Source organism: Phocoena sinus, chromosome 13 (genome assembly GCF_008692025.1).
Source record: "Phocoena sinus isolate mPhoSin1 chromosome 13, mPhoSin1.pri, whole genome shotgun sequence".
Lineage (NCBI taxonomy): Eukaryota > Metazoa > Chordata > Mammalia > Artiodactyla > Phocoenidae > Phocoena > Phocoena sinus.
The window spans coordinates 33,941,518-34,013,606 of record NC_045775.1 but is presented as its reverse complement, the minus strand read 5'-3'; positions in this window follow the sequence as shown (position 1 = coordinate 34,013,606).

Genomic DNA, 72,089 nt, shown 5'->3' with positions numbered 1-72,089 from the left:
TAATAATACTTACTAATAATTTCTTCCAATAACCCATATAATCTTAGATCTACCAGTTTATTTATTGACTCACTCATATTTTATTTATTCGTTCTATAACTGATTTTGGAGTTTTTCCTCTGTTTTAGGAGGCCCTAGTTCAAGCACTAGGATTATGTCAATGTATAAGACAGTCCTAGTGGACCTTTCAGTCTAGCGGGAGAGAAGAAACAAAGACATCATATGCAAAGTCATAGTAAGTATAGTGAAGAAAAACTAAAGCAAAATCAGGGATGGAAACTGGTGCTGGGGGTGGGGAGAAGGATTATTAGACAGGGGGTGGTCAGGGGAGGCCTCCTGGCGAAAGGGACAACTGAGTGGACACCCAGATGAGGTAAGGGAGCAGACCCTAAGACGTTCCAGGGAAAATATTTCCATCCGAGGTTCTCATGAGGTAGGAGGTCAGTGTGTCTACTTCTGAGAGAATGTGATACAATGCCAGGAGTTGGAGGAAGGGCCAGATCATTATGTTCCAAACCCAAAGTCACAGTTCATTAGTGGGTTGCAAGCAGCATTGGAAATAAATGAAAAAAAAAGAACAGATCAGAATTGAAAGTATCAGGGTGCATAGTATATAGTAAGGGTGAGTATTTGTTTGTGGAATTAAATACATGTAGATGCATGTGTGTATGTGCTAAGTTATGATTTAAAAATGAATTTCTTACTATAAGTACCAGTGCAAAAAGTTTCAAATATACTGGGCTAAATTATGTTGACCTTTGTGGTCTGTGATAACGAGTGTGGGTTTTATTCAGAAAGGCAAGAAGCCACTGAAGCAAGCAGGGGAGAGTCACACTGGGAATGTGTTTGCAAGCTCTTTGACTGCTGTGGAAAGCCGACTGAGGGGAGCAAGAGTGAGAGAAAACAATGATAACTTCTTGCCAAATCACTTCTTACCTACAGCACTATGGTAGGCAGATGATGTCTCTCCCCAGCCCCAAAGGTGTCCAAGTCCTATAGCTTGGAACCTGGGACTATGTTATATTACATGGCAAAAGGGACTTTTCAGATGTGATTGAAGCTGAGATGCAGAGTATTCTGGCTTATGTGGGTGGACCCAGTCTAATCACAAGAGTCCTTAAATATGGAAGAGAAGCAGAAGCAAAAGAGGAGGTCAGAATGATGCGATGTGAGAGGTACTTGACCTGCCATTTCTGGCTTTAAAGATGGAGGAAGAGGCCATGAGTCAATGGATATGGGTGACCTGTAGAGGCTGGAGAAGGCAAGGATCCTAGAGCTTACAGAAAGCAGCTTGACACCTTGAGTTTAGCCCCGTGAGATCTGTGTCAGACTTGTTAACCTACAGAACTGTAAGGTTATAAATGTATGTTTTTAAGCCACTACATTTGTGGTAATTTATTATGGCGGCAATAGAAAAGTGGTACAAGCATGTTGCCTGTTAAACCCATCTTCACCCCCTCCTTCGTCACAGACCTCTTCAGAGCTCCAACATGAGGTCCGGATTTAAGTTCCCCCAGCTTCCCTCACTGCCCTACGGCTTCCCCACAGAACCCTCCACTCCTTCCTGCTATCTGCCCTATGTCTGGTTTCCATTCTGCATTTCCAGTACCTTCTTTCAGTGATTCTCAGTAGGAATGCCTCACAGTGAGGGCACGCTCAACATGAGATCTTTTGTTGTCAAAAAGGGTTATAGAATTAAGTGGAGGAGAATGAGGGAGAGAACTGAGGTTGGGGAAGGATGGCAATGAATTCCTTTCACTTTTGAATTTTCATTTAAAAATGTTAAGCAAATGGATTATCTCATAGCTGCTGGTATTCAATGATGAAAAATTTATGAATTCATTTTGGATTTATTATAGCAAAGGACAATGGTTTAAGTTGTCCAAATTCAAATATAGGGCTGAGCAAATTGCTTTTAATAAATTCTATAAATGTGTGGGCAGCGCTGGAGCCAACTTCTTTGTGCTGTGTTACCATTGGCTGGATCAGTGTTACTCAAGTACTCAACTAGTCATATGACCTTCAAATAGAAATGAGATGTCAGTAGATTGATCTAATGAAGAATGTTAGGGATAGATGTTTCATTACAACTTATTCAGTAATAATAATGTCTAGTATTGAGGAAGCTCTTTCTAATTTTGACAGGGTTCTCATGTAAAAAACTCTTAATCCTCACAAATATCTTGTTTGGCGGAGAGGACAGGTGCTCGTATACTCTTGCAGATGACAAGCAAGGGACTCTGGGAGGTTACTAGATCTGCCCAAAGTAAGTGGCAGAAACGAGAACCCAGGTTGTTGGATTCTTGATTAGCATCTTCACCAAGTCCCCTTGATATCCTAAACAGCTTCATCTTGGGGGGAATGATCCACATGAGCTTACCACACTCTGAAGCCCTCCAGTTTTTAAACATTTCCAACCATTCAAATAGAGATTGTAACATCCTCACCTCTTGGTAAACAGTGAATAATGAGTATAATTTAACCACTTGTTGATGGTTAGGGTGTATTATCATCAATGTTAATTATTGTATTGTGAGGCTTTTAAAAACCATTACTGTTGTCAGTGCCTATCCAATGTGATTGTCCTTTTTCTTCAGTTGTTTTTGCCTTCTCAGGATGCTGGCTTCTAATACTTCCTTGTTTTCTTCCCCAAAAAAGTTGCTTGGGGGACACATCTCACCTATGGGGCAAAGTGCCTGGACTTTGTGACAGCCTCGCTTATTGAATTTGATATATCTTGGATGGTTCAGATTGTCAGAAGTCTAACTACTGGTCACATTGGATATTACTATGAAAACATAAGTAACGCACTCTTGAAAAAATAGTATATGGAGCTTATTTTAAAAGTATTGCTTACAGTTTTATCTCATATCAATCTGATGACGAGTGTTGAATAACACACAAATATATATGACAAATGTGGCACCTTGGAATCTATCCACATATGAGATTTTCTTCTATGGAGCAGCAACTAAGTAACAGAGTTTAAACAGCAGATTGTAAAAAAGAACAGGGTAATGTCAACTTAATAGATGGTTTTAATTTATTATTTCTGTAAGTCTCTTATCCAAGGCTTAATAATCTTTAATCATGTTCTGCTCTGCGATTTAAAAAAAGTACTAATTTATTATTTGGTAGGTAGATCAATAGGGTTTACATGTTAATCTTAGAACACAAATTCTAGTGCATTTCTTTTCCCCTAAAGCTGTTTGAACTTTACAGCCACGTTATTAGTTCTTATTAAAAATATTGAAACAGTATTACCAGGGGAAATTTCTTAACTGTGTATGAGATAGTTCACTGACTACATAAAATACTCATGCCCAGGAGAATTTTAATTGAAAACACTTCTAAAAAGAAAAATAAAAACCGTGTACATGTGCAAAGAAAGCGAAAGTCATAATACTTAGCAAAATGTAATTTCATAACTTAAATAACATTGATGGCAGAAAGCGTGGGGAATTTGCCTGTAGTGGAAAGGAGAGTACTAGAATGGACTTGGTTCCGGCCTGTGTGAATCATGCCTGGTGGGTGGTGGCAGAGCACCATGCTCCTTGCTTCTGCTTGAAGTTGCTTGAAGTTCTTCCGATCTTTTACCACCTCTGCTGCAGGACCAGTGCTGAGTAAAATGCTAAGATGCTAACAGTATATGATTCATATCCTCTTAGACCTTATTGGAGGGCAAGCTCTAGAGTCACACTGCCTGGGGTCATATCTTGGCTTTTTAGTTAACTAGCTTGGTTGCTTTGAGCAAGTCACTGAACTACTCTGGGCCTTAGTTTCCTCATCTAAATAAAGAAAGGTTATGCCTCATAATCTTGTCATGAAGGCTGGGTGAGTTAATACATATAAAGCCCTTGGATCGGTGCCTGGCACAGTAATAAATATGGCATATTAATAAGTATCAACAATTAGAGGTACGAGACTACAAGCTCTTTGAGGTCACTGGTTGTATATTTAAAACTGCTGCATCTAGCATGGCACACAGTAGAGGTTCAGTGTGTAGGTTGACTATTTATGTCACCTACTTCTGCATAGCACATTTTCTAAGAGTCAAATGTTAATAACTGATACTAAAATTTCATATCTAGTCAGTCCATTATGTAACAACCGTTAGTAAAAGTCAGGTTGAAAATAGCAGATTAAAGATACAACCCCTAAAAAGAGCATTAGATCAAAATGCTTAATAGCAAAACTATGTTTCTATTGAGAGGAAATAAATATACGTAGATAGGTTTTTTTTCTCTTTTTTTTTGGCCACAGGGCATATGGGATTTAAAAAAAATTTTTTTTAATTTAACTTTATTTATTTTTTTTTACAGCAGGTTCTTATTAGTCATCAATTTTATACACATCAGTGTATGAATGTCAATCCCAATCGCCCAATTCAGCACACCACCATCCCCATCCCCCCCGTGGCTTTCCCCCCTTGATGTCCATACGTTTGTTCTCTACATCTGTGTCTCAACTTCTTCCCTGCAAACCGGTTCATCTGTACCATTTTTCCAGGTTACACATACATGCGTTAATATACGCTATTTGTTTTTCTCTTTCTGACTTACTTCACTCTGTATGACAGTCTCTAGATCCATCCACATCTCAACAAATAACTCAATTTTGTTTCCTTTTATGGCTGAGTAATATTCCATTGTACGTAGGTACCACAACTTCTTTATCCATTCGTCTGTTGATGGGCACTTAGGTTGCTTCCGTGACCTGGCTATTGTAAATAGTACTGCAGTGAACATTGGGGTGCATGTGTCTTTTTGAATTATGGTTTTCTCTGGGTATATGCCCAGTATTGGGATTGCTGGATTATATGGTAATTCTGTTTTTAGTTTTTTAAGGAAACTTCATACCGTTCTCCATAGTGGCTGTATCAATTTACATTCCCACCGACAGTGCAAGAGGGTTCCCTTTTCTCCACACCCTCTCCAGCATTTGTTGTTTGTAGATTTTCTGATAAGCCCATTCTAACTGGTGTGAGGTGATACCTCACTGTAGTGTTGATTTGCATTTCTCTAATGATTAGTGATGTTGAGCAGCTTTTCATGTGCTTCTTGGCCACCTGTATGTCTTCTTTGGAGAAATTTCTATTTAGGTCTTCTGCTCATTTTTAGATTGGGTTGTTTGTTTCTTTAATATTGAGCTGCATGAGCTGTTTATGTATTTTGGAGATTAATCCTCTGTCTGTTGATCCATTTGCAAATATTTTCTCACATTCTGAGGGTTGTCTTTTTGTCTTGTTTATGGTTTCCTTTGCTGTGCAAAAGCTTTGAAGTTTCATTAGATCCCATTTGTTTATTTTTGTTTTTATTTCCATTACTGCTTAGGAGGTGGAGCAAAAAAGATCTTGCTGTGATTTATGCCAAAGAGTGTTCTTCCTATGTTTTCCTCTAAGAGTTTTATAGTGTCCGGTCTTACATTTAGGTCTCGGATCCATTTTGAGTTCATTTTTGTGTATGGTGTTAGGGAGTGTTCTAATTTCATTCTTTTATATGTAGCTGTCCAGTTTTCCCAGCACCACTTATTGAAGAGACTGTCTTTTCTCCATTGTATATCCTTGCTTCCTTTGTCACAGATTAGTTGACCATAGGTGCATGGGTTTATCTCTGGGCTTTCTATCTTTTTCCATTGATCTGTGTTTCTGTTTTTGTGCCAGTACCATATTGTCTTGATTACTGTAGCTTTGTAGTATAGTCTGAAGTCAGGGAGTCTGATTCCTCCAGCTCCGTTTTTTCCCCTCAAGACTGCTTTGGCTGTTCGGGGTCTTTTGTGTCTCCATACGAATTTTAAGATTTTTTGTTCTAGTTCCATAAAAAATGCCATTGGTAATTTGATAGGGGTTGCACTGAATCTGTAGATTGCTTTGGGTAGTATAGTCATTTTCACAATATTGATTCTTCCAATCCAAGGACATGGTATATCTCTCCATCTGTTGGTATCATCTTTAATTTCTTTCATCAGTGTCTTATAGTTTTCTGCATACAGGTCTTTTGTCTCCCTAGGTAAGTTTATTCCTAGGTATTTTATTCTTTTTGTTGCAATGGTAAATGGGAGTGTTTCCTTAATTTCTCTTTCAGATTTTTCATCATTAGTGTATAAGGATGCAAGAGATTTCTGTGCATTAATTTTGTATCCTGCAAGTTTACCAAATTCATTGATCAGCTGTAGTAGTTTTCTGGTGGCATTTTTAGGATTCTCTATGTATAGTATCATGTCATCTGCAAACAGTGACAGTTTTACTTCTTCTTTTCCAATTTGGATTCCTTTTATTTCTTTTTCTTCTCTGATTGCCGTGGTTAGGACTTCCAAAACTATGTTGAATAATAGTTGTGAGAGTGGACATCCTTGTCTTATTCCTGATCTTAGAGGAAATGCTTTCAGTTTTTCACCATTGAGAATGATGTTTGCTGTGGGTTTGTCATATATGGCCTTTATTATGTTGAGGTAGATTCCCTCTATGCCCACTTTCTGGAGAGTTTTTATCATAAATCGGTGTTGAATTTTGTCAAAAGCTTTCTCTGCATCTATTGAGATGATCCTATGGTTTTTCTTCTTCAATTTGTTAATATGGTGTATCACATCGATTGATTCATGTATACTGAAGAATCCTTGCATCCCTGGGATAAATCCCACTTGATCATGGTGTATCCTTTTTTGTTTTTATGTGTTGTTGGATTCTGTTTGCTAGTATTTGTTGAGGATTTTTGCATCTATATTAATCAGTGATATTGGTATGTAATTTTCTTTTTTTGTGGTATCTTTGTCTGGTTTTGGTATCAGGGAGATGGTGCCTCATAGAATGAGTTTGGGAGTGTTCCTTCCTCTGCAATTTTTTGGAGGAGTTTTAGAAGGATGGGTGTTAGCTCTTCTCTAAATTTTAGATAGAATTCACCTGTGAAACTATCTGGTCCTGGACTTTTGTTTGTTGGAAGATTTTTAATCAGAGTTTCAATTTCATTACTTGTGATTGGTCTTTTCATATTTTCTATTTCTTCCTGGTTCAGTCTTGGAAGGTTATACCTTTCTAGGAATTTGTCCATTTCTTCCAGGTTGTCAATTTTGTTGGCATAGAGTTGCTTGTAGTAGTCTCTTAGGGTGCTTTGTATTTCTGCGGTGTCTGTTGTAACTTCTCCTTTTTCATTTCTAATTTTATTGATTTGAGTCCTCTCCCTCTTTTTCTTGGTGAGTCGGGCTAATGGTTTATCAATTTTGTTTATCTTCTCAAAGAACCAGGTTTTCATTTTATCGCTTTGCTATTGTTTTCTTTGTTTCTGTTTCACTTATTTCTGCTCTGATCTTTATGATTTCTTTCCTTCCACTAACTTTGGGTTTTGTTTGTTCTTCTTTCTCTAGTTCCTTTAGGTGTAAGGTTAGATTGTTTATTTGAGATGTTTCTTGTTTCTTGAGGTAGGCTTGTATAGCTATAAACTTCCCTCTTAGAACTGCTTTTGCTGCATCCCATAGGTTTTGGATCATCGTGTTTTCATTGTCATTTGTCTCTAGGTATGTTTTGATTTCCTCTTTGATTTCTTCAGTGATCTCTTGGTTATTTAGTAACGTATTGTTTAGCCTCCATGTGTTTGTGCTTCTTACGTTTTTTTCCCTGTAATTCATTTCTAATCTCATAGCATTGTGGTCAGAAAAGATGCTTGATATGATTTCAATTTTCTGAAATTTACTGAGGCTTGATATTTGACCCAGGATGTGATCTATCCTGGAGAATGTTCTGTGCGCACTTGAGAAGAAAGTGTAATCTGCTGTTTTGGGATGGAATGTCCTATAAATATCAATTAAATCTATCTGGTCTATTGTGTCATTTAAAGCTTCTGTTTCCTTATTTATTTTCATTTTGGATGATCTGTCCATTGGTGTAAGTGAGGTGTTAAAGTCCCCCACTATGGTTGTGTTACTGTCGATTTCCTCTTTTAAAGCTGCTAGCAGTTGCTTATGTATTGAGGTGCTCCTATGTTGGGTGCATATATATTTATAATTGTTATATCTTCTTCTTGGATTGATCCTTTGATCATTATGTAGTGTCCTTCCTTGTCTCCTGTAACATTCTTTATTTTAAAGTCTATTTTATCTGATATGAGTATTGCTCCTCCAGCTTTCTTCTGATTTTCATTTGCATGGAATATCTTTTTCCATCCCTTTACTTTCAGTCTGAATGTGTCCCTAGATCTGAAGTGGGTGTCTTGTAGACAGCGTATATATGGGTCTTGTTTGTGTATCCATTCAGCAAGCCTTTGTCTTTTGGTTGGAGCATTTAATCCATTCACATTTAAGGTAATTATCGATATGTATGTTCCTACGACCATTTTCGTAATTGTTTTGGGTTTGTTTTTGTAGGTCCTTTTCTTCTCCTGTTTTTCCCACTTAGAGAAGTTCCTTTAGCATTTGTTGTAGAGCTGGTTTGGTGGTGCTAAATTCTCTTAGCTTTTGCTTGTCTGTAAAGCTTTTGATTTCTCCATTGAATCTAAATGAGATCCTTGCCAGGTAGAGTAATCTTGGTTGTAGGTTCTTCCCTTTCATCACTTTAAATATGTCATGCCACTCCCTTCTGGCTTGTAGAGTTCCTGCTGAGAAAGCAGCTGTTAACCTTATGGGAGTTCCATTGTATGTTATTTGTCGTTTTTCCCTTGCTGCTTTCAATAATTTTTCTTTGTGTTTAATTGTTGCCAATTTGATTACTGTGTGTCTCGGCATGTTTCTCCTTGGGTTTATCCCGTATGGGACTCGCTGTGCTTCCTGGACTTGGGTGGCTCTTTCCTTTCCCATGTTAGGGGAGTTTTCAACTATAATCTCTTCAAATATTTTCTCGGGTCCTTTTTCTCTGTCTTCTCCTTCTGGGACCCCTACAATGCGACTGTTGTTGCGTTTACTGTTGTCCCAGAGGTCTCTTAGGCTGTCTTCATTTCTTTTCATTCTTTTTTCTTTATTCTTTTCCACAGCAGTGAATTCCACCATTCTGTCTTCCAGGTCACTTATCCATTCTTCTGTCCCAGTTATTCTGCTATTGATTCTTTCTAGTGCAGTTTTCATTTCAGTTATTTTATTGTTCACCTCTGTTTGTTTGTTCTTTAATTCGTCTAGGTCTTTGTTAAACATTTCTTGCATCTTCTCGATCTTTGCCTCCATTCTTTTTCCAAGGTCCTGGATCATATTCACTATCATTATTCTGAATTCTTTTTCTGGGACGCTGCCTATCTCCACTTCATTTAGTTGTTTCTCTGGGGTTTTATCTTGTTCCTTCATCTGGTACATAGCCCTCTGCCTTTTCATCTTGTCTATCTTTCTGTGAATGTGGTTTTTGTTCCACAGGCTGCAGGATTGTAGTTTTTCTTGCTTCTGCTGTCTTCCCTCTGGTGGATGAGGCTATCTAAGAGGCTTGTGTAAGTTTCCTGATGGGAGGGACTGGTGGTGGGTAGAGCTCAGCATATGGGATCTTAATTCCCTTACCAGAGATCGAAGCCATGCCCCTTGCAGTGGAAGTGCAGAGTCCTAAGCACTTGACCGCCAGGGAATTCCCTGTAGATGTGTATTTATTGGCACAATTCTTATGATAAAACACCTATCTTAACATATCCATCTGTTTTTGGCTATTCAGTGAATGATCTACTTTTAAAGACTGAAACTTTGATCAAGTATTTTGCATCACCTTCTCAATGGGCTGACCACCATTCTTATTCCTACCCAAATCTCGCAATCCCAATCTCCCTCACCCTATTCTACTTTTTTCCCCATAGGCACAGAGCACTTTATTATATTCTATTCTATGTGGTTCATTTATTTTTTATGTTTGTTATTTAACATCTGTTTTCCTCAGCTAGAAAGAGCTACCTGAGGGCAGGTATCTTTGTTTGGTTCACTAATGTATCCTAAGTGCTTGGAATAGCACTTGGCTTAATAGTACTTAGACTTAATAAATCTTTTTTGGACGAATGAATGAACTGATCCCATAGGCTTAATTCTTTGAATCTTTCCCCTCTCTGTAATGAAAACACAATTACATTTGAGGGCACAGGACTTTCTATGTGCCCTCATATCGGTTCTACTTCCTCTACCCCTAGTTAACCAGGTTACTCATATCAGTTCAGCTGAGATGATACTTTCCTTGATAAAAGTGAAATTAAGTGCTGCTAAAATTTGATCACCAACATAATAAGAAATACTAAAACAGCAAAGGAACACAGTGTTTGAAGATAGAGTATGATTGTCCAAAGGATTTTATGTCAACAAATCAAAATATCAGCTTCCAAGTATATGGTGGGGCTTAATTTTATTTCTCTTGCTAAGAAAGCTGTAGCCATTTATACCTATGTTCATTTCTCAATAGGCAGTCACTAAATTTCTTGCCTGGATCTGGAAACACTTACTAAACTCTGTGTGTTTGTGTGTGTGTGTGTGTGTGTGTGTGTGTGTTCAGTTGGAGGTAGGGGAGGGTGTTGTAATAGGGCCAGATTCCAGTTTTTGAGTGGTGTACTTCATACAACACAGTCACATGTGGAGCTACCCAATATGTTATATTTGACTTCAGATTTTGTTCTTAACTATATATAGTTGTAGATATAGGTATAGTTATAAATAGTGAAAGAGAGGGATGAATGAACAGACCTTCAGTGTATGATTTCATGAGTTTTGATAAATGACCCATATGACCACAATTGCAATGAAGATGCTGAACATTTCTGTCACTCCAGAAAGTTTCCTTGTGCTTATTTCCAATTAATTCCCAAACCTATAGGCAACCATTGCTAAGATTTCAATCACTTTAGGTTGAATTTGAATTCTTTTGAATTTCATATACATGGAATTATGTAGTGTATACTCTGTATTTGGATTCTTTTGTTATATATACAATTTTAAAATTCATTCACATTGTTATGTGTATCAGTAGTTAATTAAAAATTTTTAAGTGGTATTTAGTTATGTAAATATAGCCCTATTTGTTTATTCTGTCTTCTGTTGATGGGCATTTGAATTGTTTGCAGTTTTTGGGTGTTATATAAAGAGCTACTTGAGCAAGTCTTTTTATGGACATAACGGACGTATTTTTCACGAACATACATTTTCATTTCTCTTAGGTAAATATGTAGGTGTGGAACTGCTGTGTCAGGGTAGATGAATTCTTAGCTCTATAAGTAAGTGTCAGACTTAACATTAAAAGAAACTGACAAAAACCTGATGCCTTTTTATTGCTATAATAATATGAGAGCTGCCCAGCTGCGTCCTACAGCCATTATTTTGATATAGCAAATTTTCTTAGTTTAATACCTTCTGATATGAATTTCTGAAAATAGACTGAATCTAATTGGCATACTGTTACATAAGACTTAAGCCTTATGTAATTCAAATATAGGGTAATTCAAATATAGGGTAAAATACTGTAAATGTTTTTTTTTTTTTAACGTGCCTGTGTAATACGTTGCATCCCTACAGGGCATATGTCTGGTTAAGACATGATTCTGTAGGATGCTGCTCTAGGTCCTTTTATCTTGACTATAATAGTCAGGAAGGATCCAGCTAGTAGAGGTTTCTGTATATCATAACACCAAGAACTCTATGGAGATGTTATCAATGGTGAGTTGAGAAGGCTAAGCTCACAGTATGTATGAGAACTATGTGGGGACAGGGTTTTCTTTTCCCCATATCCTCTTTCCTTCGTTTATCTCAGGTAATTGCATGTGATTTTATTTACTTGTATTATTTATTTCTTTTAAAAATTTATTTTATTGAAGTATAGTTGATTTACAGTGTGTTAATTTCTGTTGTAAAGCAAAGTGATTTTGTTATACATATATATACATTCTTTTTCATATTCTGCAAGTGATTTTAGACAAGTGCTAAGGCCATAACTGCTGTTTTGTGGATTGGTGTATTGAAATTACTCGTGAAGTAGGAATGTTTTATAATTGATAATAGTTAAGGCAGTAATGTATATATATGGATGTTCCAGTACCTATGAAGTGCCCAGTGAGCCTCTTTCCAGTTGTATCCTTCTTCCTCCTCTGCTTTCAGGAATAATTACAATCTTAAATTTTGTGGTTAGCATTTACTTACTTTTCTTTACAGCCTTACCTTCTATGTTCTCATATAATGTATAGCTTACATTCACATGTTTTTGAGATTTGTATGAAAGGAAACATATTGTATGTATCCTGAGACTTGCTTTGTTCACTTTTTTTGTGTGTGTTTGTGGTACGCGGGCCTCCCACTGTTGTGGCCTCTCCCGTTGCGGAGCACTGGCTCCGGACGTGCGGCCATGGCTCATGGGCCCAGCCGCTCCGCGACATGTGGGATCTTCCCGGACCAGGGCACGAACCCATGTCCCCTGCATCGGCAGGCGGACTCTCAACCACTGCGCCACCAGGCAAGCCCTGCTTTGTTCACTTTTAGTTTCAGATTTATGCATATTGATGCATGTAGTTATAGTTCATTCATTTGTTCTTTGAGCATTTGGTAGTTCATCTCTCCTCTTGGTAAAAATTTGAACTGTTTCTAGTTTTTCTTTTCCTTGCTGTTAAAAACAATGATGTTCTAATAAGTTTATACATGTCACCTGGTGAATATGTATATGCAAAAGTCTCTAGAGTATAATCTTTGGAGTGGAAATTGATGGGTCATGGGACATGTGGATTTCCATTTTTCTAGATTTTTTTTTTTTGCTAGACAATTTTTTGCTAGACAAATTGTTTTCCAAAGTAATCACATTAATTTATACTCTCACCGATAGTGTATTAAAAATTCCCTTTGTGTCAGCACTTCTTATTGTTTGCTTTTTAAATTTTTGGTCAGTTTGGTACATTTAAAATGGAATCTCATGGTTTGATTTACATTTTCCTGATTACTAATGAGAGTAGAGTGCCTTTTATAATTTTGTATTTGTATTTCTGCTTCTGTGAAGCGTCTGCTTGCTTTTTGCCCATTTTTCTAATAGGTTTTTCTTTTTATTTGTACGTTTTCTTCTTTAACTCCTTTGTGGATTATATGTGTTGCAAATCACTTCTCCTTAATTTTAAAGTAGTTGAATTTATCAGTCTTTCCCTTTGGGATCCACGCTGCTTTGTCCTATTAAAAAAAATTCTTCCTTGTCTGGAGTTCATAAAGAAATTCACCTATGTTTTCTTCCAGAAAATTTTCAAGTTTTCCTCTTTTTATTTACATGCTTCAATTTTATTTTTTTCCATATGAAAAACCATTTGTTCCAGAACAATTTACTGCCTGGTCCTTCCTGTTCCTCTATTTCTATCACATATGATGTTTGTACGTATGTATAGAACATATGCGTATGTCCTTGGGCTGTCTGCTGAGTTCTAGTGATCTATTTTCCTCTTCCTGTGCTAATATCACACAGTCACATTTGGTTACAAAATACTAAGCATTATTTCAGCAATAACTAACTGAATAGCCTCTTTAAACAATTCCCTCCTTTGTAGTCTTTAGAAAAGTTTGCACAAAATTAGAATGGTTTGTTCTTTGAACATTTGGTAGAAACTTGCCTGTAAAGCCATCTGGGTATGAAGATGCTTAATTACTGATTAAATTCATTTTGTTAGAGGAATTTTCAGATTGGTATAGTGTTAATATTCTTTTACATTTTCATTCTCTGTTGCATCTGTAGTGTGTTCTTATTTTAATCACATTTTAGTTTAATCGTGCTTTCTCTTTCTCTTTCTTTTTTTCCCTTGATTAATATTGCTAAGATTGTCAGTTTACTATTCTTTTTAAAAAACCAACTTATGGCTTATTTAGTTTTCTTTATTATACCTTTATTGTCTATTTAAATTAATCTTTGTCCTTATCGTCTTTATTTGAATTTCTTTGAGCTTATTATATTGTTCTTTTTCTTTTTTTTAAATTGAAGTATAGTTGATTTGTAATGTTTCAGGTTACAGTAAAGTGATTCAGATATATGTATATATAAATATATATATATATACACACATATATCAAGATATTGAATATAGCTTCATGTGCTGTACAGTAGGTCCTTGTTATTTATCTGTTTTATATATATAGTAGTGTGTATCTGTTAATCCCAAATTCCTAATTTATCCCTATATCGTTCTTTTTTGATGACTTAAATTGAATGCTTAGACTACTGTATTAGATTTTAGCCATTCTTATTTAGTAATATAACCATTTCTGACTACCCATTTATCTCAAAGTACCATTTTAGCTGTATCTCACAAGTTACAATATGTGGGAATTTTCTCTTTTGTTTAGTTATAAGCATTTTCTCATTTCATGTGATTTGTTTTTTGACCTTTTATTTCTTCAACAATATTCAACACAGGTTTTTTTGTGTACCTACTATGTGACAGGGTCTTTTCTAGAGCTTTGGGTTATATCAATTAAAACAAGTACACAGAAGGACAGAGATTTTTATGGTAGTGAGGTGATTAGTCCCTGCCCATATATCTTTGGCTTATCTTTGCAGGGGGGCACTTGCGGACAGTTTCTGTACATGCTGATGTCTTCCTGCATCTCTCAGCCTGAGGACGTTCTCTAGTCACAGAAGCAAGCTTGGCCATGTGGAAAGTCTAGAAATACTGTAGAGTTAGTGCTCAGGGATATGGGATGATTCTGAACCACACCTCACCCAGTCTTTCTGAACTGGGTGGGATGGAGTGTGTTTTTCCAGTGGTAACCTGCTCAGTATCACATACTATATTGACTTTCTTCACTTTCCTCTCTCACTTCCCAACCCCTCACTGTGCTTTCTGGTATTGTCTTTCAAATGAACTACTTGCATTCATATCTTTATTTCAGGGTCTGGTTGAAACAAACATTTATGAAGGTTACATTCTGGAGGGGGAGATGAGAAACAGTAGATGTAATAAATAAGTAAATTACACAGTATTTTACAAGGGGATAAATACTATGTGAAAAGGAAACGGTAGAGCAGGGTAAAGAGTTACTTGGAGAGATAGATGAGGGTTTGCAATTTTATGTATTTATTTATTTAGCTCTGCCTTCCAGGTCATTTCCAAGACCCTCTTCCCCACCTGGAACCAGTTGTTGCTGTTAAATGACTTGGTGCCTTATGGAGACCAGAGGAGTTGATGGGGTCCCTGCCTTTAGTGGTGGTGGAGCTGTATGACAACAACGCAGTGGTGAGTGTCTCTGGGGCAGTGCTAACTATGCTTTGCTAAAAATGCCTCATTCAATTAACTTACTTTATTTTTTTAAATTGAGATATAATTGACATACAACATTATATTAGTTTCAGGTATACAATAGAATGATTTGATATATGTATATGTTGTGACCTGATCACCACATTAGTTAACATCCATCACCAAACATAGTTACAGGTTTTTTGGTATGTGATAAGAACTTTTAAGATCTATTCTTTTAGCAACTTTTAAATATATAATGCAGGATTATTTAACTATAGACACCATGCTGTACTTTACATTCTCATGACATTTATTTTATAACGTAGAAGTTTGTACGTTTTGATGACTTTCACCCATCTCACCCACCCCAGACCCCCAGCCTCTGGCAACCACCAATCTGTTCTCTGTATCTATGAGGTTTTTTTGTTTGTTTATTTCTTTGTTGTTTTTAAAATATTCCACATGTAAGTGATATCATAACAGTATTTGTCTTTCTCTGACGTATTTCACTTAGCATAATGCCCTCAGGGCCCATCCATGCTGTTGCTAAAGGCAAGATTTCGTTATTTTTCTATGGCTGAATGATATTCCATTGTATATATATGCCACTTCTTTATAAAGATAAACTTCTTTATCTTTTCATCTGTTGATGGACACTTAGGTTGTTTCCATGTCTTGGCTATTGTAAATAATGCTGCAATGAACATGAGAGTGCAGATGTCATTTAAAGTTACTGTTCTTGTTTTTTTCTGCAGTTTTATATTGGGTGGTCTGGGTAGGTTTCATTGAGATAGTAGCATTTAAGCAAAGACTAAGGAAGTGAAAAATTTAGTCATATGGTTCTCTGGGGGAGGAGCATTCCAGCTAGAGATACTGTCTGTGCATAGCCTAAGGGGAAGAAGGGGCTTGGTGTGTTTGGGGGACAGCAAGGACCTCAGTATGGCTGGATGAGCAACATGGAACCTAGGAGGAAAGAAGGATAAAAAGGTACTGGAATCAGCTCATGTGAAGTCTTTTAGGCTATTAGATGCATTTTGGTTTTTACTCTTGAGTGAGATGGGGAGCCACTTAGATTTTGTGAAAAGGAATGGCATGATTGGCTGTAAGTTTTAAAAGAACCTCTGGGGCTGCTGGGGTGGGAGTGGTCTCTAGAGGGCCAACAGTAGCTCAAGATCTGTTTAGAGGCCATTGTCATATTTCAGATGATAGATAAATGGTTCGCTTGAGAGTAGGGACACCGAAGATGTTGGGTAGTGGTTACTCTCCAAATATTTTGAAGGTAGAGCCAAACAGATTTCCAGATCATTGATCTATGGGTTGTGAGAGGAAAGAAAGGGGTCAAGGATGAGTCCAGAATTTGGCTTTAGCTATATACTAGGATGTACAAGGCTGTGGGTGGAACAGGATTGGGGGAGAAAATCTTAGATATGTAACTTTGAGGTGTCAGAATATAGATACTTAAAGGCCCAAGATTGGATGACATCACCACGTGTGTGAGTGTAAAGGAAGAAGAATAAAGGTCAAAGATCTAAGCCACTGATCACTCCAACATGAAGAGATTGGTGAGAGGAGGAGAAATTTGCAAAATAGATCTAGAAGGAATGATCAGAGGAGTAGACTATGGTGTCTTGGGAGTCAAGTAAAGAAGTATTTCAAGAATCAACTATACTAAATACCACTGAGTAGTCATAATGGATGAAGAATGAGAACTTGACATTGAATTTTTTTCCATTTTTATTGAGATATACTTGACATACAGCACTATATAAATTTAAGATGTACAGCGTAACGATTTGACTTACATATATTGTGAAATGATTAATAAGTTTAGTTGACATCCGTCATCTCATACAGATACAGAAGAAAAGAGAAAGAAAAAAGTGGTGTTTTCCTTGTAATGAGAGTTCTTAGGATTTATTCTTATACCAACTTTGAAATATGGTATATAGCAGTTATACCTCTCCTCTATTGTCTGTGGAGAATTTTCTTCTGGAGCTGTAATTAAACATGTTCTAGACCTTCTCATTTTATTTCCATGCCACTGTACCTCTATTTCGCAGTTCACTTTAAAAAGAAAATTCTGAGGAGCATATAGTTTAATATTTTTAGCTCTGTTTATTTTTTATCTAATTTGCTCTTAACCCACTTGTATTAGTCAATTAGGCTACGGTATGCTGCAGAGACATTTAAATCCTAAACTCTTAATGGCTTTAAACATGAAGTTTATTTCTCATTCATGCAAATCCCTCTGACTGTCCAGCAGTTTTGTAGAACAACCCCCTTTCATGCTGGGATCCAGGAATCCAGTTGGCTTACATTTTGTGGCTTTACCATTTCAACATGCGGATTCAGGGCGTGCCACAGCAGGGAAAGAGGGAGTATGGAGAACTCATGACTGTAAGTGCTTCAGACTGGAAGGGACACATATGACTTCTGCTAATAGCCTGTTAGCCAGAAATAATCACATTGGCAACAAACTAATTTCAAAGGGGGCTGTAAAATTTAGAGGAACACATGGAATAATAATATTGACCTCTGCAAAACTTTTAAATTTCTATGTTAACTTAATGATTTGAATTGCCATATAAATATATTAGCAATATAAAATTATATGTACAGTCTAATAAATGATTATAAATTTATGAAATGATTATAAATTTATAAATTATACATCCTCTTGTATAACTCCACCAAGGTTAAGAACATTATTAGCACTCTAAAGCCTACCGTTTGCCTCTCCTCATCATAATCTTCCCACCTCCAAAGGTAACCACCAACCTGACTTTTACTGTAACCGTATCCTTACTGTTCTTTATAGTTTTCCACTTATAAATGAATCCCCAATAATAGAGTTTAGTTTTGCCTGTTTTGGACGTTATATATACTATATGTTTTGTTTTGTTTTGTTGCTTATGTCATGTGGTTCATCTGTGTTCTTGCATGTAGTTGTAGTTAGTTGATTCCATTTGTCAGCTATGGATGGACATTTAGATAGTTTCCCGGTGTTTTGTTTGTATGTTTGTTTGGTTGTTTTGGTGTCATGAACAATGCTGCTATAACAATTGTCATATAGTGTCCTAGTATATGAACATGAATTCCTCTTGAGTATTTATACATTAGTGGAATTGTTAGATCATAGGTAGGGGGTATTTTCCATTCTAATAGATAAAGCCAAGCTTTTCCAAAGAGTGCGTCTTAATTTATTCTCTTACCAGCTGTATGTGAGAATATGAGATTCCTCTTGTTCTACATGCTTGCCAAATTTGACATTGTCAGACTTGAAAATTTGCCAACTGTGTTTTGGTATGTAATGGGGTATTATTATGTTTTTACTTGTTACTTCCCTGAGTACTAGTAAGATTGAACACTTTTTTGACGTATTCATTGGCCAACTGTGTTGTCTTTTTTTCCAGTTTTATTGAGATATGGTTGACATACAGCATGGTATAAGTTTAAGGTGTACAGATTTGACTTGCATACATCATGAAATGATTAACACAATAAATTTAGTGAATGTTCATCATCTTATATAGATATAAAATTAAAGAAATAGAAAAAAAATTATTTCTTGTGATGAGAACTCTTAGAATTTATTCTCTCACCTTTCACATGTAACATACAGCAGTGTTAATTATATTTAACATGCTGTACATTATATCCCTAGTAATCGTTTATCTGTAACTGGGAGTGTGTACCTTTTGACCACCTTCATTCAATTGCCCCTACCCCCATCCCTACCTCTGGTAACCACAAATCTGATCTCTTTTTCTATGAGTTTGTTTGTTTGTTTGTTTTTGAAGTATAATTGACGTACAACACTATGTTAGTTCCTGTTACACAACATAGTGATTCGATATTTCTATACATTGTTTAATGATCACTGCAATGTCTAGTTACCATCTGTCACCATACAAAGATATTACATAGTTATTGACTATGTTCCCCACACTACACATAGTCATATATATATATATACACATATATACGTATATATGATTATTTTAAGTTGCTGATCTCTTAAGTTCAAATGTATTTTAACAGCCCTGCACTTTTACCCACCCTTCATGTTTACTGTTTTGGAAGTCATATTTTACATTATTGTTTTGTGTATCCCTTAACTACTTATTGCAGATATAGATGATTTTATACTTTTGTCTTTTAACCTTCCTACTAGCTTTATATCCGGCTGACTTACTGCCTTTCCTGTATATTTGCCTTTACTACTGAGATTTTTCCTGGTGGGCAGGGCCGGGTTCCAGAGCTCATAAAATGGCATTCCGAAATAGAGCTTGCCAGCACCAATGTCCTCGTAGTAGAACAAGCTCCCCAAAATGGCTGCCACCACTGTCTGTGTCTCTGGGATGAGCTTCCATTGCCTCCTGCCTCTCCGGGAGGCTCCGCAAGGGCACATCTGACCCAGGCTCCTTTAAAATTATAGCTTCTGCCCTGGATCCCAAAGTGTGCGAGGTTTTGTATGCACCCTTTAAGAGTGGAGTCTATTATCCCACAGCCCTCCGGGTCTCCTGAAAGTAAGCCATGCTAGCCTTCAAAGCCATACATTGTGGGGGCCTATCTTCCCAGTTCAGGACCCCTGGGCTGGGGAGCCTGATGTGGAGCTCAAAGCCCTCGCTCTTTGGGGAGAACCTCTGCAATTGTAAATATCCTCCTGTTTGTGGGTCATGTACCAGGGGGTATGGGTCTTGACTATACCATGTCTCCATCCCTCTAACCCATCTCATTGTGGTTCCTTCTTTATATCTTTAGCTGTAGAAGATCTTTTCTGCTAGTCTTTTGGTTTTTCTCATAAATAATTGCTCTGTAAATAGTTGTAATTTTGGTGTCCCCATGGAAGGAGGTGAGCTCAGGGTTTTCCTGAGTCAACCTGGCTACTCCCCACTGTGTTTCCTTTTTCACTTTTATTTATTTAGTGAACTGCCTGTTCAAGTCTTGTCTATTTTTTAAATAACTAGGTTGTCTTTTTTTATTTCAGCAGTTTAAAAAAAATTTAAACCCCTTCTAGATATATGCCCCATGTCAGCTCATTTAAACCTTTGAATAGAGTAAACATGTTTACTTAAGTGTTTTTATCTGAATATTCTAATATCTACTGTCTAAGTGGATCTGATCTTGTTGTTATTTCTACTAACTCTTTGCTCATGGTAGCTTGATTCGTCATGTGTTTGTTTGTTTTTTATTGTGAATTCATGTTCCTTGGGAGTTTATCTGTGGAAATTCTTTCAGATTTTGGTTTTAAGACGTTTTCTTCCAAAACACTTGAGTTGCCTCCACTCGGTGCCAAGGTGTACTACTAATTCATGACCACTTTAAATTATTGGCTAAGGCTAGTGGGGAGCTGCAGAAGCAAGTGATATGATTTTTGCTCCAGTCCGATTGAGATTAGTCTTCTGGTTAAGAATTTTCAGGACAGGTGATCATTCCTCCTCAGCCCTAATGGATGAGGTAATGGAAATGAAATAGGCAGATATCTTTATTTCCTTCTTGTGCAGTATCTTTAAAAAATTCCAGTTTCTTCTTTCACTAAGATGTCAGCTCTAGGGGATTTTGCTTTTTGTGAGAGTCTCTGATACAACTTCCCACTTGGTATAGTCCCTGCATTTACCCCTGTTCTTTAGTCACACAGCCTGGTAAGCGTGAAGCTCTGGGCCTCTAGGAGTCAGCAGATGTTCCCATGACAGATACCGACATCAGCATTTTGTTCTCTATCGGATTCTGCTTCTTGTCACTTTCTCGGCCTCTGAGGATTGCTCTCCATTTCTCGTCAGTTCTTCTATGCAGTTGTAGAGGTTTCTTTTCTATTCTTTCTTTCTGCTCCCCTACCCCACAAGGAATCCAGCTTTTTGAACTATTCTGTACTATGAGGACTTTTCATGAAATCTTATGTTTCTTATTGTGTAAAAATAAGTGAAGTATTTTTTTCTTAAATAAGCTATAGCTTCAAGATAATCATTATAAAATGTCACTCTCCCTTGCCTTATGTTATTTCTTGAATGGGATGGAAATTGTTGGGGTTAATCCTAACAGATTACAAATGTCCATGTGAGTGGGCCATATGGGCCAGAGGGGAGAATACTTGAAAATTAATAATAGACAGTGAGGGAAGCTGGCTGAGAGGATGCTACCTTCATGTTACACTTATTTCACCTTAGATGTCGTTAAGAGGAACTAGGAAGGGAAAATATTTTGATTGGTATTGCAAGTGATTTCACAAATTGCCTGCTTAGATTTAAAGATGGAAGAAATTAGAACAGAATTCATTTTGTTTGGAAATAGTGTGTTTAATATATTATTTAAGGTCGATTTAACAAATAATAAAATGTGCACAATTGTCTTACAGATACTGTTGACTAACATGTGAACACTGACTTGCCAGTACAGTGGGTCTCTAATCTATTTTAATTTAATAACACATAGGAATTATTGGTCTAAAAAACTTTTATTATTAATGCAAAATGACCAATTTTGACTTTTGAGTTGGTTTTAGCTAGTTGAAATTTATTCTTATTTTAAAAAGAACATCTCTGGCTGTTTAAATGTTGTTTAAGTTCCACTTTTAAAAATAAATCCATTAAACAGTAAAGTTCTTCATATGTTTTCATCTAAACAAAAGCATATAAGTAGAGATTATTTTTTAACATTTATGAAGCACATTTTTGAATCTAGATGCAACTGCTAAAAGATAATTCTGGTATTGTAATTTTAATTGTCCTTTTATTGATTTCTGTTGCCTAAATTATATAATTTAAATGTTTAATGAATAATATACCTGATTTTTAAGAAACAATTTTACATAAGTGGAAGGCAAGTATATAAACCCTTATTATATAATACCACTTTCATTGCAGGTTAAATATGGTTAGGCTTGAAGCTCAAGAGCAAATCATCTTTTATAAAAGAAAAATGAATTTTAATATGATTTAATAATTTCCTTTTTAGTTCCTCATCCACAAATTAAATAAAACATTTACTTTGTAACTTAAGTTTAATTTATAAAACATGCCCATAGATAGTATTGTTAAATTTATTATATACTTTATTGTTTTTGGCTGGAACATTCTATGAATTAACAATTAATTATGCAGTGTTGACTTGTGTATATTATTGTACAGATTTTATGGATAGCACTATCCTTTAGAGAACTTTTTCCCTATTAAGAAGTTAAGTGAGTTAAAAATGAATACTAATATTTATTTTAAAATAGCCAATAAAGCAAAATTTTCCTTTTAGTCAGTTTTTAAATGAAACTATAATTTTTAAATTACTGGTTTATACTACTTCATCCAGGACAAAATATATTAAGAGTAGAATTTATATAACCAGTGGAAGAGATATTGATAGGAATTTTACCTTCTAAGGACTATTAAGTGTGGAGAAAACTTCCTGATCAAATGTTACTTAAGCTCCACTTTAAAAAATAAATCCATTAAATGATATTCCCTTGGGGCAGAATGCTAATTGTTCTCCAGTAACCATCTCTCATTCTTCTTTTATAGAAATAACATCCCCCAGCCAAAGTTGTAACTGGGCACACAGCCATACAACTTGATCACCTTTCCCAGCCTCCCTGATAGCCAGACATGAGCTGCAGATACGTCTCTGCCACAAAAGTGTGCATGCAAGTGATATGTGCAGCATTCTGGTCATATTCTCTGTAAAGGAAATTCCTTGCCCTTCATTTTCTCTTCTTCCTCTTCTGACAGTCTGACATGAAGATAAGATGTTGCAGAGCTAGTTCTAGACATACACAATAGGGTAGAACCCCAAGGGACAGCAAGACAAGAAAGAAGGACCTAGGTCCTTGGAGACCTTGTGGTACTGAACTTGCCTTTCTATCTACCAGTTCTGCACTGGGACCACCTACCAATTCTAGACTGTTAGAGGAGAAAGAAAAGAACTTCTGTCTTGACTGAGCGATTGAGCCACTGTTTTTTTTTTTTTTTTTTTTAGATGTTGGGGGTAGGAGTTTATTAATTAATTAATTTATTTTTGCTGTGTTGGGTCTTCGTTTCTGTGTGAGGCCTTTCTCTAGTTGTGGCAAGCGGGGGCCACTCTTCATCACGGCGCGCAGGCCTCTCACTATTGCAGCCTCTCTTGTTGTGGAGCACAGGCTCCAGACGCACAGACTCAGTAGTTGTGGCTCACGGGCCTAGTTGCTCCGCGGCATGTGGGATCCTCCCAGACCAGGGCTCGAACCTGTGTCCCCTGCATTAGCAGGCAGATTCTCAACCACTGCACCACCAGGGAAGCCTGAGCCACTGTATTTTTGAGTCTCTTATAAATACACCTGTTTAGTCTATATCCTAACAATACATCTAAAAATAAGCTAATACAACTTCTATGTCTGTCCTGTTCGGTAAGGTCATCATCACCTTGTGGTTTTTGAGCACTTTAAATATGGCTAGTGAGATTGAGGAACTGAATCTTATTGTATTTAATTTAATTTAATTCATTTAAATTTAAATAGCCCATGTAGCTGGTGGGTACCATATTGGAAAACACAACTCTAAAATTTTAGACATTATGTATATAACTAATAAATGAAATTTTATACATTTATCAGATTAAAGTTTTACAAGGACAAAAACATTGCTTACAAAAATTATTTTTAAATGAAATAACAGTAGACCCTTGAACAACACAGGTTTAAACTGCGTAAGTCCAATTATACATGGATTTTTTTCACTAAATACATACTACAGTACCACATGATCTGTGGATGGTTGAACCTATAGATGTGGAACTGCTTATACAAAGAGCTGACTGTAAAGTTATACGTGAATTTTTGACTTGATAGACAGTCAGTGCCCCTAACCCCTGAGTTGTTCAAGGGTAAAATGTACAGTTGACATACAATATCATGTTACTTTCAGGTGTACTACATAGTGATTTGACATTTGCATACATTATGACTTGATCACGAAAATAAGTCTAGTAACCCTCTGTTTTGGTTATAGTAGCTTACAGTATAGCTTGAAATCATTGAGAGTGCTACTTCCAGTTTTGTTCTTCCTCAAGATTGCTTTGCCTATTTGGGGTCTTTTGTGTTCCCATACAAATTTTAGAATTATCTGGTATAGCTCTATGAAAAATGCCATTGGTATTTTGATAGGAATTGTATTGAATCTGTAGAATTGGATAGTATGGTCATTTTAACAATATTAATTCTTCCAATCCATGAACATAGTATATCTTTCCGTATTTTGTGTTTTCTTCAGTTTCTCTCAGCAAGGTCTTATAGCTTTCTGAGTACCAGCCTTTACCTCCTTGGTTAAATTTATTCTTAGGTATTTTACTCTTTTTGACACAATTAGAAATTGTATTATTTTCTCTTTCTAATAGTTCATACTTAGTGTAAAGAAAGTCAACAGATTTCTGTATATTAATATTTTTATCCTGCAACGTTATTGAATTCATTGATGACTTTTAATAGTTTTTAGGTGGTATCTTTAGGACTTTCTATATATATTGTCATGTCATCTGCAAACAGAGACATTTTTACTTCTTCCTTTTTAATTTGGATTCCTTTTGTTTCTTTTTCTTGTCTGATTGCTCTGGCTAGGACTTCCAATATTATGTTGAGTAAAAGTGGCAGGTGTGAGATGCTTGTCTTGTTCTTGATTTTAAAGGAAATGCATTCAAGTTTTCACCAGTAAGCATGATGTTAGCTAAGGGTTTGTCATACATGGCCTTTATTATGTTGAGATGTGTTCTCTCTGTGGAGAGTTTTTATCATAAATAGATGTTGAATTTTTTCAAAACCTTCTTCTGAATCTATTCAGATGACCATATGATTTTTTTTAATTAAAAAATTTCATAAAAATTTTATTTATTTACATCTTTATTGGAGTATAATTGATTTACAATGGTGTGTTAGTTTCTGCTGTGTAACAGAGTGAATCAGCTATACATATACATATATCCCCATATCTCCTCCCTCGTGCTTCTCCCTCCCATGCTCCCTATCCCACCCCTCTAGGAGGACATAAAGCACTGAGCTGATCTCCCTGTGTTATGTGGCTGCTTCCCACTAGCTATCTATTTTACATTTGGTAGTGTATATAAGTCTGTGCCATGCTCTCACTTCATCCCAGCTTACCTTTCCCCCTCCATGTGTCCTCAAGTCCATTCTCTACGTCTGCGTCTTTATTCCTGTCCTGCCCCTAGGTTCATCAGAACCTTTTTTTTTTTTTTTTTAGATTCCATGTATTTGTTTTTCTCTTTCTGACTTATTTCACTCTGTATGACAGTCTCTAGGTGCATCCACCTCACTACAAATAACTCAATTTCGTTTCTTTTTATGGCCGAGTAATATTCCATTGTATATATGTGCCACATCTTCTTTATCCATTCATCTATTGATGGATACTTAGGTTGCTTCCATGTCCTGGCTCTTGTAAAAAGAGCTACAATGAACATTGTGGTCATGACTGTTATTGAATTAAGGTTTTCTCAGAGTATATGCCCAGTAGTGGGATTGCTGGGTCGTATGGTAGTTGTATTTTTTTTGTTTGTTTGTTTTTGTTTTTGCGTTACGCGGGCCTCTCACTGCTGTGGCCTCTCCCGTTGCGGAGCACAGGCTCTGCATGCGCAGGCTCAGCGGCCATGGCTCATGGGCCTAGCTGCTCCACAGTACGTGGGATCTTCCTGGACCAAGGCAGGAACCCATGTCCCCTGCATCAGCAGGCGGACTCTCAACCACTGCGGCACCGGGGAAGCCCTATTTTTAATTTTTTTATAAGGAACCTCCACACTGTTCTCCATAGTGGCTGTATCAATTTGCATTCCCACCAACAGTGCAAGAAGGTTCCCTTTTCTCCACACCCTCTCCAGCATTTATTGTTTGTAGTTTTTTTGATGATGGCCATTCTGACCTGTGTGAGGTGATACCTCACTGTAGTTTTGATTTGCATTTCTCTAACGATTAGTGATGTTGAGCATCCTTTCATGTGTTTGTTGGCAATCTGTATATCTCCTTTGAGAAATGTCTATTTAGGACTTCTTCCCAATTTTTGATTGGGTTTTTTGTTTTTTTGATATTGACCTGCATGAGCTGCTTGTGTATTTTGGAGATTAATCCTTTGTCAGTTGCTTCGTTTGCAAATATTTTCTCCCATTCTGAGGGTTGCCTTTTGGTCTTGATTATGGTTTCCTTTGCTGTGCAAAAGCTTTAAGTTTCATTAGGTCCCATTTGTTTATTTTTGTTTTTATTTCCATTTCTCTAGGGGGTGGGTCAAAAAGGATCTTGCTGTGATGTATGTCATAGAGTGTTCTGCCTATGTTTTCCTCTAAGAGTTTGATAGTTTCTGGCCTTACATTTAGGTCTTTAATCCATTTTGCGTTTATTTTTGTGTATGGTGTTAGGGAGTGTTCTAATTTCATTCTTTTATAAGTAGCTATCCAGTTTTCCTAGCACCACTTACTGAAGAGGCTGCCTTTTCTCCATTGTATAGTCTTGCTTTCTTTATCAAAGATAAGGTGACCGTATGTGTGTGGGTTCATCTCTGGGCTTTCTATCCTGTTCCGTTGATCTATATTTCTGTTTTTGTGCTGGTACCATACTGTCCTGATTACTGTAGCTTTGTAGTATAGTCTGAAGTCCAGGAGCATGATTCCTCCAGCTGTTTTTCTTTCTCAAGATTGCCCTGGATATTCAAGGTCTTTTGTGTTTCCATACAAATTGTGAAATTTTTTGTTGTAGTTCTGTTAAAAATGCCATTGGTAGTGTGATAGGAACTGCGTTGAATCTGTAGATTGATTTGTGTGGTATAGTCATTTTCACAATGTTGATTCTTCCATTCCAAGGACATGGTATATCTCTACATCTGTTGATATCATTGTTAGTTTCTTTCATCAGTGTCTTATAGTTTTCTGCATACGGGTCTTTTGTCTCCTTAGGTAGATTTATTCCTAGGTATTTGACTCTTTTTGTTGCAGTGGTAAATGGGAGTGTTTCCTTAATTTCACTTTCACATTTTTCATCACTAGTGTATAGGGATGCAATAGATTTCTGGGCATTAATTTTGTATTCTGCTACTTTACTGAATTCATTGATTAGCTCTAGTAATTTTCTGGTAGCATCTTTAGGATTCTCTATTTATAGTATCATGCCATCTGCAAACAGTGACAGCTTTACTTCTTCTTTTCCGATGTGGATTCCTTTTATTTCTCTTTCTTCTCTGATTGCTTTAGCTAAAACTTCCAAAACTATGTTGAATAATAGTGGTGAGAGTGGGCAACCTTGTGTTGTTCCTGATCTTAGAGGAAATGGTTTCAGTTTTTCACCATTGAGAACGATGTTGGCTATGGGTTTGTAATATATGGCCTTTATTATGTTGACATAGGTTCCTTCTATGCCTACTTTCTGGAGAGTTTTTATCATAAATGGGTGTTGAATTTTGTTGAAAGCTTTTTCTGCATCTACTGAGATTACCATATTTTTTTTATCTTTCATTTTGGTTAATTTGGTGTATCACAGTGATTTGTGTATATTGAAGAATCCTTTCCTTCTTGGGATAAACCCCACTTGCTCATGGTGTATGATCCTTTTAATGTGCTGTTGGATTCTGTTTTCTAGTACTTTGTTGAGGATCTTTGTATCTCTGTTCATCAGTGATATTGGGCTGTAATTTTCCTTCTTTGTGACACCTTTGTCTCCTTTTGGTATCAGGGTGGTGGTGGTCTCGTAGAATGAGTTTGGGAGTCTTCCTCCCTCTGCTGTATTTTGGAAGAGTTTGAGAAGGATAGGTGTTAGCTTTTCTCTAAATGTTTGATAGAATTCGCCTGTTAAGCCACATGGTCCTGGGCTTTTGTTTGTTGGAAGATTTTTAATCACAGTTTCAATTTCAGTGCTTGTGATTGGTCTGTTCATATTTTCTATTTCTTCCTGGTTCTGTCTTGGAAGGTTGTACATTTCTAAGAATTGTCCATTTCTTCCAGTTTATCCATTTTGTTGACATATAGTTGCTTGTAGTAGTCTTATGATCCTTTGTATTTCTGTGGTGTCAGTTGTAATTTCTTCTGTTTCATTTCTAGTTTTATTGATTTGAATCTTCTCTGTTTTTGCCTTCATGAGCTAGGCTAAAGTTTTATCAATTTTGTTTATCTTCTCAAAGAACCAACTTTTAGTTTTATTGATCTTTGCTATTGTTTTCTTCATTTTTATTTCATTTATTTCTCATCTGATCTTTATGATTTAACTAACTTTGGCGTTTTTTTTTTTTGTTTGTTCTTCTTTCTGTAGTTGCTTTATGTGTAAGGTTAGGTCATTTATTTGATATTTTTCTTGTTTCTTGAGGTGAAATTCAATTACTATAGACTTCCCTCTTAGAACTGCTTTTGCTGCATCCCATAGGTTTTGGGTCATCGTGTTTTCATTGTCATTTGTCTCTATGTATGTTTTGACTTCCGGTTTGATTTCTTCAGTGATCTCTTGGTTATTTAGTAGTGTATTGTTTAGCCTCCATATGCTTGTGCGTTTTTTTACAGTATTTTTTCTGTAATTGATTTCTAATCTCATAGCGTTCTGGTCGGAAAAGATGCTTGATAAGATTTCAGTTTTCTTTTTTTTTTTTTAATTTCATAGACATTTATTTATTTATTTAAACATCTTTATTGGAGTATAATTGCTTTACAGTGGTGTGTTAGTTTCTGCTGTATAACAGAGTGAGTCAGCTATATGTATACATATATCCCCATATCCCATCCGACTTGTGTCAGTATTAAATTTTCCAAAGCTTGATTTGTGACACAGAATGTGATCTATCCTGGAGAATGTTCCGTGTGCACTTGAGAAGAAAGTGTATTCTGCTGCTTTCGGGTGGAATGTCCTATAAATATCAGTTAAATCTATCTGGTCTCTTGTGTCATTTAAAGCTTGTCTTTCCTTATTTATTTTCTGTCTGGATGATCTGTCCATTGGTGTATGTGGGGTGTTAAAGTCCCCCACTATTATTGTGTTAGTGTCGATTTCCCTTTTTATGGCTATTAGCATCTGCCTTATGTATTGTGGTTGTCCTCTGTTGGGTGCATAAATATTTATAATTGTTATATCTTCTTGTATTGATTCCTTGATCATTATGTAGTGTCCTTCCTTTTATCTTGTAACAGTCTTTATTTATAGTCTATTTTGTCTGATCTGAGTATTGCTACTCCAGCTTTCTTTTGATTTCCATTTGCATGGAATATCTTTTTCCATCCCTTCACTTTCAGTCTGTATGTGTCCCTAGGTCTGAAGTGGGTCTCTTTTAGATAGCATATATATGGGTCTTGTTTCTGTGTCCATTCAGCCAATCTGTGTCTTTTGGTTTGAGCATTTAATCCATTTACTTTCAGGGTAATTATCGATATGTATGTTCCTATTACCGTTTTCTTAATTCTTTTGGGTTTGTTATTGTAGGTCTTTTCCTTCTCTTGTGTTTCCTGACTAGAGAAGTTCCTTTAGCATTTGTTGTAAAGCTGGTTTGGTGGTGCTGAATTCTCTTAGCTTTTGTTTGTCTGTAAGGGTTTTGATTTCTCTATTGAATCTGAATGAGATTCTTGCTTGGTAGAGTAATCGTGGTTTTAAGTTCTTCCCTTTCATCACTTTAGATATATCCTGCGCCTCCCTTCTGGCCTGTGGAGTTTTTGCTGAGAAATCAGCTGATAACCTTATGGGGTTTCCCTCGTATGTTATTTGTTGCTTTTCTTTCTCTGCTTTAATATTTTTTGTTTGAATTTAATTTTTGTTAGTTTGATTAATATGTGTCTTGGCATGTTTCTCCTTGGGTTTATCCTATATGGGACTCTCTGTGCTTCCTGGACTTAGGTTGCTCTGTCCTTTTCCATATTAGGGAAGTTTTCAACTATAATCTCTTCAAATATTTTCTCAAACCCTTTCTCTTTCTTTTTTTTTTTTTTTTTTTTTTTTGGCGGTACGTGGGCCTCTCACTGTTGTGGCCTCTCCCGTTGTGGAGCACAGGCTCCGGACGCGCAGGCTCAGCGGCCATGGCTCACGGGCCCAGCCGCTCCGCGGCATGTGGGATCCTCCCAGACCGGGGCACGAACCCGTGTCCCCTGCATCGGCAGGCGGACTCTCAACCACTGCGCCACCAGGGAAGCCCAAACCCTTTCTCTTTCTTTTCTTCTTCTGGGACCCCTATAATTCAAATTTTGGTGCATTTAATGTTGTCCCAGAGGTCTCTGAGAGTGTCCTCAATTCTTTTCATTCTTTTTTCTTTATTCTGCTTCTTGGCAGTTATTTCCACCATTCTGTCTTCCAGCTCACTTACTCATTCTTCTGCCTCAGTTATTCTTTTATTGTTTACTTCTAGTGTATTTTTCATTTCAGTTATTGTGTTGTTCATCACTGTTTCTTTGTTCTTTAGTTCTTCCAGGTCCTTGTTAAACATTTCCTGTATTTTCTCAATCTGTGCTGTCCATCTATTTCTGAGATTTTGGATCATCTTTACTATCATTTCTATGAATTCTTTTTCAGGTAGGTTGCCTTCTTCCTCTGCAGTTATTTTGTCTTGTCGTTTTTTACCTTGCTCCTTCATCTGTGACATATTTTTTTGTCGTCTAATTTTTTTGATGGGTGGGTCTGTGTTACTGTCTTGCTGGTTGTTTGGCCTGAGGTGTCCAGCACTGCAGTTTGCAGCCATTTTGTTGGTGCTGAATCTTGGTGTTGAGATGTGGCCCTTCTGGAGAGCTCACACCAATTACTGTTACCTGGGGTTTGAGGTTTGCTGTCAGTCCAGTGGTTTGGACTTGGTGCTCCCACCACAGGAGCTCAGGCCCAACCCTTGGCCTGGGACAAAGACCCTGTAAGACACATGGCGTGGCCAAGAAAAAAATGCAAGAAACAAAAAGAACAGTAACAAAGAATAAAAAATAAAAGTAGAAAAATAAAAAATGTATTAGAAAAAATAAAAGTGGAATAACAATAATAAATAGAAAAAAAAAGAAAAAAAGGCCAGAAAAGGCCTTGGCAGTGGGTGGGGGGTGGTGGCAGGGCTCAGGCCCAGGATCCTCATGGCCAGAAGAAGCCCTTGAGGGGAGCTTAGACCCAAGACCTGTACAGCCAGAGAAGCCCTTGTGGGGAGGCAGGGCTTAGGCTCAGGACCTGCCAGGCCAGAAAAGGCCTTGGTGGCAGTGGTTGGGGAGCTTAGGCTCAGGATCTGTGTGGCTGGAAAAGGTCTTGGCAGGGCGGGCAGTGTTTAGTGTCAGGACCCACATGGCCGGAAAAGGCCTTGGTGACTGGGGCTTAGGCTCAGGACCCATGTGGTCGGAAAAGGCCTTGGTGGGCGGTGGGACTTAGGCTCAGGACCTGCACAGCTGAAAAAGGCCTTGGTGGAGCAGGGGCTTAGGTTCCAGACCCGCGTAGCCAGAAAAGGCCTTGGAAGGGGTGCGGGGCTTAAGCTCCAGACACATGTGGTCAGAGGGGTCCCCTTAGGGCAGAGGTTCAGGCCTGGGATCCCAGCAGTCTCACCTGGGCCAAGTGGAGGGGAGATGCTGGCTGCATTCCCCTCTAATCCTCTGAAGGTCTTTTCTCTTCCCTGCTGATCCCCTTACTGTGGGTGGGCCCCTCCAAGTATAGGAACCACTCCCCTCCCCCAGCTGCCCTCAGGGGCACCAGTTCCTTCCTGCCTCCACTTTTCCTTCCCCCACTTCCCCCCCAGTGTCCTACCCGGTCATGCAGAGATTCCTCCCATCCCCTTAGGTATTTGAGGTCCCCCACCAGCACCTGCCAGTTAGGTTTTTAACCTCTCTTCGAAGTTGAAAATGTACTTTTCATTTTTCTTTTTATTGAAAAATTTTATTTCTCATCCATTACCATTTTTTTTTTTTTTTTTTTTTTTTTTGCGGTACGCGGGCCTCTCACTGCTGTGGCCTCTCGCGTTGCGGAGCACAGGCTCCGGACGCGCAGGCTCAGCGGCCATGGCTCACGGGCCCAGCCGCTCCACGGCATGTGGGATCTTCCCGGACCGGGGCACGAACCCGTGTCCCCTGCATCGGCAGGCGGACTCTCAACCACTGTGCCACCGGGGAAGCCCCATCCATTACCATTTTGAAAGGAGGAGGAAGAAAAGTATCTGACTTCAGGAATCGTAGAATTTTTCAACTGACACAGGCTTTGGAGATCATTAGTGCATTCCTTTCACTTTACAGGTAAAAATGGAATGCTCAGAGAGGAAACTTGCCCTAAGTTGTATATATGTGTATATATGTTTGTGTACACACACACACACACACACCCCTTCTTAAATCTTTAAAATTATTAGTCATACTGTTACTAGAGGTGGGGGACCCCTTCCAGTGCTCTTGTCTAACACTCGGAAATGAATTGTCCGAGGAGACTCATGTACTGAGCAAGCAAAAGACTTTATTGAAAAAGGGTGCTTGAGCAGAGAGCAGCAGGGTAAGGGAGCCCAGGAGAACTGCTCTACCATGTGGCTAGCAGTCTCAGGTTTTATGGTAATCGGGTTAGTTTCTGGGTTGTCTCTAGCCAATCGTCTTGCTTGTGCCCGTATTTGGCCTGACTCAGGTTCTTCCTGGGGGTGTGCACATTTCTCAGCCAAGATGGATTCCAGCGTGATGGTTTCTGGCAGGTTGGCAGGACATATTATGGGCTGGCATCTCCTCCCTCCTATCGGCCCCTCCCACATTCTTTGGGCTGGTGGTAGCTTGTCAGTTCCATGTTCCTTGTCGGGATCTTCTGTTGTGAGGTAACTCAAGCAAGTGGTTATTTCTGGGCCTGGCCAGGGCTGGCAGTTCCAGTCAATGGTTTCCTAACAATAACCCTCAGAATTGAACTTTAGTGAGTTCCCTGTAGGTATGTCAGGATTCCCCGACAGATTTGGAGATGGATCAGAACGTCCTGGGATCTGGACTAAGACCGATGCTCTCTCCCTAATAGACTGCTCTGAGGCTGGGAATTAAATCAAGCTTCTCTCAGACAAACCTCAATCTGTTCAGTAACTGAAGGGATTATCAATCTGCTCCGTGTTTAGAGTGGGAATAAGCATGATGCCAGAGGGACAGTTGAGGTCTTAGGTTAGCCTGAGCTCATACAATCTCTGTGTCTGCCATGATTGTTCTATATTCTAAGAAATTTTCAAGATAAATGGTATGCCTTATGACTGAATTCTAGCAATAGAAATATTAGGCAAAAATTAGATAATCCTGGAAATCATCTTGTTCAATTTCCTTATTTACAGGATAGTAAAACAAATCTGGTTTAAGTTTTATAGGACATTTAATTATTGTGGCAGCAAAATACATAATGAGCAATTTGTTCTAACATTTTTAGGAGTCAGAAGAAAAGTAAGCAACAATGTACTTTACTTAGATATAAAGCAGTTTCTGATTAGGGTGTTTTTGGATTATTAGAGTTAAAACTTTCTACGTAATATTTTAAGCCATTTTAATTTCAAATAGATATCAGATAAACATAACCAGTATGCTGTATTCATTAAAAACACATTTTGTAATTTTGCAGCACAGTGGAAGCTGAGGGGTGAACATCCATTATCATTACCATCATATCTAATAAGATAAATTTAACATAATCTAAAATTATGAATGTTATTCCCCCATCCCTGGTAGGAGCTTTTTAAAATTTTTATTGTACTTTCTTATATTTGCTTCTTTGGATCTCTTTTGGAAAGAGCATAAGGGTAAAAAAATTATTTGTTATTGGACTAAAATACTTTTTTTGTATATATTGAAGCAACACTTTAGATAACTATGAAGTATGATAACACAGTCTTACAGAAGTTAGTGAGGCCCTTGTATTCTATGATGAATAACAAAGTCAGTACGAGTGGTGTTTTGTACAACTAGTTTTACACATCCATGATTGTTTTCAGTTTTACTAAAAATCCTCAAAAATATAATCATGGTCAATTCTATTACTTTAAAAATTACATTCTTAAAGAACAAAGATGAGAAGTTAAAGCTTTCCTTTAGAAGATGTCTTAAAAAGCTGTCACTGAGTCAAAGAAGTAATTTGATAAAGACAGTAGTCGACTAGAAATAGAAACTGCTATTTAGATCCTGGAATAAAGCCCTGGAAACAGACAGCTACACAGATATATTTTATAGACTTTACTGGGCTATTAGCTTTACTGTTCAGAGCATATTGATTTATGCAAAAGAATCAGCAACGTTAGCTATTTTTTGGGTGAAATGAACAATTATTTCATATTAAAACTTAAGAAAAAATTACACAGCTCATTTAAATTCATGGTACTGCCTTGGTAATTTTCATTACACTAAATTGCAAATATAATAACTCATCCCTGAAATCCCCTTGTCTAGCACTTACTTCTTAGCGAAATCTAATAGGGCAGAATTTTACTAAAGTCTCATGTCATAATGATTTCTCTCCTTTTCTTGCTTGGGGAAGATTTTGTTCCTAACCTACTTTAAAGCAGTCAGGAAAACAAGTGATTAAAGCATATCTAGTGGTGCAGTGTCCTTACTCTTGTAGGATAAGCTGCTTCCTTAAGTTACGTACAAAATATTCATTGTAAATTTATTGTGCAGGGAGATGTGCATCAAAACTGGCACACCCCCCAAAAAATTGGCACATCAAAAAAAAAATTGGCACACCATAACTCACGTGTGTGAAGAAAACCGTCTATCTCCCTGTATTTTATAACTGATCTCATTTGTCCTCAAGCCCTTATGCTTACAAAGGGAAAGAAAAACTTAATTTGTCTATTAAAAGTAATCCCATCTTCCTTCAGTTTAAACTAGTTTTTCAGTAAGGAGATTGACAAATAGTTCAAGTCTTTTCTCCCTCCTTTCTCAGCCTTCCCCAGACGGTTCTCATCTTGGGAAATAGAGAAGATCCTATTCTCACAGGGTGTTGAATGACAGCCCGTGCATATTTGTTTTTCTTCCATTAAGGTGTTTATCTTGATGGCTTCTGGGTAACAAAATCTGATGTCACTGCTATCTTTCATCCGCTGTGATGCTGGTCCATGACAGGTATGATTCTTGGTTTGTTTATTTCGTATGGTCAGAATGCAGTGATGGCCTTTCTCTTGGGTGACTCTGTCATCCCCCTGATGACTATGTCTTATCTTCAGCTCTTGTTGGCAGTGGTTTCCCTAATTTTGGCTGAGACTCCAATTTGCTCATTTTCTTAGATAGTCTCTCTTATAAACATTCTACTACAGAATTCCTCATCTTCTTTCTGCAATAATCTTACTAGTGGGTTGACCAGCTAGAATATTCAGCTACTTTTCACATTCTTTCTGGGACCTGCTGGGAGTTCTGCATCCTCTACATACCTGACATAGGCCAAAACACAGCGTCCTGACTCTATTTGCCATATGCTAATTCAATGCCTTCTTCAAGGTGGTCTCCTTATAGAGTCTCAAATGAGAATGATGACACAAACCCCTCTGTTTTTGGTTTCTCTGTCCTCTTTGGGCTCTTCCTACCATTTTTCCTTAGGTTTGGCCCCAGTGCTGAAGGTACCTTGGGAACAGAGCAGGAGACAGAAATACACTCATGCGTAACCTCTTACTCCTTTCTCTCTCTACTTGATTCCTTTTCCTTTGACCACAGGGCTTTATTCTTTGCCCTCTTGTCTTGTTGGGACTTCCTTTAGTTAAATCCTTCTATTTTCTTCAGTGGATTTTCCCTCTTTTAACTGGGGACAGAAAATGGTTAAGGATTGCAAGGAAAGAAGCCAAAAGGGAAAATATATCAGTAGATATTAAAAAAAATCCTCATTACCTTCTTCTTTAACCTAGAGGGGTGGGACAGGGAGGGTGAGAGGGAGACGCAAGAAGGAGGAGATATGGGGATATAGGTATATGTATAGCTGATTCACTTTGTTATAAAGCAGAAACTAGCACACCATTGTAAAGCAATTATGCTCCAATAAAGATGTTAAAAAAAATACCCTTGAAATTTCATGGAATGTTATCCGTATTTTCAAAGTAAAAAGCTAGTGAGAGAAATTAAGGACAGTCAGATTCAAGCCTATAACTTGAGGTTTCCGTGCTGTAGAAATACACCAACCAGGAATATTTATTGGAGCCCCTACATTGTGCTTGAAGTTTTGGGAATATTAATAAAGCACAGGACATTGGCCCCTATCCTTCAGGAACTTACCATGTGGTTATGGAGATTAAGACTGTGCTATTGATTGTAGATGGCAAATGAATGTTCAGGGAATCAACACTATCATGGTTCATAGACAGAGTGATTGGTTCAGGCTGGGCTGGTGAAAGAACAGTTCATGGAGGGAGTGAAATGTAAGCTAATCTTAGAAATATAAGTAGGATTCATGTTGGTGGAGTGAAGGGGGAATGGTGGTCTAAGGGAAGGACATGACCATAAGAAATGTATGGAGGAGAAAGACAAAAAGTTTATTTGAGAAATAAATAATCCATTTCTTTAGTCAATCATCCATGTAAGCAGTACTTAATAAGACTGAACAAGAAGTTTGGAGATGTCATATTTTAAGACATGGCTAGATTTGCCCCGATTAACAGTTTACCGAAACATGGCACTTGGGAAATGTTGTGACCTGGATATAAACTCTGTCAATGCAGTAGGGTGGCTGCTGTGAACACACATGCACGTCCTAAGGGAAATTGGTGGTCAGGGTCCAGGCTCCAAAGAGTGTGGAAACTGGTTGTTGTTTTGTCAAGGCTGCAATGATGGGAGTAAATAGGGAAGGAAGCCAGGTATCTTTACAAGTGAGAATAGTACAGAATTCAGAGGCTGTAATACTTGAAGACCAGGTGGCTACAGGGGAAGTTTGTTAGTGGGTGCAAAAGCTCTAATGCAAAGAAAGACTCCAGTCCTGAGAGTGGCAAGAGAAAGAAAGATCCCCGTCCCTGAGGGAGTCATCAGGATAAGGGCACAGGCTTTATGGACAAGGGTCACTTAAGCTCTCTGGGAATCTCTTCCAATCTCAAGGCTTATGGATGACATACTAATGTATGTGACTTGCTCCAGGCTGCACAGTTTACTGGAAAAATAGAATTTGGAGTCACAGTTTACTGGAATCCAGACCATGTGAGTTTCACCACTGGCGATGTGTATGATCTTGGGTCAGTAACTTTAATACCTATTAAAAATTTTTTTAAAAATGGAGATGAAACTTCAAAATTAAAGACTCATGTTGAGAATTGTTGGTAGATGAGATTATAGATGTAGACCATCTGGCACATAATAGACATTGAATAAGTATTAATTTTCCTTCTACTTACTGATATCACTTTCTCATTCTCAAACGCTTAGAGCCTCTTTCACCTAGACGCCCACACACTATCTCAGATCAAATGCCTGCTGTTGCATTCATTATCTTCACTCCCAAGCCTGCTTTCTTCCTATTTCCTGTTTGCATTTTATGGCACTACCATGCTCCCTGCTGGTAAGCCTTTTACCGAGAGGCTGTAAAGGATGCAGAGTCGGGATTAAGGTGAGGCAAGAGATGTGAAGTGTGCAAGTGCAGGGTCGGATCTTATCTTTATTGAAACTTTCGATGTTCTGTTCATAACGTATTTTTTTGCAATGCATTGTAGCTTAAAATATTGCATTAAAATCTTTCTTATCTTGATTACTGAAGTTTTTGGTGCTTCCTTAAATATTGTGCGTGAGGCGAGTACCTTTCCTGCTTTACCCTAGTCTCTGCCTGAAGGAATATTGTGTTTGTCCTGCATATTGGTCTTTAAAATTTGAATTAGTCTACCCATGTTTAAAAATTAGGAGAAGTCACGTAAGAATCCAGATTTCTAGCTTTTCTTGAAAAATTCTAACACCTGGCAACACTAGACCTGCATTTCCTATGACAGCAGTTGGATAGAGATGAGTAGTAGTGACCATCTGTAGAAGGTCATAAACTCTGCAGTTCGCCACAGTTCCTATCACTCCCTCTTATATGTACCAGTATGTTCCTATACTTTACCTCTGTACACCATCTTTTTCTTCTTATATTCCTTATGCTTTTCCTTCTTCTTCCTTCATTCCTTCCAGACTGACTACTTCATTCTCCTTTATTCTTTAAGTTACTCTTCTATCCTTTTTTTCTGGCCAGCTCTTCTCCGTGTTATGCTGCCCTATGTCTATAGGATCAAAAAACAGTAGAACTTTAAAGGAATTGGGTGATTTTTCAGTTTCTCCCTTTAATTATAGGCAAGAAATCTGAAACACAAGAAGGCTGAGACTTGTCAAAGGTCATACAATTAATAAATGAAACAAATTAGACCCAAGCCCACGTCTTTGAAGATAAACTTCACGATTTCAACCTCTGATATTAATTTTTTTTTAAAGCCTCTCCTCTCCTCTCCCCAATCCTGGAAAGCTAACTCAAACACTAAGCCATTGTCATGGCAAATTTTCACTGATAGTAAAACCATCTTTGTTTTGGGTTCCTTGTCCCAGAATACAACAATTTTGGCTAAAAATGCTGGGATGCTATGGAGAAAGCAGAGTAAAATCCCCAGGGACAGCTGGTACGAGAGAAAATGAGTGTGTTTTTGCTGTGATAAATGACAAAAAAAAAAAAGGAGGAAAGAGGACAGGCACTATTTCAGCCTGACTCTGGATGATCTTTGCCTTGGGGAAAGTCGAAGCAGTTTGCTGGACTAAAGCTAGGCCACACCTTTGCTTCCCTCTCCTATTTCGTCCTGTGGTAATAGCTAAGAAAAGTATTACAAAGCACCTAGAGAGTTTTCTTTCCCTTGTCGTAAGTTTCAGTTGGGATAGTGTTATACTGGACACTTCCTAAACATCCTTTATGTCAACATTTGTTAGTAGGGATTGGACTCTAGGGCTAAGGGTGACCCCTCTACATTACTGCCTAAGAGTGTGTGACAAAGAGTTGAGAAGGAGGGATGTGAGAGTCTTTACCAGTTATTCAAACACTAATCTAGGTATTACTGTGAAGGTATTTTATAGATGTGATGAAAGTCTATAATCACTTGACTCTAAATAAGGGAAATTATTCTAAATAATTTGTATGGATCTGATTCAATCAGTTGAAAGACCTAAGAACAGAGCTGAGGCTTCTCTGAATAAGGAGAACTTCTGCCTGTGGACAACAATTTATCTTTCCTGAGGGTTTTGGCCCGCCTTTCTTTTCTTTTTTTATAATTAATTTATTTATTTATGGCCGTGTTGGGTCTCCGTTTCTGTGCGTGGGCTTTCTCTAGTTGTGGCAAGCGGGGGCCACTCTTCATTGCGGTGCGCGGGCCTCTCGCCATCGCGGCCTCTCTTGTTGCGGAGCACAGGCTCCAGACGCACAGACTCAGTAGTTGTGGCTTACGGGTCTAGTTGCTCCGCGGCATGTGGGATCCTCCCAGACCAGGGCTCGAACCCGTGTCCCCTGCACTGGCAGGCAGATTCTCAACCACTGCGCCACCAGGGAAGCCCCTGGCCTGCCTTTCTTGACAGCCTGCCCCATGGGTTTCAGACTTGCCTATACAGCACTCATAATTGTGTGAGCCAGTTCCTTGCAATACATGTCAGTACATATCTCCTGCTGGTCTGTTTCATTGGTTGACTCCTGACTGATAAGTGGGGAAACTAGAGAGGTGTCTAGATGGTATTGTTCAAGCACTGGCGTCTTGAAGATGCTAGATTATTGGGGTGGGAAAAATGGACGCGCTTAGGTGCCAAATCTTAGTACAGATGCTTTTATAAAATCAGTCAAAGGTTTCTAACTTAGAATAAGTGGTTCACACTGACTACTAACAATGAAATAAAATTTTATAGGGTGATAGGCATGGCCTATGTTCCAACTCTCCAAAGTGACGTAGATTTTATAGTTTTCAGACTTCAACAACTGAAGTTCCTCAAGCTAATAAACCAAGGTCATTTTCCAGTTCTGGATGTTATGGAAAAAATGTCAAGCAATTGCACATTTGAGAGGCTAGAGATAGAGGTTGGTGGATTTCATTGTACTTACCCTGGAGATCTCATTAAGATACAAGAAGTGCTTCCGTGGAACATTAATAATACTCAATCCTAATTATCAAAGCATTTCCCAACAAAATGCTTCCTTTCTCCAGCCTCCTGCTTTCTGTCCAGGTCCCATCCCTTCATCACATTTCTTTTACAGAAGTACATCGCAGTGTTCCTCTGCCTGGGAGGAGAATATCAGCTGAGAAGGGCTCAGGGCCTCAACTTGGGCAAACTAATTGCTATGGAAGCAGTGTGTTCCTGCTCCTTGGTATAGCTGAGTTAACAGAATTAGGTCTGTGTGACTCATAAATCATTTCAGAATTTTAGCAGAAATGGCATCTAAAAAGAAAATATAGATAAAGGGCAGAGAGATCAAAATTTAAAAGTTAACTATGAAAACGAATAGAAAATGTGTTAAAATAGGAAAAGGCTGACAAGGTACTAACAAATGAATTAACCTCATATTTAATCACAGCGCTTCTGCTCTGGGCTTCATTTGAACAATGTTACGTGTAGAGCTAGAGTTCTGAATGTCTGTTTCTTTTATAATGTCTCAGAAATGTTTGAAAAGGGCTACCAATCATATGTCTAAAGTCAGTGCTTTAAAGTTGTGATTTTGCAGAAAATACTAATCAACGATCATTTCTAAAAGACATGAAAGAAAAGACATTCAGAAGTCTAGGTCTATACATAACATGTATACACACATATATGGAAAGATATATATGTATATACTATGTACACACATATATGCATATATGTAGACACGCATATCTCCTTATAATATATAGGTTTACTGTGAATGGATTTTATTACAGTTCTTTTTTAAATTAATTGTGGTAAGAACACTCAACGTGAAATCTATCCTTTGAAAAAAATTTTAAGTGTACAGTACAGTATCGTTAACTGTAGGTACAGTGTTGTACAGCAGATCTCTAGAACTTATTCATCTTGTATAACTGAAACTTTATGCTTGCTGAACAGCAACTCCCAATTTTCCCCTCACCCAACCCCTGGCAACCACAATTCTACTCTCTGCTTCTGTGATTTTGACTATTTTAGATACCTCATATAAGTGGAATCATGCAGTATATGTCCTTCTGAGACTGACTTATTTCACTTAGCATAATGTCTTCAAGGTTTATCCATGTTGTTGCATATGACAGTTTCCTTCTTTTTTAAGGCTGAGTAATATTTTCTTGTGTGTATATACCACATTTCTTTTTTTATCCATTCATCCATCAATGGACATTTGGGTTATTTCTACCCTTTGGCTGTTGTGAATGACGTTGCACTGAACATGGGAGTACAAATATTTTTTCAGGATCCTGATTTCAAGTCTCTTGAAGTAGTATTGGTGGATCGTATGGCAGTTCTATTTTTAATTTTTGAGGAATCTCCAAACTGTGTTTCATAATGGCTGAGCCTTTTTGCATGCCTACCAATAGTGTACAAGTGTTCAAATTTCTTCACATCCTTGCCAACACTTGCTATTTTTTTTAAATAGCCATTTTAATAGGTGTGAGATGATGTCTCATTATGGTTTTGATTTGCATTTCTCTTATGATTAGTGATGCTGAACATTTTTTCATATATTTGTTAGCCATCTTTATGTTTTCTTTGGAGAATGTCTATTCAAGTCCTTTGTTCATTTTTTCATCTGGTTATTTGGACTTTTTTTTCTTTTTGCAATTGAGTTATAGGAGTTCTTTTTATATTTTGGATATTAACCCCTTATCAGGTATATGGTTAGCGAATATTTTCTCCCATTCTGTAAGTTGCCTTTTTATTATGTTGATTGTTTCCTTTGCTGTATAGAAGCTTTATAGTTTGATATAGCCCCATCTGTCTATTTTTGCTTTTGTTTGTGTTTTTTGTGTCATATCCAAGAAATCTTTGCCAAGACCAATGTCCTGAAGCTTTTCCTTTATGTTTTATTCTAGGAGTTTTACAGTTTCAGGTCTATGTTTAAGTCTTTAATCCATTTTGAGTTGATATTTTTTTTATATGGTGTAAGATAAGGGTCCAATTTCATTCTTTTGCCTGTAGATATCCAGTTTCCTTCACACCATTTGTTTAAGGGACTATCCTTTCCCCATTATATATTCCTGGCACCCTTGTTGAAGATCAGTTGACTGTATATGTATGGGTTTATTTCCGGACTCTCTAATTTGTGCCAATGGTCTATATGTCTATCTTTATGCCAGTACCGTACTGTTCTAATTACTGTAGCTTTTAAAATATGTTAAAATCAAGAAGTGTGATGCCCCTAGCTTTGTTTTTCTTTCTAATGATTATTTTGACCATTTGGGGTCCTCTGTGGTTCCATATGAACTTTAGACTTTATATGTCGAAAATCCTAAAGACTCCACAAAAAAGCATTGGAACTAGTGTAGGAATTCAGTAAAGTTATGGATGGGAAATCAACACACAAAAATCAGTTGTGTTTCTATATACTAATAATGAACAATCTGAGAAGGAAATAAAGAAAAATCCCACTTACAATAGCATCAAAAGGAATAAAGTACTTAGAACTAAACTGAGCCAAGGAGGTGAAAGACTTGTAGAATGAAATCTATAAAACATTGATGACAGAAATGTAAAAAGATACAAGTAAATGGAAAGACAGATCATGTTCATGGATTAGAAGGTACAATCTACAGATTCAATGCAATTCACATCAAAACCTCAATGACATTATCTAGGCACTTCAGAGAGGAGCTAAAGCAAAGGATATGGGGGACATGTTTGCCCCAGGAAGGCCCAATAGGGTCCTGCTCAGTTACATGGGGAGTTGTTTTTTAATGGATACAGAGTTTCAGGTAACGAAGTTGAAAAGTGTTTTGAAAATATGGATGGTGGTGATGGTTGCACAACAATGTGAATATACCTAATGCAACGGAACTGTACACTTAAAATGGTTAAAATGGTAAATTTTATATGTATTTTACCACAATTATAACAAATATATATGTATGTTTTTAACATCTTTATCGGAGTATAATCGCTTTACAATGGTGTGTTAGTTTCTGCTGTATAACAAAGTGAATCAGTTATACATATACATATGTTCCCATATCTCTTCCCTCTTGTGTCTCCCTCCCTCCCACCCTCCCTATCCCACCCCTCTAGGTGGTCACAAAGCACCGAGCTGATCTCCCTGTGCTATGCAGCTGCTTCCCACTAGCTATCTACCTTACGTTTGTTAGTGTATATATGTCCATGCCTCTCTCTCACTTTGTCCCAGCTTACCCTTCCCCCTCCCCATATCCTCAAGTCCATTCTCTAGTAGGTCTGTGTCTTTATTCCCGTCTTACCCCTAGGTGCTTCATGACCTTTTTTTTTTTTCTTAGATTCCATATATATGTGTTAGCATACGGTATTTGTTTTTCTCTTTCTGACTTACTTCACGCTGTATGACAGACACTAGGTCCATCCACCTCACCACAAATATCTCAATTTCGTTTCTTTTTATGGCTGAGTAATATTCCATTGTATATATGTGCCACGTCTTCTTTATCCATTCATCTGTTTATGGACACTTAGGTTGCTTCCATGTCCTGGCTATTGTAAATAGAGCTGCAATGAACATTGTGGTACATGACTCTTTTTGAATTATGGTTTTCTCAGGGTATATGCCCAGTGGTGGGATTGCTGGGTCGTATGGTAGTTCTATTTTTAGTTTTTTAAGTAACCTCCATACTGTTCTCCATAGTGGCTGTATCAATTTACATTCCCACCAACAGTGCAAGAGGGTTCCCTTTTCTCCACACCCTCTCCAGCATTTATTGTTTGCAGATTTTTTGATGATGGGCATTCTGACCAGTGTGAGATGATATCTCATTGTAGTTTTGATGTGCATTTCTCTAATGATTAATGATGTTGAGTATTCTTTAATATGTTTGTTGGCAGTCTGTATATCTTCTTTGGAGAAATGTCTGTTTAGGTCTTCTGCCCATTTTTGGATTGGGTTGTTTGTTTTTTTGTTATTGAGCTGCATGAGCTGCTTGTAAATCTTGGAGATTAATCCTTTGTCAGTTGCTTCATTTGCAAATATTTTCTCCCATTCTGAGGGTTGTCTTTTGGTCTTGTTTATGGTTTCATTTGCTGTGCAAAAGCTTTTTTTTTTTGTAGTACGCGGGCCTCTCACTGTTGTGGCCTCTCCCGTTGCGGAGCACAGGCTCCGAAAGCACAGGCTCAGCGGCCATGGCTCACAGGACTAGCCGCTCCGCGGCATGTGGGATCCTCCCAGACCAGGGCACGAACCCCCATCACCTGCATCGGCAGGCGGACTCTCAACCACTGCGCCACCAGGGAAGCCCTGTGCAAAAGCTTTTAAGTTTCATTAGGTCCCATTTGTCTATTATTGTTTTTATTTTCATTTCTCTAGGAGGTGGGTCAAAAAGGATCTTGCCGTGATTTATGTAATAGAGTGTTCTGCCTATGTTTTCCTCTAAGAGTTTGATAATGTCTGGCCTTACATTTAGGTCTTTTTTTTTTTTTGCGGTACACAGGCCTCTCACTGCTCTGGCCACGCAGGCTCAGCAGCCATGGCTCACGGGCGCAGCCGCTCCACGGCATGTGGGATCTTCCCGGACCGGGGCACGTACCCATGTCCCCTGCATCAGCAGGTGGATGCTCAACCACTGCGCCACCAGGGAAGCCCACATTTAGGTCTTTAATCCATTTTGAGGTTATTTTTGTGTATGGTGTTAGGGAGTGTTCTAATTTCATACTTTTACATGTGCCTGTCCAGTTTTCCCAGCACCACTTACTGAAGAAGCTGTCTTTTCTCCACTATATATTCTTGCCTCCTTTATCAAAGATAAGGTGACCATATGTGCATGGGTTTATCTCTGGGCTTTCTATCCTGTTCCATTGCTCTATATTTCTGTTGTTGTGCCAGTACTATACTCTCTTGATTACTGTAGCTTTGTAGTATAGTCTGAAGTCACGGAGCCTGATTCCTCCAACTCCATTTCTCGTTGTCAGGATTGCTTTGGCTATTCAGGGTCTTTTGTGTTTCCATACAAATTCTGCAATTTTTTGTTCTAGTTCTGTGAAAAATGCCAGTGGTAGTTTGATAGGGATTGCATTGCATCTGTAGGTTGCTTTGGGTAGTAGAGTCATTTTCACAATTTTGTTTCTTCCAGTCTAAGAACATGGTATATCTCTCCATCTATTTGTATCATCTTTAATTTCTTTCATCAGTTTCTTATAATTTTCTGCATACAGGTCTTTTGTCTCCTTAGGTAGGTTTATTCCTAAATATTTTATTCTTTTTATTGCAATGGTAAATGGGAGTGTTTTCTTGATTTCACTTTCAGAGGTTTCATCATTAGTGTATAGGAATGCAAGAGATTTCTGTGCATTAATTTTGTATTCTGCTACTTTACCAAATTCATTGATTATCTCTAGTAGTTTTCTTGTAGCATCTTTAGGATTCTCTATGTACAGTATCATGTCATCTGCAAACAGTGACAGCTTTACTTCTTTTCCGATTTGGATTCCTTCTTTTAAAAGTAAAAAAAAGAAAAAAGAAAGTGAATCTGTTGTAGGAAGAATAAAACCAAACCAAACCAAACAAAAAAAAAACCTCAATGACATTTTTTCCAGAAATATAAAAAAGAATCCTAAGATGTATTATAGTTCGGAAGGGTCATCTCTTAGTTATAAGTTATCTCGCAGCTTCTATATTTTAGTGGTTAACTTTCCCTTTGTTGAGGTTATTACTGTGGTGCATGTTTAGTGTCATGGTGGTGGCAAGGTATTCACTTGCAAATTGGATATAAAAGTTAACCACAAATGACTTACAATAAAAAATATTATGCCATCTTTCTTAAAATCGCTAAAACTTAAGTAACTGTTTAATCAATCCCCAAACTTTAAAGCAATCTATTGAGTCAAAACAAAGTTCCTGTTACATAGAGGTATTCTTTCTCATGTCATATTTGACATTAAAAACTTAATTTTCTTCTTCATACTTTACTAATCCCAAACTGGCCTCAAACCCAGGTAGATTTTCCTTCAGTGCTTATTTCTGGATGTTGTTTTGATTCCCCGCCCCCCCCTTCACCTTAGGGAATTGTCTGCCTTACTGATTCCAAAGAAATTCTGATATATTCTCTACTTGGGGGGTAAAAAAACCCTTCATGATCAAACTTTTTCCAGTTATAGATCTAATTTACAAAAAATTCTGAGAGCAGTGCTGGTAGAGCAGAAAATCTGAGAATGATTCATGCTAAATCTTCCCATCTCTTTTCTTTTTTTTGAATTTTATTTTATTTACTTTTTTATACAGCAGGTTCTTATTAGTCATCAGTTTTATACACATCAGTGTATACATGTCAATTCCAATCACCGAATTCATCACAGCCCCACCCCACCCCCCTGCCACTTTCCCCACTTGGTGTCCATACGTTTGTCCTCTACATCTGTGTCTCAATTTCTGCCCTGCAACCTGGTTCATCTGTACCATTTTTCTAGGTTCCACATATATGCGTTAATATGATATTTGTTTTTCTCTTTTTGACATCACTCTGTATGACAGTCTCTAGATCCATCCACGTCTCAACAGATGACCCAATTTCGTTACTTTTTATGGCTGAGTAATATTCCATTGTATATATGTACCACATCTTCTTTATCCATTCCTCTATTGATGGGCACTTAGGTTGCTTCCATTACCTGGCTATTGTAAATAGTACTGCAATGAACATTGGGGTGCATGTGTCTTTTTGAATTATGATTTTCCCTGGGTATATGCCCCATAGTGGGATTGCTGGATTATATGGTAATTCTAGTTTTAGTTTTTAAGGACCCTGTATACTGTTCTCCATAGTGGCTGTAGCAGTTTACATACCCACCAACAGTGCAAGAAGTTTCCCTTTTCTCCACACCCTCTCCAGCATTTGTTGTTTGTAGATTTTCTGATGAAGCCCATGCTAACTGGTGTGAGGTGATACCTCACTGTAGTTTTGATTTGCATTTCTCTAATAATTAGTGATGTTGAGCAGCTTTTCATGTGCTTCTTGGCCATCTGTATGCCTTCTTTTGAGAAATGTCTATTTAGGTCTTCTGCCCATTTTTGGATTGGCTTGTTTGTTTTTTTGTTATTGAGCTGCATGAGCTGTTTGTATATTTTGGAGGTTAATCCTTTGTCAGTTGATTCATTTGCAAATATTTTCTCCCATTCTGAGGGTTGTCTTTTCGTCTTGTTTATGGTTTCCTTTGCTGTGCAAAAGCTTTTAGGTTTCATTAGGTCCCATTTGTTTATTTTCGTTTTTATTTCCATTATTCTAGGAGGTAGATCAAAAAATATCTTGCTGTGATTTATGTCAAAGAGAGTTCTTCCTATGTTTTCCTCTATGAGTTTTATAGTGTCCAGTCTTACATTTAGGTCTTTAATCCATTTTGAGTTTATTTTTGTGTATGGTGTTAGGGAGTGTTCTCATTTCATTCTTTTATAAGTAGCTGTCCAGTTTTCCCAGCAGCACTTATTGGAGAGATTGTCTTTTCTCCATTGTATAGCCTTGCCTCCTTTGTCATAGATTAGTTGACCATAGGTGCGTGGGTTTATCTCTGGGCCTTCTATCCTGTTTCATTGATCTATATTTCTGTTTTTGTGCTAGTACCATACTGTCTCAATTACTGTAGCTTTGTAGTATAGTTTGAAGTCAGGGAGTCTGATTCCTCCAGCTCTGCTTTTTTCCTTCAAGACCACTTTGGCTATTCGCAGTCTTTTGTGTCTCCATACAAATTTTAAGATTTTTTGTTCTAGTTCTGTAAAAAATGCTATTGGTAATTTGATAGGGCTTGCATTGAATCTGTTGATTGCTTTGTGTAGTATAATCATTTCCACAATATTGATTCTTCCAATCCAAGAACATGGTATATCTCTCCATCTGTTGGTATCATCTTTAATTTCTTTCATCAGTGTCTTATAGTTTTCTGCATACAGCTCTTTTGTCTCTCTAGGTAGGTTTATTCCTAGGTATTTTATTCTTTTTGTTGCAGTGGTAAATGGGAGTGTTTCCTTAATTTCTCTTTCAGAGTTTTCATCATTAGTATATAGGAATGCAAGAGATTTCTGTGCATTAATTTTGTATCCTGAAACTTTACCAAATTCATGGATTAGCTCTAGTAGTTTTCTGGTGGCTTCTTTAGGATTCTCTATGTATTGTATCACGTCATCTGCAGTGACAGTTTTACTTCTTCTTTTCTGATTTGTATTCCTTTTATTTCTTTTTCTTCGCTGATTGCCATGGCTAGGATTTCCAAACCTATGTTGAATAATAGTGGTGAGAGTGGACATTCTTGTCTTGTTCCTGATCTTAGAGGAAATGCTTTCAGTTTTTCACCATTGAAAATGATGTTTCCTATGGGTTTGTCACATATGGCCTTTATTATGTTGAGGTAGGTTTCCTCTATGCCCACTTTCTGGAGAGTTTTTATCATAAATGGGTGTTGAATTTTTTCAGAACCTTTTCCTGCATCTATTGAGATGGTCCTATGGTTTTTCTTCTTCAATTTGTTAATATGGTGTATCATTATTGATTGAGTTGGGTATATTGAAGAATCCTTGCATCCCTGGGATAAATCCCACTTGAACATAGTGTATGATCCTTTTAATGTGTTGTTGCGTTCTGTTTGCTAGTATTTCTTTGAGGATTTTTGCATTTATAGTCATCAGTGATATTGGCCTGTAATTTTCTTTTTTTGTAGTGTCTTTGTCTGGTTTTGGTATCAGGGTGATGGTGGCCTCATAGAATGAGTTTGGGAGTGTTCCTTCCTCTGCAATTTTTTGGGAGACTTTGAGAACATGGGTGTTAACTCTTCTATAAATGTTAGATAGAATACACCTGTGAAGCCATGTGGTCCTGGACTTTTGTTTCTGGAAAATTTTTAATCACAGTTTCAATTTCATTACTTGTGATTGGTCTGTTCATATTTTCTATTTCTTCCTCACTCAGTCTTTGGGGTTATACCTTTCTAAGAATTTGTCCATTTCTTCCAGGTTGTCCATTTCATTGGCATAGAGTTGCTGGGAGTAGTCTCTTAGGATGCTTTGTATTTCTGTGGTGTCTGTTGTAACTTCTTCTTTTTCATTTTGAATTTTATTGATTTGGGTCCTCTTCCTCTTTTTGAATCTGGCTAATGGTTTATCAATTTTGTTATCTTCTCAAAAAACCATCTTTTAGTTTTATTGATCTTTGCTATTGTTTTCTTTATTTCTATTTCATTTATATCTGCTCTGATCTTTATGATTTCTTTCCTTTCGCTAACTTTGGGTTTTGTTTGTTCTTCTTTCTCTAGGTCTTTTAGGTGTAACGTTAGATTGTTTATTTGAGATTTTTCTTGTTTCTTGAGGTAGGCTTGCATAGCTATAAACTTCCCTCTTAGAACTGCTTTTTTGCATCCCAAAGGTTTTGGATCATCGTGTTTTCATCGTCATTTGTCTCTAGGTATGTTTTTTTGTTTGTTTTTTTTGCGGTATGCGGGCCTCTCACTGTTGTGGCCTCTCCCATTGCGGAGCACGGGCTCTGGATGCGTAGGCTCAGAGGCCATGACTTACAGGCCTAGCCGCTCCGCAGCATGTGGCATCCTCCCTGACCGGGGCACGAACCCGTGTCCCCTGCATCAGCAGGCGGACTCTGAACCACTGCACCACCAGGGAAGCCCTCTAGGTATGTCCTGATTTCCTCTTTGATTTCTTCAGTAATCTGTTAGTTATTTAGTAACGTATTGTTTAGCCTCCATGTGTTTGTGCTTTTTACGTGTTTTTCCCTGTATTGATTTGTAATCTCATAGCACTGTGGTCAGAAAAGATGCTTCATATGATTTCAGTTTTCGTAAGTTTGCTGAGGCCTGATTTGTGACCCAAGATGTGATCTATCCTGGAGAATGTTCTGTGCGCACTTGAGAAGAATGTGTAATCTGTGGTTTTTGGATGGAATGTCCTATAAATATCAATTAAGTCTATCTTGTCTATTGTGTCATTTAAGGCTTGTGTTTCCTTATTAATTTTCTGTTTGGATGATCTGTCCATTGGTGTAAGTGAGGTGTTAAAGTCCCCCACTATTATTGTGGTACTGTTGATTTCCTCTTTTATAGCTGTTAGCAGTTGCCTTATGTATTGAGGTGCTCCTATGTGGAGTGCATATATATTTATAATTGTTATATCTTCTTCTTGGATTGATCCCTTGATCATTATGTAGTGTCCTTCTTTGTCTCTTGTAACATTCTTTATTTTAAAGTCTGTTTTATCTGATATGAGTATTGCTCCTCCAGCTTTCTTCTGATTTTCATTTGCATGGAATATCCTTTTCCATCCCTTTACTTTCAGTCTGAATGTGTCCCTAGATCTGAAGTGGGTGTCTTGTAGACAGCATATATATGGGTCTTGTTTCTGTGTCCATTCAGCAAGCCTGTGTCTTATGGTTGCAGCATTTAATCCATTTACGTTTAAGGTAATTATCGATATGTATGTTCCTATGACCATTTTCTTAATTGTTTTGGGGTTTTTTTGGTAGGTCCTTTTCTTCTCCTGTGTTTTCCACTTAGAGAAGTTCCTTTAGCTTTTGTTGTAAAGCTGATTTGGTGGTGCTGAAGTGAGGTAGGCTTGTATAGTTATAAACTTCCCTCTTAGAACTGTTTTTGCTGCATCCCATAGGTTTTGGACCGTCATGTTAGCTTTTGCTAACATCGTGTTAGCAAAAGCAAAAAATTAGCTTTTGCTTGTCTGTAAAGCTTCTGATTTCTCAATAAAATCTGAATGAGATCCTTGGGGTAGAGTAATCTTGGTTGTAGGTTCTTCCCTTTCATCACGTTAAGTGTGTCATGCCTCTGCCTACTGGCTTGTAGAGTTTCTGCTGAGAAATCAGATCTTAACCTTATGCGAGTTCCTCTGTATGTTATTTGTCATTTTTCCCTTACTGCTTTCAATAATTTGTCTTTAATTTTTGCCAATTTGATTACTATGTGTCTCAGCGTGTTTCTCCTTGGGTTTATCCTGTATGGAACTCTCTGTGCTTCCTGGACTTGGGTTGCTATTTTCTTTCCCACGTTGGGGAAGTTTTCGACTATAATCTCTTCAAATATTTTCTCGGGTTCTTTCTCTCTCTCTTCTCCTTCTGGGACCGCTATAGGGCGAATGTTGTTGCGTTTACTGTTGTCCCAGAGGTCTCTCAGGCTGTCTTCATTTCTTTTCATTCTTTTTTCTTTATTCTGTTCTGAAGCAGTGAATTCCACCATTCTGTCTTCCAGGTCACTTATCTGTTCTTCTGCCTCAGTTATTCTGCTATTGATTCCTTCTAATTTATTTTCATTTCAGTTATTGTATTGTTCATCTCTGTTTTCTTGTTCTTTAATTCATCTAGGTCTTTGTTAAACATTTCTTGCATCTTCTCAATCTTTGCCTCCATTCTTTTTCCGAGGTCCTGGATCATCTTCACTATCATTATTCTGAATTCTTTTTCTGGGACGCTGCCTATCTCCACTTCATTTAGTTATTTTTCTGGGGTTTTATCTTGTTCCTTCATCTGGTACATAGCCCTCTGCCTTTTCATCTTGTCTATCTTTCTGTGAATGTGGTTTTCGTTCCACAGGCTGCAGGATTGTAGTTTTTCTTGCTTCTGCTGTCTTCCCTCTGGTGGATGAGGCTATCTAAGAGGCTTGTGTAAGTTTCCTGATGGGAGGGACTGGTGGTGGGTAGAGCTGGCTGTTGCTCTGGTGGGCAGAGCTCAGTAAAACTTTAATCTGCTTGACTGCTGATGGGTGGGGCCGGGTTTCCTCTCTGTTGGTTGTTTGGCCTGAGGCAACCCAATACTGGAGTCTACCTGGGCTCTTTGGTGGGGCTAATGGTGGACTCTGGGAGTGGTCACGCCAAGGAGTACTTCCCAGAAGTTCTGCTTCCAGTGTCCTTGTCCTCATGGTGAGCCACAGCCACGCACTGCCTCTGCAGGAGACCCTCGAACACTAGCAGGTAGGTCTGGTTCAGTCTCCCCTGTGGTCCCTGCTCCTTCCCCTTGGTCCTGATGTGAACACTACCTTGTGCGTGCCCTCCAAGAGTGGAGTCTTTGTATCCCCCAGTCCTGTCATAGTCCTGCAATCAAATCCCACTAGCCTTCAAAGTCTGATTCTCTAGGAACTCCTCCTCCTGTTGCTGCACCCCAAGTTCAGGATCCGGACGTGGGGCTCAGAACCTTCACTCCAGGGGGTGGAGTTCTGTGGTATAAGTGTTCTCCAGTTTGTGAGTCACCCACCCAGCAGTTATGGGATTTGATTTTACTGTGTTGCGCCCCTCCTACCGTCTCACTATGGCTTCTCCTTTGTCTTTGGATGTGGGGTATCTTTTTTGGTGAGTTCCAGTGTCTTCCTGTCGATGATTGTTCAGCAGTTAGTTGTGATTCTGGTTTTCTCGCAAGAGGGAGTGAGAGCACGTCCTTCTACTCCGCCATCTTGGTTTCAAATCCTCCTAACTCTTTGAGTTATTTGAAGGCCAAAAACCGAGTACAGTGTTAGTAGCTCTTTTCCAGTTTACCCAACAACTATACTCAGGCCCTCAGTAAAGGATTTTCCAAGTGAAGAGTCCATGAAAAAAATCAGGATGTAAGCACTGTATGCAAATATGCACATCTGAATACTCACAGGATCATGTAGGGATTAGAGATGATATAATTAACACACCATATCTTAGATAACTTAGAAACTGAGAAAAAAATGTTACCTTCCTCACTTATATCACAATCATTTTTGGTGTATTGAAGAAGATAAATACATTTTCAGAGAATTTTACCAGTAGAGAGGAAACAGGATTAATGTTTCAGAAGGGATGTAGATTAGCCATGTGTAGGAATTATTTTAAGAATTTTCAGAGACTAGAACAGCTACATGTAAAAGAACGAAATTAGAACATTTCCTAACACCATACACAGAAATAAACTCAAAACGGATTACAGAACTAAATGTAAGCCAGACACTATAAAACTCTTAGAGGAAAACATAGGCAGAACACTCTATGACATAAATCACAGCAAGATCCTTTTGACCCACCTCTTAGAGAAATGGAAATAAAAACAAAAATAAACAAATGGGACCTAATGAAAGCTTCTGCACAGCAAAGGAAAACATAAAAAAAGACGAAAAGACAAACCTCAGAATGGGAGAAAATATTTGCAAATGAAGCAACCAACAAAGGATTAATCTCCAAAATTTATAAGCAGCTCATGCAGCTCAATTTCAAAAAAACAAACAGCCCAATCCAAAAGTGGGCAGAAGACCTGCCTAGACATTTCTCTGAAGAAGATATACAGATTGCCAACAAACACATGAAAGGATGCTCAACATCACTAACCATTAAGAAATGCAAATCAGAACTACAATGAGGTATCACCTCACACCAGTCAGAATGGCCATCATCAAAAAATCTACAAACAGTAAATGCTGGAGAGGGTGTGGATAAAAGGGAACCCTCTTGCACTGTTGGTGGAAATGTAAATTGATACAGCACTATAGAGAACAGAATAGAGGTTCCTTAAAAACTAAAAATAGAACTACCATACGACCCAGCAATCCCACTACTGGGCATATACCCTGAGAAAACCATAATTCAAAAAGAGTCATGTACCACAATGTTCATTGCAGCACTGTTTACAGTAGGAGGGACATGGAAGCAACCTAAGTGTCCATCAACAGATGAATGGATAAAGAAGATGTGGCACATATATACAATGGAATATTACTCAGCCGTAAAAAGAAATGAAATTGAGTTATTTGTAGTGAGGTGGTTGGACCTAGAGTCTGTCATACAGAGTGAAGTGAGTCAGAAAGATAAAAACAAAAACCGTATGCTAACACATACGTATGGAATCTAAAAAAAAGAAAAGTTTCTGATGAACCTCAGAGCAGGAAAGGAATAAAGACGCAGATGTAGAGAATGGATTCGAGGACACTGGGAGGGGAAAGTTAAGCTGGGACGAAGTGAGAGAGTGACATGGACTTATATACACTACCAAATGCAAAATAGATAGCTAGTGGGAAGCAGCCACATAACACAGGGAGATCACATCCGTGATTTGTGACCACCTAGAGGGGTGAGGTAGGAAGGGTGGGAGGGAGACACAAGATGAGGATATATGGGGATATATGTATATGTATAACTGATTCACTTTGTTACACAGCAGAAACTAACACACCATTGTAAAGCAATTATACTCCAATAAAGATGTTAAAAAAAAAAAAAGAAAGAAAGAAAGTAGAATCTCCACTGGGTAAGTTTAAGAGCTGTACTAACTATAATTTGTTTTACATAGAAACCTGGGGAATGAATTAAATGATCACCAGCTAGTTTATACTAACATGAATATGTAGTTTCTCCATTGGTACACTGAGTATTCTTCTAAATCAGAGCTCTGTGTATAAAAACCAGCACCTTTGTACTGCAGTAATCATTAATTGGAATAAAAAATTACGAATTGTCCTAATGAGGCTTTGATCATTATTCAAATCTAGTTATTCTCTTTCTAGAGAAGACAAACATTTGAGAATTATATGTAGTACAAACAAAATCATTTGATTGACTACTTTGAAATATCAAAAATGGTATTAAATAAAGAGATGGTAGGAATTAAAAGTATGTATCTGTGCTTTGCAACTGCTGTATAATTAACTTTTGCTTATTCACATTCACAAATAAGAATAATAACAGCCTATATTATTTAGATAACAATTTTGAATACATTAAATTATTTTATTTGCAGGATCCAACTTATCTTTCTCCTTGATTTGTTTAGAAGAGAATTAAGGTTAGCTTGCATTTCCTGGATACATGAGAACTCTTCTTAGGAAGAAACAACTCAGAAGCATGATAAGCAACAGGGAAGAATTAAAAGTGGAATTAAAAATCATCTGGGCATAATCAAGCATCTTGTTTAGGAGATTCAGTGATAGAATTTTGTACTTTGTTTTGTGTGCGTCACTAAGATGTTAATTTCAAGGCTTTAAAAATCCCAGAAATAAATTCAGGACAGTTATTTTCTCCTGGACAAGTAACAATTGGTGATTTGTATTAGAATGTCCTAGACTTCCCAAGAACTTCTTCTGCCTATATTTCACCTTTGATTCTCCCTTCTTTTCTTCTCCTCATTTCTTACTATTCTTGCAGGCTATTTTTACCTGCCTTTGTAACCCCAGTAATTGCTTGAACCTTTCAAGTTTTCAAAATAGAGTCATTCAGACTAGGTTATAGGAAAGGAGAAATCTGAACAATTTAAACTTTGAATAATTCCCTCATAATTGTTTACTTAGATGAAAACACTTCCATTACATACATTTTAATGTACACATTCCAAAGTTCTTTCTTTCGAGGTACTCTTGGTACCTATGCTTGGTACCAAATTATTACTCTTTCCCTTGTGACATGAGATGCTTGCTGTTCCCTCTTTGTTGGGAATCATGGTACAGTACGCACTGAACAAAAGGCCATGGGAAGACAAAGCCCCTGACTAATACTGCCCATAGACTTTGCCCCAAAGAGTACAAAAACCCACCACAATTCCTCAGAGTACATATCCTGTCCTAAGTTCGTTTGATGTGCCAGAAAATAAAATGAAGACAGATCATAATAACAAACCAAGTCTCTACCACTATACTCTGTCTACTTGGTTCTGAGACATTAAATTTTTATCTTTTAACGTATATAAGATTGGGATGCATCATAAAATTGATGTTTACATTCACCTTGGTAGTTTCTTTTTTCCCTTTTTTCTCCCGTAGAGCTATTTGTAAAATGTTTCCTTTATAATCCATGGAACCTTAAAATTGAAGAAATATGTCATCTTAAAAATACAGAGAAGCAAACAAGACAGAAGAATGACAAGCAAAAATACTTCTTGGAAGTTTTAAGTCCTGCATATGTAGGCCTAGAGAATAGTGTCACAACCACAGTACTTTAGCTTAGATTATGGTGGAATTGATTGTCTAAAAATTAATTTTTTCTAATTTAATCAGTATTTATTAGATGCCATCAATATGCCAGGCACTATAGTAGACACCAGTCTTAGAAAAGTGAATAAGATGAAGTCTGCAAATTCTGAAACAAAACTTAAGATTATAGTTTTTCAAAAATTGCCTCAGAGAGGGCCTTCAAGATGGTGGAGGAGTAAGATGTGGAGATCACCTTCCTCCCCACAGATACATCAGAAATACATCTACATGTGGAACAACTCCTACAGAGCACCTACTGAATGCTGGCAGACCTCAGACTTCCCAAAATGCAAGAAACGTCCAATGTACCTGGGTAGGGCAAAAGAAAAAAGAAAAAACAGAGATAAAAGAACAGGGATGGGACGTGCCCCTCTGCGGGGGAGCTGTGAAGGAGGAAAAGTTGCCACACACTAGGAAACCCCTTCACTGGCGGAGACGGCGTTGGGCAGGGAGGAAGCTTCAGAGCCACGGAGGAGAGCAACAGGGGTGTGGAGGGCAAAGTGGAGAGATTCCCGCACAGAGGATCAGTGCCGACCAGCACTCGCCAGCCTCAGAGGCTTGTCTGCTCACCTGCTGAGGCAGGTGGGGGCTGGGAGCTGAGGCTCAGGCTTCGGAGATCAGATCCCAGGAAGAGGACTGGGGTTGGCTGCGTGAACACAGCCTGAAGCGGGCTAGTGCGCCAAGGCTAGCTGGGAGGGAGTCCAGGAAAAAGTCTGGAAGTGCCTGAGAGGCAAGAGACCATTGTTTCGGGGTGCGTGAGGAGAGGAGATTCAGAGCACCACCTAAACGAGCTCTAGAGATGGGCGTGAGACGCGGCTATCAGCACAGACCCCAGAGACGGGCATGAGATGCTAAGGCTGCTGCTGCACCACCAAGAAGCCTGTGTGCAAGCACAGTTCACTATCCACACCCACCAGGGAACCTGTGCAGTCCGCCACTGCCAGGGTCCCGTGATCCAGGGACAACTTCCCCGGGAGAACACAAGGTGCACCTCAGGCTGGTGCAATGTCATGCCAGCCTCTGCTGCCACAGACTCGCCCCGCACTCCGTACCCCTCCCTCCCCCTGGCCTGAGTGAGCCAGAGCCCCGTAATCAGCTGCTCCTTTAACCCTGTCCTGTCTGAGCAAAGAACAGTGGCCCTCAGGTGACCTACACGCAGAGGCGGGGCCAAATCCAAAGCTGAACCCCGGGAGCTGTGCGAACAAAGAAGAGAAAGGGAAATCTCTCCCAGCAGCCTCAGGAGCAGCGGATTAAATCTCCACAATCAACTTGATGTACCCTGCATCTCTGGAATACCTGAATAGACAATGTATCATCCCAAAATTTAGGCGGTAGACTTTGGGAGCCACTGTAGACTTGGGGTTTGCTTTTTGTATCTAATTTGTTTCTGGTTTTATGTTTATGTTAGTTTAGTATTTAGAGTTCATTATCATTGGTAGGTTTGATTATTTGCTCTCTTCCTTTTCTTTTTATATATATATGTATTTTTTTCCTTTTTCTCTTTTTGTGAGTGTGTATATGTATGTGTATACTTCTTTGTGTGATTTTGGCTGTATAGCTTTGCTTTTACCATTTGTCCTAGGGTTCTATCTGTCCTTTGTTTTTCCTTCTATTTTTTTATTACTTAAAAATTTTTTATTACTTTTTTATTTTAATAACTTTATTTTATTTTTTCCTTCTTTCTTTCTCCGTTTCTCCATTTTCTTCTGAGGCATGTGGCTTATGCTGTCTTTGTGCTCCAGCCGGTGTCAGGCCTGTGCCTCTGATGTGGGAGAGCAGAGATCAGGACATTGGTCCACCAGAGACTTCCTGGCTCCACATAATATCAAACGGTAAAAGCCCTCCCAGAGATCTCCATCACAATGCTAAGACTCAGCTCCACTCAACGAACAGCAAGCTACAGTGCTGGACACCCTATGCCAAACAGCTAGCAAGACAGGAACACAACCCCACCCATTAGCAGAGAGACTGCCTAAAAGCATAATAAGTTCACAGACACCCCAAAACACACCACTGGATGCAGTCTTGCCCACCAGAAAGACAGGTCCAGCTTCATCCACACAAGCATCAGTCCCCTCCACCAGGAAGCCTACACAACCCACTGAACCAACCTTAGCCACTGGGGGCATACACCAAAAAAAAGGGAACCACGAACCTTCAGCCTGTGAAAAGGAGACCCAACGGGAACTACGAACCGGCAGACTGCGAAAAGGAGACCCCAAACACAGTAAGTTAAGCAAAATGAGCAGACAGAGAAACACATAGCAGATGAAGGAGCAAGGTAAAAACCCACCAGACCAAACAAATGAGGAGGAAATAGGCAGTCTACCTGAAAAAGAATTCAGAGTAATGATAGTAAAGATGATCCCAAATCTTGGATATAGAATGGAGAAAATACAAGAAACATTTAACAAGGACCTAGAAGAACTAAAGAGCAAACAAACAAGGATGAACAACACAATAAATGAAATTAAAAATTCTCTAGAAGGAATCAATAGCAGAATAACTGAGGCAGAAGAACAGATAAGTGACCTGGAAGATAAAATAGTGGAAATAACTACCGCAGAGCAGAATAAAGAAAAAAGAATGAAAAGAATTGAGGACAGTCACAGAGGCTTCTGGGACAACATTAAACGCACCAATACTTGAAGGGTCCCAGGAAAAGAAGAGAAAAAGAAAGGGACTAAGAAAATATTTGAAGAGGTTATAGTTGAAAACTTCCCTAATATGGGAAAGGAAATAGTTAATCAAGTCCAGGAAGCACAGAGAGTCCAAGGAGAAATTCAAGGAGAAAGATGCCAAGACACGTATTAATCAAACTATCAGAAATTAAATACAAAGAAAAAATATTGAAAGCAGCAAGGGAAAAACAGCAAATAACATACAAGGGAATCCCCATAAGGTAAACAGCTGATCTTTCAGCAGAAACTCTGCAAGCCAGAAGGGAGTGGCAGGACATATTAAAAGTGATGAAGGAGGGCTTCCCTGTTGGCGCAGTGGTTGAGAATCTGCCTGCCAATGCAGGAGACACGGGTTCGAGCCCTGGTGTGGGAAGATCCCACATGCCGCAGAGCAACTAGGCCCATGAGCCACAATTACTGAGCCTGCGCATCTGGAGCCTGTGCTCTGCAACAAGAGAGACCGTGACAGTGAGAGGCCCACACACCGCGACGAAGAGTGGCCCCCACTAGCCGCAACTAGAGAAAGCCCTCGCACAGAAACGAAGACCCAACACACCCAACATTAAAATAAATAAATAAGTTTATTAAAAAAAAATGTGATGAAGGAGAAAAACCTACAACCAAGATTACCCAGTAAGGATCTCATTCAGATCCAACACAGAAATCAAATCCTGTATACAGACAAGCAAAAGCTGAGAAAATGCAACACCACTAAACCAGCTTTACAACAAATGCTAAAAGAGCTTCTCTAGTCAGGAAATACAAGAGAAGGAAAGACCTACAATAACAAACCCAAAACAATTAAGAAAATGGTAATTGGAACATACATATCGGTTACTACCTTAATTGTAAATGGGTTAAACGGTCCAGTCAAAAGACACAGACTGCCTGAATGGATAAAAAAACAAGATCCATATATATGCTGTCTACAAGAGACTCACTTCGGATCTAGGGACACATACAGACTGAAAGTGAGGAGATGGAAAAAGATACTTCATACAAATGGAAATCAAGAGAAAGCTGTAGTAGCAATTCTCATATCAGACAAAACAGACTTTAAAATAAAGACTGTTACAAGAGACAGTGAAGCACACTACATCATGATCAAGGGATCAATCCAAGAGGAAGATATAATAAAAATTGTAAATACATAGGCACCCAACATAGGAGCACCTCAATACATAAGGCAAATGCAAACGGCCATAGAAGGGGGAATCGACAGTAACACAATCAGAGTAGGGGACTTTAACACCCCACTTTCACCAATGGACAGATCATCCAAAATGAAAATAAATGAGGAAACACAAGCTTTAAATGATACATTAAACAAGATGGAGTTAATTGATATTTATAGGACATTCCGTCCAAAAACAACAGAATACACTTTGTTCACAAGTGCTCATGGCACATTTTCCAGGATAGATCATATCTTGGGTCACAAATCAAGCCTTGGTAAATTTAGGAAAACTGAAATTGTATCAAGTATCTTTTTCGACCACAATGCCATGAGACTAGATATCAGTTACAGGGAAAAATCAGTAAAAAATATAAACACATGGAAGCTAAACAATACATTCCTAAACAACCAAGAGACTACTGAAGAAGTCAAAGAGGAAATCAAAAAATACCTAGAAACAAATGACAATGAAAACACGATGACCCCAAATCTATGGGATACAGTAAAAGCAAATCTAAGAGGGAAGTTTATAGCAATACAATCCTACCTCAAGAAACAAGAAACATCTCAAATAAACAACCTAACCTTACACCTAAAGCAATTACAGAAAAAGAACAACACCCCCCAAATTTAGCAGAAGGAAAGAACTCATAAAGGGCAGATCAGAAATAATAGAAAAAGAAATGAAGGAAACAGTAGCAAAGATCAATAAAACTAAAAGCTTGTTCTTTGAAAAGATAAACAAAATAGATAAACCATTAAGCAGACTCATCAAGAAAAAAAGGGAGAAAACCCAAATCAATAGAATTAAAAATGAAAAACGAGAAGTAACAACTGACACTGCAGAAATACAAAGGATCATGAGAGATTACTACAAGCAACTCTATGCCAATAAAATGAACAACCTGGAAGAAATGGACAAATTCTTAGAAAAGCACAACCTTTGAGACTGAACCAGGAAGAAAGAGAATATATAAACAGACCAATCACAAGCACTGAAATTGAGACTGTGATTAAAAATTTTCCAACAAACAAAAGCCCAGGACCAGATACCTTCACGGGCGAATTCTATCAAACATTGAGAGAAGAGCTAACACCTATCCTTCTCAAACTCTTCCAAAATATATCAGAGGGAGGAACACTCCCAAACTGCAAGGCCACCATCACCCTGATACCAAAACCAGACAAAGATGTCCCAAAGAAAGAAAACTATAGGCCATATCACTGATGAACATAGATGCCGAAATTCTCAGTGAAATACTAGCAAACAGATTCCAGCAACACAATAAAAGGATCATACGCCATAATCAAGTGGGGTTTATCCCAGGAATGCAAGGATTCTTCAATATATGCAAATCAATCAATATCATACACCATATTAACAAATTGAAGGAGAAAAACCATATGATCATCTCAATAGATGCAGGAAAAGCTTCCGACAAAATTCAACACCCATTTTTGATAAAAACTCTCCAGAAAGTAGGCATAGCGTGACCTTACCTTAACATAATAAAGGCCATATATGACAAACCCACAGCCAACATTGTTCTCAGTGGTGAAAAACTGAAACCATTTCCTCTAAGATCAGGAACAAGAAAAGGTTGTCCACTCTCACCACTGTTATTCAACATAGTTTTGGAAGTTTTAGCCACAGTAATCAGAGAAGAAAAAGAAATAAAAAGAATCCAAATTGGAAAAGAAGAAGTAAAGCTGTCTCTGTTTGCAGATGACATGGTAATATACATAGAGAATCCTGAGATGCTACCAGAAAACTACTAGAGCTAATCAATGAATTTGGTAAAGTAGCAGGATACAAAATTAATGCACAGAAATCGTTTGCACTCCTATACACTAATTGATGAAAAATCTGAAAGAAAAAATAAGGAAACACTCCCATTTACCATTCCAACAAAAGAATAAAATACCTAGGAATAAACCTAACTAGGGAGACAAAAGACCTGTATGCAGAAAACTATAAGACACTAATGAAAGAAATTAAAGATGATACAAACAGATGGAGAGATATACCATGTTCTTGGATTAGAAGAATCAACATTGTGAAAACGACTCTACTACCCAAAGCAATCTACAGATTCAGTGCAATCCCTCTCAAACTACCACTGGCATTTTTCACAGAACTAGAACAAAAAATTTCACAATTTGTATGGAAACACAAAAGACCCCGAATAGCAAAAGCAATCTTGAGAATGAAAATTGGAGCTGAAGGAATCAGGCTCCCTGACTTCAGACTATACTACAGAGCTACAGTAATCAAGACAGTATGGTACTGGCACAAAAACAGAAATATAGATCAATGGAACAGGGTAGAAAGCCCAGAGATAAACCCATGCACATATGGTCACCTTATCTTTTTTTTTGCGGTACACGGGCCTCTCACTGTTTTGGCCTCTCCCATTGTGGAGCACAGGCTCCAGACCCGCAGGCTCAGCGGCCATGGCTCACGGGCCAGCTGCTCCGTGGCATGTGGGATCTTCCCGGACCGGGCACGAACCCGTGTCCCCTGCATCGGCAGGCAGACTCTCAACCACTGCGCCACCAGGGAAGCCCCGCCTTATCTTTAATAAAGAATATACAGTGGAGAAAAGACAGCCTCTTCAATATGTGGAGCTGGGAAAACTGGACAGCTACATGTAAAAGAATAAAATTAGAACACTCCCTAACACCATACACAGAAATAAACTCAGAATGGATTAAAGACCTAAATGTAAGGCCAGACACTATCAAACTCTTAGAGGAAAACATAGGCAGAACACTCTATGACATAAATCACAGCAGCGTCCTTTTTTACCCACCTTCTAGAGAAATGGAAATTAAAAAAATAAACAAATGGGACTTAATGAAACTCAAAGCATATGCACAGCAAAGGAAACCATAAACAAGACGAAAAGGCAACCCTCAGAATGGGAGAAAATATTTGCGAATGAAGCAACTGACAAAGGATTAATTTCCAAAATTTACAAGCCACTCATGCAGCTCAATATCAAAAAAACAAACAACCCAATCCAAAAATGGGCAGAAGACCTCAATAGACATTTCTCCAAAGAAGATGTACAGCTTGCAGACAAACACATGAAAGGATGCTCTACATCACTCATCATTAGAGAATTGCAAATCAAAACTATAGTGAGGTATCACCTCACACCAGTCAGAATTGCCATCATCAAAAAATCCACAAACAATAAATGCTGGAGAGGGTGTGGAGAAAAAGGAACCCTCTTGCACTGCTGGTGGGAATGTAAATGGATACAGCCACTATGGAGAACAGTATGCAGATTCCTTAAAAAACTACAAATAGAACTACCATACGACCCAGCAATCCCACTACTGGGCATATACCCTGAGAAAACCATAATTCAAAAAGAGTCATGTACCAAAATGTTCACTGCAGCTCTGTTTACAATAGCCAGGACATTGATGCAACCTAAGTGTCCAACACAGATGAATGGATAAAGAAAATGTGGCACAAATATACAATGGAATATTACTCAGCCATAAAAAGAAACGAAATTGAGTTATCTGTAGTGAGGTGGATGGACCTAGAGTCTGTCATACAGAGTGAAGTAAGTCAGAAAGAGAAAAACAAATACCGTATGCTAACACAAGTATTTGGAATCAAAAAAAAAAAAAAAAAAAAAAAAAAAAAACAGATTCTGATGAACCTAGGGGCAGGACAGGAATAAAGACGCAGACGTAGAGAATGGACTCTAGGACACAGGGAGGGGGAAAGGTAAGCTGGGACAAAGTGAGAGAGTGGCAAGGACATATATATACTACCAAATGTAAAATAGCTAGTGGGAAGCAACCACATAGCACAGAGAGATCAGCTCGGTGATTTGTGACCACCTAGCGGGGTGGGTGAGATAGGGAGGGTGGGACCGAGACGCAAGAGGGAAGAGATATGGGGATATATGTATATGTATAGCTGATTCACTTTGTTATAAAGCAGAAACTAACAGACCATTGTAAAGCAATTGTACTCCAATAAAGGTGTTAGAAAAAAAATTGCCTCATTTTTCTAACTCTAAAATTACTATACAGTAAGTAAAAATCTAAAAGAACATAGCAAAAGCAATTCAATGGGACATAGTAAAATGTATAACAACTCTATGGTGCTCTTTAACTTGCAATCAGAGACATGAGTTTAACAGTAATGAATTTATGACTCATCAAGAGAGATTGTAATTTTAAAAGGAACATGATATTTAGGTGACAGTTTAAAAGGCGTCAAATTACTATGTTCAACCTTGTATTTCACAAATCTTTAAAAGGGGAACAAAAAACATTTGTAACAGTGTGACTTGTCTCATTTTTCCTATTGATAACTTTTCATTGCCACCCTGCTAGTGAATTAAACTATTGATTAAAGGTTATTTTAATAACAGACTTCAAAAGCGCCTTAAAAGAGGCTGATCTTACAGATTCTATTCTATATATTTAAAATCTGTTTATCATTGCCCTTTCTTTTTCCTGTTTAGGGTGTTTGCTTTAATTTAAAGTCTTGTTAATAACCATGAGTTGTAGGAAATGAAGGCTCTGACAAGGAAACTTGATAAAGTAAATTTTGACAGCCAGTTATATTTATTCAAATTGTAGATTGAGTTTATGAAAAAGTGACCACATTCTTTACATCGTGAATCTGGACTAGCGAAAGAACCCAGGGGTAAAACGAAGGGTGGCGACTTTTGATCAATGGTAACGTTTGAGAATCCAACCACGAGAAGCAGAAGGCCAAGGGAACTGTTGGTAATGTGTGTAGAGGGTTTCTTGTATGGCTGACCCCCTGGAAAGAATGTCTATCCACTTCATGCACTTACACATACCCAATTTGGGCTGGACCAGGGTCAAGTTTGCAAAGTGTCACATTATCCTTGAGTTTATTATGATGTGGACTAGGGGGCCAGTGACTGCTACTCCTAGTTCTGTGGTTTTCCAAAATACTCCATTAGTCTAGGGTTTGTTGTGGGTGCAGCAGAGTGCTGCCATTAGGTGAGGTGGCTGTCTGGGTCCGGGTAGACTTTCTGTCAACACACACACATGAAGAAACAAGTTTGTCTCACAGACAGGCATGGTGCATGGACCTAGGTGGTGCATTCACCATTTTGGATGTAGCAGGAAACAGGTGATGGGGCTGTGTTGTGCTGGTTTCTCTCTACCTGTGTTATAGGGAAGATCCAGATGTCATATTTTGAAGTAACATCATGGAGACAGGGGTTAGAGCTAGGGTGATGATATTAAAGTAGGTAGGAAGAGGGTGGGACACAGATGTGCCGGTCTTTGTCTTAAATGCAAGTGTTTTTTTGAGGCTGGAGGATCAGAATTCAATGAGACCTTCCATTTCAAACACTTTGCAAAACACAAAGGTTTTGATAAAGGTTGGGTTAAATTCTCGTCTACTTTCTCTCCTCTTTTTGACTTTTCTTACCAGCGTTTCTCGTCCATACGAAATGCAGATTTTCAATCTGGCAATAACAGTTTCCTCTAGATGTATGTCTATCTCTAGCTACATCTTTATCTCTACATATATGTGACTTAATTTTTTTTTTTTTTTTAGGTAAAACAAAGACGAGCTTTGTTTAAGGAATGTGATTAGATGTTACATTTGGACTGAAAATAGACCTAATATGTTATTTAGTCAGGGATGATGCTCTATTGTAAGTATCACAAAAGTATTTTGGGGTGAAAGTATATCCAAGGAAATACTCTAAACCATTATCCAAATCAGTTAATGATAAAAAATAAAGTACACATTCTTTAGAGAAAACAATCTCTGATAATTCAGTGGCAGATGCATTCTGTGAACTGCTGTTTATGTTTCTTTAAATAGCGGCATTATTGCAATGAGATGCAAGTTATAAATCAACTCTGCCATTTTCCAGTTTTCTGAATAGACACAATATTCATACATGTAAAAAAGAAAAGAATAGTACAAAAGTGTTAATGCACAGGGTCAGTATTAGAGGTAGCAATCTCTCATGATTGATACTGTTAACTCTTGCTCTTTAAAGAACCGTGGTCAAATATACGCAACAGAATATGTACCATTTCTACCACTGTAAGTGTACAATTGCGCGTGAGTACATTCACGATGTTTGATGATGTTACAGTTTGAAAATTAAAACTTTGTAATTAATTGCTTCCAAATCAAAATTTTGTGTTTCCGTCTACTTGTAGAAGGAAAAGATGGAAAAACAAGATTAAAAAAAAATGGGTGGGAGATTGAGGAATATACAAACTTGATTAAAATTTTAGATGAAGTTTTTTGTTTTGTTTTTACTGACACTGTACGTTTTATTTTTTCCTGTTGGTTTCATAAAATCCTAAAACACTATCCTAAAATCAGATGGAGCGAAAAGCAATTACATTTTGTAGATGTAAAATGCTTTTTGAAATTGATATTTCTTCTCTTTTATGACTAAGCTCTTGGCTAGAAAAATGTTGCAATAACACATCAGAAATATGTTATATTTAAAAGGAGAGTTCATTGTTGTATCAAAGCTTATAATACAGTTTTAGGCTTTAGACTTGGAAGATACGTTAGTGATCACCAAGTCTGAATCCCTCATTTTATAACCAAGGAAAATGAGGTCGATAAGGATTTATCTACCCATCTCTTCACCTAGAACCTGATTTGTTCTACAAAGTATTTTAAAGTGGTTTACAAGGATACATAAAAGATAGAAAGGTAACATTGGAAGTAGGTGAAAAAGGCAAGGGGGAAAAAAGAGCAGGATCATAGAAAGTGTAGCCAGAGCTGAAACTAACTCAGAAATGTACACTGTTAAATCCTAAGCATTTGGTAGGGCATAACCTCAGGTTAGACTCTAAGTCTTCTACTGGTCAGTGTATAGAAGGAAATCTGATTAGCTAAGCAATTCACCACCTAATTGTTCAGAAGATGGACCGCTATTTACAACACAAGGAAGCAATGTCTCTTGAGAGTCTTACGAAGAGGGCACATTTTCTAAATCAGTAGCTTCTTCACGGACTTCACTGCAGGAGACAGAGTAACAAATTCCTAGGACTGTTTCTCATGCAGGCTGACTGGGTCTCACCTGGATGCAATTCAGTAAAAGTTCTCCTTGAATGATCTGAGGCCTTCTTCAGTCCTGGGAAGGACACTGGTGTGTTGAGTCCCACACGGGGCAGCTGGAGCTTCTTTCTCCATCAGCCATCAGGGACTCAAGCTGTGATTTTCCAATTGGTTGAGAAGAGCCTATGATTTGGCATCGTGAGACTTCCTGGAACTCAGGTTTCCTCTAAATCAGTGTTTTGCAAACATATTTTGGGCATGTGAATCTTCTGGGATGCTTGTTAATAAATGCAGATTTCTCTACCTCATGTACATCGATGATTCAGCGAGTCTAGGCAGGGCCCAGGAATCTTTGTGTGACACAGTATCTATGCTGCAGCTGCAGTCTTTATAGGAGTTTTCTCCTCCCTGTTTTCTGCCTTCCCAGCTTCCTCCCTCTCCTCCTCTAACTCCATATTGAATGCATTTTAAATAATTGCTACTTTCAGAGCTCTGGTTAGAACTGAGATTTCCTGAGTTACCCCAGGCAAATGTACAGCTTTAGCAATTTTCTTAATGTTTCTTTGCAGTGTTACTGAGAAAATGGGGAAGGGAAAAGTAAGGGGTTTGCTCTGATCCAAGGAGAAATCTAATTTCACTGGGATTAGGAGCTTTTGACTCCTAATCAAGCTTTCTGACTTTGTGTGACTCTGTTTCTCCAAATTTTTATGGCCATTCCAGAAGGGAGGGATAACAGTGGGAAGTGGAGTAGAGTAGATGAGACACAGATTCCGGGATAGGAGGAATATTTCATCCCTGATAATGTTTAGAATTGTTCACAAGGTGATTTTTAAAAAAGGGAACAAATTTTAGTCAGGTTTCTGATTGTTTTTAAATTCCTTACAGATACTCCCTTATTGCCTATACCCAGGGTGGACAGCTTTCTTTCCTCTTCCTATGGTACATTACACTTGAGACCTTATTATAGGGTATGTGTGTTTGGGAACAGCGGGCAGGAGGAGAGAGAGTGAAGCAGGAAGAGAAGGCTTCATTCTATTGCTTTGTTCTAGCCTTGCTAATCAGACAGTGGTCTCTATACCAGCAGCATCTGGACATCACCTTGGAACTCGCCCAAAATGCCGAATCTCTGGCCTCATTCCAGATTTACTGAATCAGAATCTTCATTTTAATGAGATACTTAGTCATTCTTGCACATTAAAGTTTGTGAAGTATTAGGATAGCACCTCTCAAAATTTTGTGAGCATTAGAATCACCTGCAGGGCAGAATGCTTGTTCAAACACAGATTGCAGAGATTCTGACTCAGTGGGTCTGACGTGGGACCCGTGAATTCGCACTAACAAGCTCCAGGTGATGCTTACAATGGCTGTACACACATTGAGTAGTGAAGGTCAAAAATACTGCTTCTTTTTCTTTGTTTTTAGGAGACTTTATCTTTTAAAGTGGTTTCGGGTGAACAGCAAAATTGAGCAGAAAGTACAGAGATTTCCCATTTACCCCTTCCCCCAGGCACAGATAGCTTACCATTATCAAAGTGCCCCGCCAGAAAGTTACATTTGTTACAATTGCTAAACCTACATTGACACGTCATTATCACCCCAAGTCCGTAGTTTACATTAGGGTGCACTCTTGGTGTCCTACATTCTGTGCGTTTTGACAAATGTATCATGATATATATCCACCATTGTAATTTCATAAAGAGTAGTTTCACTGCCCTAAAAATCCTCTGTGCTCCACCTATTCATCCCTCCCTCCCCCTGAATCCCCGGCAACCAATGATCTTTTTTACTGTTTATTTAGTTTTGCCTTTTCCAGTGTCATAGAGGTGTCTGTTCAAATCTTTTGCCCAATTTTTAATTGGATTATTTAGTTTCTTATTGTTGAGTTACAAGAGTTGTTGGGTGAAAAAAATGCACAACGTGAGAGTAGTGAGTTAAGTTTTATTTGGGGCAAAATGAGGACTATAGCCTGAGAGACAGCCTCTCAGATAGCTCTGAGGGACTGCTCCGAAGAGGTAGTGGGGGAGGTCAGTATATATGTGATTTTAGTGAAGGTGGATACCTGCAGCCAAGCACACATTTTAGCAGGAAGCTGCTGCTAGTCATGAGGGGCAGATGTCTCCGATAATGATGTTAGTGCTTTTCTAGATATGAGGAGATGCAAGAATTTGGGCTCATAAAATCTTCTCCTGAAAATATCTGTCTGAAAGCCTGTTCCGCTGGTTTTTCCCAGAGCACAGAGTGCCTCATTCCTGATCTCTGCCCTGAACTCCTTTCAGGGTGTATTGAAGGTCAGCGACTGCAGTGGCTAGTGACTTCATTCTTGTAGAAACAGATGGCAAGTGATAATTTTCATTTGGCAGAGTTCTTTGTATATTTTGGATAACTGTCCTATATATCTTTGGTAAATATTTTCTCCCAGTCTTCTCATTCGCTTGACAAAACACTGCTTCTTAAATGGGCCACATAGAATCACCCAGAGAGTTTCAAAAGATCCTGATTTCTTGGAACTCATCCCTACAGATTATGATATAATCAGTCAGCATAGGGCCAGGGAATCAGAATTTTAAAAAACCTCCTCAGGGGATTCTTACGTAGTTCAAGTTTGAGAAGCACTCCCCTAGAACACTGTTGCTTAAACTTGGGTATACAGGGTAATCACACGGCAAGTTTTTGTTTTTTAAATACTGATGCCTCCGTCTCACATCCAGAGATTCTTTTTTTTTCTTCTTCATGTTTTAGACACTGTTTATTCCATGTGTAGTATATAATGGCCCTTTTAAAAACTCATCTCAAAGAAGATGAATTGAAATGTAATTTTTTTTTTTTTACAGCTACCTTAACCTTCTTTTATTTAACATATGCCTGGTATATCTTTTTTTTTTAACATCTTTATTGGAGTATAATTGCTTTATAACAAAGTGAATCAGTTATACATATACATATATCCCCATATCTCCTCCCTCTTGCATCTCTCTCCCACCCTCCCTATCCCACCCCTCTAGGTGGTCGCAAAGCACCAAGCTGATCTCCCTGTGCTATGTGGCTGCTTCCCACTAGCTATCAGTTTTACATTTGGTAGTGTATATATGTCCATGCCACTCTCTCACTTTGTCCCAGCTTATCCTTCCCCCTCCCCGTGTCCTCAAGTCCCTTCTCTAGTTGGTCTGTGTCTTTATTCCTGTCCTGCTCCTAGGTTCTTCATGACCTTTTTTTTTAGATTCCATATATATGTGTTAGCATATGGTATTTGTTTTTCTCTTTCTGACTTACTTCACTCTGTATGACAGACTCTAGGTCCATCCACCTCACTACAGATAACTCAATTTCGTTTCTTTGTATGGCTGAGTAATGTTCCATTGTATATATGTGCCACATCTTCTTTATCCATTCATCTTTTGATGGACACTTAGGTTGCTTCCATGTCCTGGCTGTTGTAAATAGAGCTGCAATGAACATTTTGGTACATGACTCTTTTTGAATTCTGGTTTTCTCAGGGTATATGCCCAGTAGTGGGATTGCTGGGTCATATGGTAGTTCTATTTGTAGTTTTTTAAGGAACCTCCATACTGTTCTCCATAGTGGCTGTATCAATTTCCATTCCCACCAACAGTGCAAGAGTGTTCCCTTTTCTCCACACCCTCTCCAGCATTTATTGTTTGTAACATCCAGAGGTTCTGATTTGATTAGCATGAGTTCAATCTGGGTCTTCAAGATTTTTAAAGGTCCCTGGGTGATTTTAATGTGAATCGAAGTTTGAGAACCACTGCCCTAGAGTGAACTCTTCAGTAATGCCAGAACTATCAACACTGACAAGTGCCTCTCAGAATTACAAAAAATTCTCCATTATGTGAAGGAATTAATAATAATTTGTCTGTTTCTCAGTGCGTGCCATGGCATATAGTTGGGGAGCAGAGTGTGGGCTCTTTGGCCAAGTGTTGTTGAGCTTTAAGTTCACACTGTCATATGGCTACCAAATTGCTAGTCACCGGGATAGAGAAGACAAGGTAGTTTCACCTCTTGGTGACGGTACAAAAATGATTACCATGTGGGGGTAAATTGTCTTTCCTGTACTCCACATGATAAGAACAGAGAACAGTTCGACATTACCACTTGGTTTCTTCCTTTTCAGCGTTGAGGAGACCCAAAGGGCATAACCATCCACATGGAGGACTGCGGGCGATAGAGGATGTGCTGGGTTGAGAGGACAAGGGGAGATGTGATGGAGGCATGAGATGATAGGGACCTGAAGGTCCTGAGGCAGAAAATGTTCTCTGGAAAATAGGGAAGAGAATGTGAGGCTCCCAGGGATGGCAAGGTGTCAGAAAATATAAGATCAATGAGAGAGAGAAAAGGGTTGATGATAAGATCTATAATGACCACAAAACACAGAATCAAGCCGTTTATTTGGAAATGTATATTTTGTCTTTTAGTACACGTTTTCACGAAGGATAGTGTGTTGAAATGAATGATTAAAATTTTATCTAACCTCATGAAATGGGTCGGCATCTTTGCTCGATCTCCTGTTTACCCACTACTTCCTGAAATGTAGGTCCTTGGAGAATCTCATGAGATGAGTACTTTTGGTGTTATTATTGTTAGTGGTTTCCAAAATTGTATTGGAGAAACCGTCCTGGAAAATAAATTGCATTGTTACATTTGAGAGTTTCTAGTAACATTTAAATTTTTGATCTCATGTTACCTGGAGGAGATTTTAATTTTTAATCTCATGTTATCTATTTTTTTTGTTTCCTGGAGGAAAAAAAAAAGCTAAAGAGAAATAAAGCATGGGCTTTAATGATATGTGGAAATATTTGAGAAAATGAACTTCTAAGGTCAAATTTTCCTCAGCTTCCACAGTGGAACCAAGAACTGAACTTGGAGATAGATACTCAAAAACACCACTCCCACCTAATCATCTGGGATTCAGGGCTGTCTCTGTGAAGGCTCAAAGAGAGTGAGTAGGCTTATAGTTGAAGGCGAACTTACAGGTGCTTTATTAATGAAGGAAGAAATTACAGTGGAATTGAAATGCTGTATTTCCCATATGAATCTGAAAGGAACAGTCTAAGGGGAAAAAGGAAGTATCCAAGGGCTGAGTACATTATGCTTTTTGAGTGTGCTCCAGTAGAAACATGATGTCA